This window comes from Coregonus lavaretus (genome assembly GCF_964263955.1).
Source record: "Coregonus lavaretus genome assembly, chromosome: 7".
Classification (NCBI taxonomy): domain Eukaryota; kingdom Metazoa; phylum Chordata; class Actinopteri; order Salmoniformes; family Salmonidae; genus Coregonus; species Coregonus lavaretus.
The window spans coordinates 35,577,334-35,638,281 of record NC_139994.1 but is presented as its reverse complement, the minus strand read 5'-3'; the positions used below and the strand labels follow the sequence as shown (position 1 = coordinate 35,638,281).

At 42.1% G+C, this 60,948-nt stretch overlaps 4 protein-coding genes across 5 annotated transcripts in view; all 4 read right to left on the bottom strand.

Annotated features, from left to right (window-relative positions):
• Positions 1-5,836: 5,836 nt before the first annotated feature.
• Positions 5,837-8,234, bottom strand: LOC311132084 (protein S100-A1-like; the record flags this gene model as incomplete). Its single annotated transcript, XM_084165260.1, has 2 exons — positions 5,837-6,043; positions 8,082-8,234. The coding sequence occupies 2 exons, from the start codon at positions 8,232-8,234 to the stop codon at positions 5,837-5,839; spliced, it is 360 nt and encodes a 119-aa protein (XP_084021386.1).
• An 8,554-nt stretch (positions 8,235-16,788) lies between these two features.
• On the bottom strand, positions 16,789-26,520 carry LOC311131787 (uncharacterized protein). Its single transcript, XM_084164918.1, has 3 exons — positions 26,393-26,520; positions 18,315-18,451; positions 16,789-17,325 (listed from the first exon to the last, which is right to left on the bottom strand). Exons 2-3 carry the CDS (start codon positions 18,432-18,434, stop codon positions 16,915-16,917), a joined length of 531 nt encoding a protein of 176 aa, XP_084021044.1. The 5' UTR covers positions 18,435-18,451; positions 26,393-26,520; the 3' UTR covers positions 16,789-16,914.
• Positions 26,521-27,895: 1,375 nt separating this feature from the next.
• Positions 27,896-28,850, bottom strand: LOC311132676 (protein S100-A11-like). The gene is made up of 2 exons (XM_084165944.1): positions 28,707-28,850; positions 27,896-28,113 (listed from the first exon to the last, which is right to left on the bottom strand). Exons 1-2 carry the CDS (start codon positions 28,833-28,835, stop codon positions 27,985-27,987), a joined length of 258 nt encoding a protein of 85 aa, XP_084022070.1. The 5' UTR covers positions 28,836-28,850; the 3' UTR covers positions 27,896-27,984.
• Positions 28,851-39,941: 11,091 nt separating this feature from the next.
• The window catches only part of LOC311132797 (uncharacterized protein), a 24,670-nt gene continuing 3,663 nt past the window's right edge, over positions 39,942-60,948 (bottom strand). The window contains exons 3-10 of one of the 2 annotated variants that reach the window (XM_084166135.1): positions 59,319-59,400; positions 59,089-59,171; positions 55,416-56,028; positions 54,270-54,482; positions 47,291-47,328; positions 44,670-44,762; positions 42,981-43,164; positions 39,942-42,612 (exon numbers count right to left, since the gene is read on the bottom strand). In XM_084166135.1, coding sequence (XP_084022261.1) covers positions 41,531-42,612; positions 42,981-43,164; positions 44,670-44,762; positions 47,291-47,328; positions 54,270-54,482; positions 55,416-56,028; positions 59,089-59,171; positions 59,319-59,400 — 2,388 coding nt within the window. In that variant the 3' untranslated portion in view covers positions 39,942-41,530. The remainder of the gene's footprint in view (positions 42,613-42,980; positions 43,165-44,669; positions 44,763-47,290; positions 47,329-54,269; positions 54,483-55,415; positions 56,029-59,088; positions 59,172-59,318; positions 59,401-60,948) is intronic. The other variant, XM_084166136.1, reaches the window with a different exon arrangement.

Here is a 60,948-nt window from a genome sequence, read left to right as displayed (position 1 = left end):
ATTGAGGTCAGGGCTTTGTGATGGCCACTCCAATACCTTGACTGTTGTCCTTAAGCCATTTTGCCACAACATTGGAAGTATGCTTGGGGTCATTGTCCATTTGGAAGACCCATTTGCGACCAAGCTTTAACTTCCTGACTGATGTCTTGAGATGTTGCTTAAATATATCCACAGAATTTTCCTTCCTCATGATGCCATCTATTTTGTGAAGTGCACCAGTCCCTCCTGCAGTGAAGCACCCTCACAGCATGATGCTGCCACCCCGTGCTTCACGGTTGGGATGGTGTTCTTCGGCTTGCAAGCATCCCCCTTTTTCCTCCAAACATAACAATGATCATTATGGCCAAACAGTTCTATTTTTGTTTCATCAGACCAGAGGACATTTCTCCAAAAAGTACGATCTTTGTCCCCATGTGGAGTTGCAAACTGTAGTCTGGCTATTTTATGGCGGTTTTGGAGCAGTGGCTTCTTCCTTGCTGAGCAGCCTTTCTGGTTATGTCGATATAGGACTCGTTTTACTGTGGATATAGATACTTTTGTACCTGTTTCCTCCAGCATCTTCACAAGGTCCTTTGCTGTTGTTCTGGGATTGATTTGCACTTTTCGCACCAAAGTACGTTCATCTCTAGGAGACAGAATGCGTCTCCTTCCTGAGCGGTATGACTGCTGCGTGGTCCCATGGTGTTTATACTTGCATACTATTGTTTGTACAGATGAACGTTGTACCTTCAGGCATTTGGAAATTGCTCCCAAGGATGAACCAGACTTGTGGAGGTCTACCATTTCTTTTCTGAGGTCTTGGTTGATTTCTTTTGATTTTCCCATGATGTCAAGCAAAGAGGCACTGAGTTTGAAGGTAGGCCTTGAAATACATCCACAGGTACACCTCCAATTGACTCAAATGATGTCAATTAGCCTATCAGAAGCTTCTAAAGCCATGACATCATTTTCTGGAATTTTCCAAGCTGTTTAAAGGCACAGTCAACTTAGTGTATGTAAACTTCTGACCCACTGGAATTGTGTTACAGTGAATTATAAGTGAAATAATCTGTCTGTAAACAATTGATAGAAACATTTCTTGTGTCATGTAGATGTCCTAACCGACTTGCCAAAACGACAGTTTGTTAACAAGAAATTTGTGGAGTGGTTGAAAAACGAGTTTGAATGACTCCAACCTAAGTGTATGTAAACCTCCCACTTCAACTTTAGGTGAGTGTACAACGAAGTCTTTAGTGTTGTGATATATGTATTTAGGACAAAATTGTTGATTGTGTGTATGACCGTGCGTGCGTGTGTGTCCAGATGATGCGGTTGCTGTGCCAGGCCTGGGCCAACCCCCTCTGGAGCAGCAGCTCTATGTGAGCCTGGCTCTGCTGCTGTGTGTGGGACTACTGAGTGATGCAGAGCTACAGGAGCTAACCTCAGGTAACACCCCCAACACTATGGCACAGTATTGTGTCACAGGATCATAGCTGTTCATACTATTTTCTGACCTGACTGCCTCCGGGTTGTATTCATTTGAGAAATAAAAATAAAAAATTTCCTAGGTAAACGACTATAAGCGTTTTGTAATGTGATGTGTCCATGTAGTCCCGCCTTGTTGAAATCTGTTTTCTTCTGTTTGGTGCCTAATGATCACGACCCTCATGTCCTTTCACCTGTCAGAGCTGCTGCAGTTAATGCTGGGAGGGATGCAGAGCCACCTGGACAGCAGTGTAGTGCGTGTGAGGGGCACGGTGTTGGGGGAGTGTCTCCGCTCCTGCATGGACATCAACGGTGACAAGCTCAAATTCGATGTACAGTATGGGACCTTACCCAAGGTTTTGGGTGCATCTCAATAGTCTGAAGTGGCTCACTGTTACTAAATTCTATTCTCTGCTCATACTGATCTGAATGAACTGAACGGGTGAAAACAAATACCGTAATGCTTTCACCTATCTGCTGTTCAGATCAGTGCAAATGAAAGGAGATAGAGGAAGCCACTGTAGACTATTTAGGTGCACCCCTACAGTAGGCTATGACTGCCTTGTTATGAGTCCTGTGTAGGACACAGGGAAGGGTGTATGTTCAGTGTTTCTTTCCCTCAGGATGAGGAGACCAAGGAGCTGCCCTCACTGATGATTCCACTGTCTGATGAAGAAACCGGTGACGCTTGTTGACAGATTGGCTCTTCCTCAAGAGGTCGAAGGGCAGACTGTACCCTCTCAGGTAGTACCATCCCAGGCTGCTTCAGTGTCCCGGAAATCAGGAGCTGACCCAGACTCAGAGCTGGATAGGTTAAGAGATAGCTATATCATCATCAAACCCATAACACTCTGTAATACCTCTTGTTATACACTACATTTATTAACATAATGTTGTCTGTCAGACTGAAGTTTTATATTTAATTCAAATCATTTAAACTTAATGAATCTTCCCACGGGCAGTTAAGAAGGCATGGTAAAGAGCTTGCCAGCTTGTAGTCCTAAAAACAAGTTACCTCTGGTTTGTTCAGCCATTCCTATAGGGAAAGAATAGGGTTTAGGGATAAATGCCGAAAATAAAGTCTGAGGTTAACACAAGCTTATACGTTTTGTTTTATGAGATAATATCAGTCAGTTAACATGACCTTTATGAATTATGAAGCCTTTATGTGCTTTTTATGATGACAAATGCTTCAAAATTCACAAAAAGTGTCGCTGGCTGATGAAGATTATCTCATAGAACAAAACATATGATCTACTAAGCCTGTGTTTACCACAGACCTTATTTTCGGCGTTTATCCAAAAACGCCATTAGTTTCCCCGTAGGCTTTGTACAACGAACCATGGCGGAGTTAGTGCCTACCAAAAGATGCCATTTCTATTTCTCTCTATACTAGTGTTCTATTAACTAGGCTCTATGTCCCTGTCAGAAGATATGGTATAGTAGTGATGTATTAACTAGGCTCTATGTCCCTGTCAGAAGACATGGTATAGTAGTGATGTATTAACTAGGCTCTATGTCCCTGTCCTGTGTATGTATGAACCAGTGATGATTCACTCTCCCCCTACTGACCAGGAGATGAGCCAAGCCGCCCCACCTCACTACCTCAGAGACTGTCTGGAGGGTAAGATACAGTATATAGGCCTATTCATGGGTAGGAGATGGACATTAAAGCTTATCAACACTCTCTTTATTTTACTGACTTGTTGAATGATTGATCTGTTCATCCTTCATCCCTCCATCTCTTCCCAGCCTTCCTCTCCTCTGAGGACCCAGTGAGGGTGGAGCTCAGTCAGAGAGCTGTTGAGGGAATGGTTGGGAAGAACACTTCTACAGCCAGTGAGGTGAGAGGTCACAAATGGTTTAGATGGTAAGTATTTGTAACCATCGCGGTACATCTCGTAAGCAAAAGGGAATATGTTCCATAATCTATGTTCATTTACATTAGTGCAAATTTCCCACCGATATTCATGTAATTTCTCGCCCCTTATGGCTGTATGAAAGTTTTTTTTGTTCTTTGTTATTATTAAACTAATTTGTGTAGAATGTACTTTTCCCCACTCCTCGCTTTACATTACATATGAATATTAAGTGGCCTTATAGTGTCCAGACTTTTGTCAAATTCCGAATACAATGCCCATCCTGGCAGATCTGAACCTATTGCGAGCACAATGAGACTTTTGTGCATCCAGACCTAATCCATTACTTTTAGTGTTTTATATAATATAACTAAATGTGTTTCTTTCTGTGTTGCAGGGGTAGTCAAGAAATGGAACGGCAAGGCCACAGAACACAGAGACCACCTCAAGCATGCCCCTGGTAGAGCCGGAGGTGGTGAAGTTGTGTGAAGTTGGGTGGATGTCCTTTTGGGTGGTGGATCATTCTTGATACACACAGAAAAGAGTTGAGCATTTGGTAGGCCATATTATAATTTCCGACATTTGGTAGGCCATTTGTTTGTCAACAATAGTTTGATACATGCAGCTTCTCTTCTGTCATAACTTGTTGCCCCTCAAGACTAAATAAAGTAGTGCTCACCAGAATGTCTTCCATCGATAGAATGAATGCATTAGTAATCTAGTTAACACAGGTAAAGTTGTCTGTTTTGTTTAGGGACCAGGGAGAAAACGCAACTCCAAAACAGTGGAAAGATTGGTCCTGTGCAAAATGTCCAAATGTCATCAGTTTGACTGGTTTTAAGGAAATTAAAAGCTGAGAAAAATACTATTAAGGTATCTTTACTTTTACTCAAGCAACCATCAGTCCTGTGTTCCAATGGCACGTTGTGTTTGCTAATCCAAGTTTATCATTTTAAAAGGCTAATTGATCATTAGAAAACCCTTTTGCAATTATGTTAGCACAGCTGAAAACTGTTGTACTGATTTAAATAAGCAATAAAACTGGCCTTCTTGAGACTAGTTGAGTATCTGGAGCATCAGAAATTGTGGGTTCGATTACAGGCTCAAAATGGCCAGAAACAAATGACTTTCTTCTGAAACTCGTCAGTCTATTCTTGTTCTGCGAAATGAAGGCTATTCTATACGAGAAATTGCCAAGAAACTAAAGATCTCGTACAACGCTGTGTACAACTCCCTTCACAGAACAGCGCAAACTGGCTCTAACCAGAATAGAAAGAGGAGTGGAAGGCCCCGGTGCACAACTGAGCAAGAGCACAAATACATTAGAGTGTCTAGTTTGAGAAACAGATGCCTCACAGGTCCTCAACTGGCAGCTTCATTAAATAGTACCCGCAAAACACCAGTCTCAACGTCAACAGTGAAGAGGCGACTCCGGGATGCTGACCTTCTAGGCAGAGTTGCAAAGAAAAAGCCATATCTCAGACTGGCCAATAAAAATAAAAGATTAAGATGGGCAGTTTCGAAAACAAGGACATTTCTAAGTGACCCCAAACTTTTGAACGGTAGTGTATGTAAATGTGATATTTCAGTTTTTAATTTTTCATACATTAGCTAAAATGTGTAAAAACCTGTTTTTGCTTTGTCATTATGGGGTATTGTGTGTAGATTGATGAGGGGAAAAAAAAAACTATTGTATCAATTTTAGAATAAGGCTGTAACGTAACAAAATGTGGAAAAAGTCAAGGGATCTGAATACTTTCCGAAGGCACTGTATAACCAAAGCATTTAAACAGTTGAATTGGAATTTGAGGCTAGATAGGGAACACAACTGAACTCACACATGCTACCCTGGATACCAGGGGTAGGCAATTAGATTGAGCCGCTGATGATTTTTGTCCGAGAGGATGGTCGTGGGGCCGTAACATAATTATCATAATTTGTACACTGAAAATTGACCACAACTAAGCCCAAAAATAGTTTTTATTTGAAAATAACAGTAATTGATTACATTGATCACATATCACATTTGTTTATTCGTGGGAATACTTGGGAACAGATTTCCTAAGATAAACAAATTTTTTGCTAAATTCCTGGTGATTTCAGTAATTTTTTTATATACCAAAAAAAATTAAAAATAAAATTCCACTAAAAATCACTTGTGTGCCGATTTTGGCCCGCAGTGCGCCTGTTGCTGACCTCTGCGGTATACAGTGCCACTCATGGATTTGAGAACACAGAGTAACTGACTCCGGACCTGTGACTTAGCTGTGGTATGAAAAGTATTTGGATAGTTGCAGAGGGAACACACATCAGCTAAACTTTACTTTTTTTTAACACAGTGACGTTCTCTCAGCCTCTTTTCACACATTGCAGTTACACTGTTTAGAAATTGAATAAGATGACCATACAACCATAAATTATACCCTTTCACTGTTGCTCTACAGTTCATTGTCCCTTCCATTCCATCTCCCCCTTCCCTCCTCCCAGTCCATCCCCCTCCTCCCATCTTTCCTTCACTCTTTCATCTCCTCTGTCGTTGCCTCCTTTTTTTCGAAGGGCTTGTGGATGAGTTTTTCGGGCTTGTATTCCATGAAGAAGTCATTGCAGGCCACCGTCAGAGCTCCCATGAGGATGATGAACTCTGTGAAGTCCACCTCGCCGTCGCTGTTGGCGTCCAAGTCGTTCATCACCTTCTCAACCCCTTCTCCATCCCGGGCGTTCTGGATGAAAAGAGGGAGAGGAAGAGGTGATGAATTGTGTGTATTCTTGTCAGTACATGTATTTTTTCTGCCTGTGAGTGAGTGTTTGTGTATGTGTGTGTGCATGTGTGTGTATCAGTGGCGGTCAGTGCCGTTTATGATGAGGGAGGAGCATGGCCTTATTTCTATTACAGCATGTTGGATGACTGTCATTCATATTCCATTCACCTAGTTCAATGTAACATCGATAGGTTTAGGCTACTACATGATACTCTACTTTTCATGAGGTTGCTACAACCTAGCCTATGAATGAAAGTTTACAACGTAGGTGTACACAGGTTGAGAGAAACATTTGAGATGACAGACAGTGACACATGGACAGACAGTGACACATTCAGTGCCGCCTTCCACACTTGCCTGCATTTAGCTTATCTAGGGTATAATCTTTAGACCAACAGTTGCAGTTTCTGTTGGACAAATTCAGGTATTTTTATCCCCATTTCGTTTGATTCCATTTAAGAAACGTTTTTCAACAGAATCGGCGGAATGAATACACCCCTGATCATGCATAAACACATGGTTTTTTTTTTTCACCTTATTTAACCAGGTAAGCCAGTTGAGAACAAGTTCTCATTTACAACTGCGACCTGGCCAAGATAAAGCAAAGCAGTGCGATAAAAACAACAACACAGAGTTACATATGGGGTAAACAGAATATAAAGTCAAAAATACAACAGAAAATATATATACAATGTGTGCGAATGTAGTAAATTATGGAGGTAAGGCAATAAATAGGCCATAGTGCAAAATAGTTACAATTTCGTATTAACACTGGAATGATAGATGTGCAAAAGATGATGTGCAAATAGAGATACTGGGGTGCAAATTAGCAAAATAAATAACAATATGGGGATGAGGTAGTTGGATGGGCTAATTACAGATGGGCTGTGTACACTTTCATAGCAGCCACGTTGTATTCCTTCTCGTATGCACTCTCCTCCTCTCACCTTTTCCCTTCATTTGTGGACTTCAATGACAACACATCAGCTGTATGGTGAAAAAACCTTTCCAAACCAAAATGTCATAACCGCTACACACAGCCTACATCGTTGTCCCCATATTAGCTAAAGTAACGTCCTAGTCAACATAGCTAATAGAACTAATGCGTTAGTAAACCTGCTACAATCATGCAGTAACGTTACAGTGTATAGTAGGTAAGCAGTTACACCGTCGGACTCCGGTGGCAATAAATTAATAAAACCAAAAGCTTACCTTGACTAGGAAGAGTTCCAGTGTTGTGTTGGATAGTCATATCCAGCTAGCTACCATAGCATCCCTCTGTTTGAGCAGAGTGTTTGAGTAACTAATCTAGCCAGCTGCATTTGCTAGCTAAGTGAAACTGAAACTGAAAAAAAATCACAATCTCTCTCTCTCTTGCTTCTCCTTCATTTTGAAGAAATTAATTTGTTGAAAACTGTTCCACTATTGTCTTTCTCTCTCTTTGAGTCAACTACTCACCATATTTTATGCACTGCAGTGCTAGCTAGCTGTAGCTTATGCTTTCAGTACTAGATTCATTCTCTGATCCTTTGAATGGGTGAACAACATGTCAGTTCATGCTGCAAGAGCTCAGATAGGTTGGAGGACGTCCTCCGGAAGTTGTCATAATTACTGTGTAAGTCTATAGAAGGGGGTGAGAACCAAGTGCCTCCTAGATTTTGTATTGAAGTCAATATACCCAAAGGAGGACGGAAGCTAGCTGTCCTCCTGCTACACCATGGTGCTACCCTACAGAGTGCTGCTGAGGTTACTGTAGACCTTCATTGCAAAACAGTGTGTTTTTTTTTATCAATTATTTTGTGACTTGAATATATTTAGTTTAGTTTTATCTAAAAAGGATAACTTTTTCAATGTTTTACCATTTTTATTTGTATGAAATTCACTGAGGAGGATGGTCCTCCCCTTCCTCCTCTGAGGAGCCTCCACTGGTGTGTATGTATGTTTGCGTGTGTGTGTCTGTGTGTGTGTGTCTCTCTCTCGACGTGTACACTCCTCTTACCCCTAAGTAACTCCCCAGCTCCTCTGTTAACATCTCTCTCAGCTCTCCCCGGCTCAGAGTGTACTTATCCCCCTCCTTCCCCGAGTACTTGTGGAAGGTTTTGATCAGCATCTGCATGGCATTCTCCAGGTTGGAAGATGGTTCCTTGGACATACTGGAGGGAAGGGCAGAGGTCAGACACTATGAAAGGATGCACGCTCCATCCCAGCCGCATGTGCGGTCACATGACGGACATGGGTGTGAAGCCTCCACCAAGAAAGAGTGAAACATACACGCCGGACGGAAAAAGATCAGCAAACTAGAGAAAGAGGTGTCCCAATTCTAGGCCTAGGCTACTATATGCAGAGGTTAAATTACAGGCTACAAATGAGCTATTCCTTCTCGACATACTGTGGCCACTGGATAGTGTTTTGTAACCTTACTTGGTTTGACATGTGAAAGATGTGAGGGATGAGAGATGAAGGGACAGCTTTTTAAAAGGAACAGTCTTACACACATTCTGTCCGGCATCTTGGAATCTTCTTGAGTTGTTTTGTTGGAGAGACTGTGCGCACACAGACACAGATAGGTCATTTAATCTCTCAGTTGACAGACTTGTAAACTGCTTGTTAAGTAAAGATAATGTCACTGAGGTAACTTGAGATGGAGGTCTCAGGGTTTCACAATCATATTGATCATGTAACAGTAACAGAAGGAAACCGCAAGTGAAACACAAAACTGTCAAAATGCAGATAAACCACCTGGCAATCACAATCAGGAGCTCAGGCCAGGTGATCTGGTAACCTGAGATACACACACACACACACACGCACACACACACACACACACACACACACACACACACACTACAATCTACAATCTACTAAACCAGGGGTCTCCAACCTTTTCTAGAGCTACTTAAAAAAAATGAAACATGTCATTAGCTACTCATTTTTTTCTAGCTTTCAAATAGGAACATTCTTCTCTTCTCCTCTCCCCTGCAACTTTTCCCCAGGTTCTTACTGTACACGAGAAAGTAGTGCACTATGTTTTCTGTCAACATACCTGGTAAATAATGATGAATAAACTACTCTTAAGGGGGGCCATATAAAATATGTGATTTTTTCCCCAAATTCTGTTTTATATTTTCCCATATGATGTTTTCTCAGTTAAATTTTTCCTGGTTTTAGATTTATTTAGTTTTTCGCTCTTTTATTGAGCATCTAGCAAGTGAGGAATGTGCCTTCTAATGTGCAGGTCTAGTGATGGTTCTGTACTGCTGCTGCTCATTTCATGGCAAAGTTAGCAAATAATAGATACAAATGATATACTTCCTCATGATATACTTCTGCCAGGTAAGCCTACTTTGCAGTTAACATTTAATTGAGAAGATTTTGGGGAAAGTATTTCTGTCAACCCACAAGATGGTTATCACATCAACTGGCTACACACTGAGTGATAGACAAACACGCGCACCACACAGACAGGGGCAATATTGCTGGAAATTAATCGGCAGATATTATGTTCAGTGTAGCTTTTTAAGCCAATAGTGGCTAACCAGGGGTGGGATAATGTCAATGTTGCTTAGATTAGATAGTTAGCGGTGTCTGATACTTGTGATATTTGTTTATGACAGTTTGGGTAGAACGTGAAAATTGCATGTACTTTCAGAATTGTTTGGCGACGCATAGGTGGCCTGCGAGATACTGGTATCTCGCGATCGACCTGTTGGAGACCCCTATATTAAGCTAACACATGGAATTGTTTTAAGATGGTCACACCATGGATCATTTAGCTTTGATTTGATTTAGAATTCTGGGAGGTATAAAAAATGATTTGATAAAATATAGAATTAACCTTTACTACTATAGCCCATAGAAACACATTGAATAACACGTTCATAAATGGCCAAACAGACAGTCAAAAAATAAATCAGTGTCTGTCCTATAACTAGGAGATATAAGAAAGCTTTTGTTTTTTGGACACATATTTAACCCCTTTTTTTTGTTGGCACAAAACCACCTCCATACTTCCATCCATTTTTTTAATGTTAGTTACCTTTCGACCAGTCCCATGACACTCGTAGACCAAAACGGAGAACACCATCGTGTTTGTGAGAGTCTCATCTTTCTATAGAGTGGTATTAGTTTGAAGGCCAAACCGTTCGGACTCTACAGACGTTTTCGTGAGAAGACCGATTTTCGGGAAGTCTTATGGTCTGACAAACACCGCCGTAGCTCGGCTACCTTCCACCGCAGATGAAGAAGGACGACAAAGGCAGAAAAATCTTAAACTGACGGATTCTTTCATTATGTTTCTTAGATTGTCTTAAAATTAAGATATTTTAAACATTAGCATTGATGGAAAAAGTTATCTTACTTTCTGAGCATTAGATAGAAATAATTATTTTCTTCACAGGTTTTGGTCTGTCCAACTCAAACATTTTAAACCTCCTTTACAACAGGCAAACCAATTGAAGTTTGAGGTGATGGGCTCAACTTATCGCCCCATAAGTCTTATTGCTCTGGATACCAAGGTCCTCGCCGGTATCTCACTGTGAAAAAGTGTTCCACTATTCGCAATAAGGCACATATATAAAAACATGGGTAAAGCTGATCCCAGAAAACAGTTATCAGTTACAGAGAAGAAAAAAGGAGAGGGGCAAAGTTGTGCCTTAACCTGTCCATCTTACCTGAGTGCTGATGGAGGACCTCCTTTGTCTTTGGTAAAGAGGGAGAGAGAGATGAGAAGGAGATAGAGCCAAGGAAAGACGGATGAAAGATGAGGAGAGAGTCGGACAGCTGCTTAAATATCACCTGTCCCCTCGTCCTTCTTCTTCCTCTCTCCCACCAACCCACCTACGTACCACCATCCCTGCTTCTATTTCTCTCTCACTCTTTCCTCGCCCCCCTCCCTTCCCTCCCTCTCGTCTCAGGTGCTCACACATAAAGACAGAGTTTTTGACCTCAGCACGAAACAGTAGCATCAGGACAGATCAGACAACAGGCTCGCGTGTTAGCATCAAAGTATTTTATTTTATTATGGGCCGTTACACAGTGGTTACATGAATACTATTAGCGTAGTTTGGCGAAAATGATACAGCATTGGTTGTGAAGGTGTAACATTGGCATAGTGGTTCATTATTATGGCTTTTGGTGAGCATGGCAGTGGCTCTGTGAGAGAGCTTGTGTGCAACAGCATGTCGTGTGGTGGGATGGTCTACCTGTAAACACTTCTGTCTATTTAGTATAGTATACCATTGGAAAAGAGACCTCCTGGAAATGGAAAAGATCTGTGTATCCTGTACAAATCAGATTTGGGGTCAATTTGATTTTAATTAAGCCAATTCACAGAATTGCTGTTTACGTTTGGTGAGGATTTTTCAATTAATCTACTGAATTGGCTGAGTTGGAATGGAACCAAACCCTGGTACATAGCAGAGTTATTGGAATACACCGGGGTAGGGCACAGTGTGATAGGTCACATTGTCTATCAAGCTATAGTGTCAGCCTACTTGAATTTAGGTACAGAGTGTCATAGTTTCATCATTCTTGAGTGGACACCATTCTAACACAGGTGTGCATAGTGCTGATGTTTAGACTGTGGGGAACTGCAGGAGGGTACACAGCTAGCTCATGCATACAGTACACTGTGCTAGTGGATGAGGCCTATGTACATACTGTAGCATTACCAGGAAATGTTAGCATGGTGCTAACTGCAGATGGTGCTAGTGAGTGGCATGGTTTTTCACATAGTCGAGATAGGACTGGCGTAAAGTAATGTCGTTGTGCGTCACTGTAAAATACATTGGTTTCCTCAGCAAATAATATTACAGTACGAAATATGCTCTTTAACTAGGTTTAGTTGAAAAAAGCATGCTCTGATGAGTAAAGAATGCAGATGAGCCTTTGCTTTCCTTAGTTTAAATGAAGAGTGTAGTAAAATGCTTGGATAAGTAAAGGGAATACTTTTTACAAGTGTCAAAGTGTGACATTTTGACCTCATTACATGTCATTCTTACTAGTAGATTTTACATCCTCTCTTTCACTGAAGGGTTTGAAGCTCAACCTGTCATAATAAACAAGTATTTATACTGTATATCTCAATGTCCCGGTTGGTGGTGCTATGTGGTCGCATGCATGATGCAACATGAGCTTTTTCCCATGACTGCATTATTAATGAGGGACAATTTACAAATTATTAAACTACAATTTAACAAATTGTCTGTATCTATCCGACAAATAATTACTAGTGTGTAAATAACCTGTGTGTTGGGCTGTACAGTACAACCCCTGCATTCCATTAAAGACTGTCCAGGGTTTCCAGATTTCTATTAAATATGACCTATAATTAATTACAATATGAATGAAACAATTTTCCTTCCAAGAAATGGTAATAAAGTTAAAAAGCAGCTTTTCTGTGTTTGAATGGTGTGGGCATACCCCAACAACAAAGTGGTTTAGGCATATTACCGGTCATTGAAAAATATTAATACAAATTAATGTAAAAACGGCCAGCTTTCTAGCACTCCCTTCTGGTTAGTTTAGTCAGGCAGCTGAAGCTGATTGGCCAGCTCAGCCATTGAGCCAACTTAACATCACGTTAAATTAGGAATTTCTTTGGCCTCAAATACTAATTTATGTTTTGGCCACAAAACGAGTATAGGACGAGTCAACAACATTATTTGGGTATGAGTTAACAGAATATTCGTTTTTAAAAGTGAGATTTCACTGGACAGTAATTTTAAGGCTTCCAAAACTTGTTTGTGGTCCTATTCAGGATATACTTGCTAAAAGACTATCATATACAATGCAAGCCATTAGAATGGCTGGAGTAATAATAGTTCTAATATCATATAATAGTAGCTTCTTTATCAATAAAAGGTAGTAATATTAACAAAATACTAGATAGTAAATAATATTCACATGCAGATAAGAATCACTCTACATAGTTTTCAGATGTCTGATGGCTCAGTATATTTCATGTTTTTAAGGCCAAAACATTGAACAGTACTCTCTGTAACACTACTGGTTTAAGGGGTAAAGCAGTTTACGGACCTGGGTTCAAATACTATTTGAAATCCTTTGCCAAGGTTGCCTGGTTTAATGGACCAATAGAATAGTCAATAAATGTCAAACCCCAGGCAGGCTAAAGCAAACACTCAAAGCATTTCAAATATTTCAAATAGTATTTGAACCCAGGTCTGGCAGTTTCGTTGGAACTCAGGATATTCAGATGAGTCACAGATAGTTATCAGTAATCAAGTAAGTCTTGTGTTGGTTTTTGTCCAAGGGTGTGCCCACTATGGTTAAGTCAATGGTTTTAAGCCATGACTAAGTAAATGGTTTTAAGCACTGGGATCTAGTTGCAGGTCAAACAGGGTCTCTCAACACAGAGAACAGGGGTGTGACCAGGTAACCCAGCAAACCTGATGGTAGTGGAACCAGGAGGAAAACAACAACAACAATACACTTCAGCTGTCCCCATAGGATCACCCTTTTTGGTTCCAGGTAGAACACTTTTTTGTTCCAGTTAGAACCCTTTTGGCCCTTTGTGGAAAGGGTTCTACATGGAACCCAAAAATAGTTATTCAAAGGGTTCTCCTATGGGGACAGCCGACGAACGCTTTTAGGTTCTAGATAACAACTTTTTTTGTAGAAACAATACCAACACAATACCTAAACAAGTGTCAAGTTTCTGTTGTGACTTTTCACATCAGGTGTGACGTCTCCAACAGGCTATAAGAGCCCCTTTTCTTCAAGTTTGGGTGTCTGTTTTGTTTTCCTTTCCTCCTGGTTCTGATCCTGGTGGATCGGGTTGCATGGACAAACGGCTCGGGACCCATATCAAGGGCCCCTAGGGGCCTCCCCGCGTCAGCGGCCTGCTGCTTGAGGGCTATTTTGGGCTCCCATGGGGCTGCAAGGGTCCCCTGGTGTTGATTCCATCCTGGGCCCTCAATTATTTACCAGAAGGCCATAATTAGGACACACACCTGATCTTCCAGCTCTTCCATGGCTATTGGCTAGCTAGTAGTGGAGAGGAGTCCATAAACTCCAGATGCTGCCCTGCCTGGACCTTGCAGGAAATGAGATAGACGAAGCAAAGACAGAGAGACAGAGAGAGACTAGTCTGAACTAAGAACCCCAGCAACACAATTAGTTTATTGTCATGTCATGCCATGTCAGAGCTTCATTTCAATGACAGAGTTGCAAGGAAAGAGAACAAGGGAAGAAGAGAGAGAGAAAGAGAGCACTTACACAATGTTACACAGCAAATTGGCCAGTGTAACATTTCTAATATTGATGCAGGTGTTAAATTCGCTCTGTAAGTGTTAAATTAACACTAATTGGTGTAAAAGAATCCCAGTGTTGGTGTTAATAACCAGTGTTAAACCAAAACCACGCCCATCATTATCATATTTCCCAGTATGCTCTATTGCAGGTAGATTTTTAGAGTTGTTTCAATATCTATGTATTGATTCATTAATTTTATACTTAATTTTATAATAACATTTTTCTAAATTAATCCAATCTGGTACTTGGACTTCCGCTCTATTACTGAAATGGTTGTTCCAGTTAAGATGGTTAAGGTGGTCTCATATCTTAATCTTCTCAACCCAGCAGTCATTCTGAATGTTGAATATCCCCACTCTGGCTGGATTCCAATAGAAGTTACACATCACTTTGCAAGCCAGCATAATGTGACTTGCAGGCCTGATGTGGCCTGTAAACCATGAGTTTCAAGTCACTGTATTAGGGTAAAAGGCCATATGAAATACGTGTTGTATTGTGTTAAATAATACAATTTTAATGATAATGTCTTCACTTAGGATCTCACTTGGGGAAGGCCACAGGACTGAAAATTGATGAATGCAACAACCATGTCTCTGTCACTAACAAATACAGTCATGGGTGGTAACTCTACACTTCACTCGAAAGGCAAGGCACTCTGGGAAATATTCAAATATGGCTTTACACTAAGCAGTGTGTTAATTTAACACTGAAAAGTGTGGACCCGTATAGACACTGGACCAGTGTTAAATTTAACAATATCAGTGTTGATTTAACACTGTCAATGTTAATTTAACACTGGAGAATTTGCTGTGTAGCAAATGTCATGCAACCATGCATCAGTGCTTGCTTGCATCATACAAAGCCATTAAGCCAACCAAGTTTCTCAGAAGAACAACTTGAGATGGCCTGACTTGACTGTACATTGTGGAATGTACTGTAGTATAGTGTTGCATTATGTCATTGCAGAAAGGCAAAGGGCGAAAAAAGGAATGCAAATATAACTACATTTAGTATTGCATGTGTGTCAGTGTATATCAAGATCATTGAGTTCTACAGGTGTGGAAATGTGTCAAAATTTCAGAGGGTGTGTCAAAATGTATATATATATATATATATACATATAATAAAGTATAGTGTGCTATATAGTGGGAAGTATATCAACATATAATGGCATGTACTGCTGCAATGTAAGCAATTGTAGTGTAATGTATGTTAGTAATACTAAGTACATACACTACCGTTCAAAGGTTTGGGGTCACTTAGAAATGTCCTTGTTTTTGAAAGAAAAGCAATTTTTTTGCCCATTAAAATAACATCAAATTGATCAGAAATACAGTGTAGACATTGTTAATGTTGGAAATGGCTATTGTAGCTGGAAACGTCTGATTTTTAATGGAATACCTACATAGGCGTACAGAGGCCCATTATCAGCAACCATCAGTCCTGTGTTCCAATGGCACGTTGTGTTTGCTAATCCAAGTTTATCATTTTAAAAGGCTAATTGATCATTAGAAAACCCTTTTGCAATTATGTTAGCACAGCTGAAAGCTGTTGTGCTGATTAAAGAAGCAATAAAACTGGCCTTCTTGAGCCTAGTTGAGTATCTGGAGCATCAGCAATTGTGGGTTCGATTACAGGCTCAAAATGGCCAGAAACAAATAACTTTCTTCTGAAACTCGTCAGTCTATTCTTGTTCTGTTGCAAAGAAGCCATATCTCAGACTGGCCAATAAAAATAAAAGATTAAGATGGAGAGTGTGAGATATGGCTTTTTCTTTGCAACTCTGCCTAGAAGGTCAGCATCCCAAAGTCGCCTCTTCACTGTTCACTTCACTGAAGCTGCCAGTTGAGGACCTGTGAGGCGTCTGTTTCTCAAACTAGACACTCTAATGTATTTGTCCTCTTGCTCAGTTGTGCCCTGGGGTCTCCCACTCCTCTTTCTATTCTGGTTAGAGCCAGTTTGCGCTGTTCTGTGAATGGAGTAGTACACAGCGTTGTACGAGATCTTCAGTTTCTTGGCAATTTCTCAGAACAAGAATAGACTAACGAGTTTCAGATGGTTGCTGATAATGCGCCTATGTTGATATTCCATAAAAAATCAGCCGTTTCCAGCTACAATAGCCATTTACAACATTAACAATGTCTACACTGTATTTCTGATCAATTTGATGTTATTTTAATGGGCATAAAAATTGCATTTCTTTCGAAAACAAGGACATTTCTAAGTGACCCCAAACTTTTGAATGGTAGTGTATATCAAGAAAATATGGATTGGGGTTTATAGTATGTTGCTGTGTGTCGTGTATTTTAGTACCAAATACTGGGTTTACGTATGTGTGTATGAAAATAAATGTGTTATTGTGGGGTTGCAACATATACTGTAATGTTGCATGGTATTATTATTATTATTATTATTATTATTATTATTATTATTATGGTATTAGCACTCTGTTTGAAGGGTGGGTTGTATAGTGTACTGTAGTGTGTATTAGGGTAGTGAGGTGTGTACCAGTTTGGTGTTGGTGTGTATTGTAATGTCCGGACAGGACCAGTGGTAAACTTCTATGAGGCCTCCTCTGTCTTCTCCTCCTCGGTTGCTGCTGGTGCTGGATCCTCCACCTTTTCCACCTTTTCTGCCTCTTCAACCTTCTCTTTCTCTACGGCTGCTTCTGTGGCTGCCTCTGCTGGTGCCTCTACAGCTGTGGCTGCCTCTGGCTCTGCCTGTGCCTCCTCTGGCTGTGCCTCCGCTTCTGCCTTCTCTTCCTTTACCTCTGCTGCTGCTGGTGCACTCTTGGTCTCCGTTGTGGCGGCCGCACTCTCGGCTGGCGTCTCCACGGCAGCGGTGCATTGCACACTCAGGGAGGTTGCTAGGTAGCCCACCAGCTTCATGTACTCCTCAAAGTTGACTTTACCGTCCTGGTTGGCGTCCAGGCCCTGTTGCATTTTCTTCACTGCCTCGGAGCTGTCTGTGTCCTGGGTACAGAGTAGATACAGAGATGGGCAGACGTGACTCAAAGGTGAAGACAGCAGAGGTGACCTCAGTAGTAACTGACCCCTTGCATCACAAGGTACAGTACTGTTTTGTGCAGCATGATTAATAGATAGACCTTGATTTAACCAAGTTTAAGAGTTAATCCATGTTGGTGCAACCCACCCTATTTTATATGTTAGTCTGTAGTGTCTCCTATTCCAAACACTAGCCATTACCGAGAAGCCTTCATTATCTTACTAGTGCAGCAGGCAGTCTAGCGGTTAGAGGGTTGCCAGTTTGAATCCCAGGTCTGACGGGAAAAATATGGTGGGAAGTGAGCTTGCAACCCAGAGGGTTGCTGGTATTAAATCCTAGACACCGTTGCCTGCCATTGTGCCCTTGAGCAAGGCACTTAACCTCCTACAACAACTGCTACAGGGCGCCCAGTGTGGCAGCACCCTACTCCAACCTGTATATGTACAGTGGGGTTTGAAATTATTGACACCCTTGATACATATGAGCAACAATGACTGTATAAAATAAATTATTAAAATACTGTATGCTTCATAAAATGGGGAAATTATATTATTTTATACTAATTAAATTGCTCAGAGAAAGAGATTTTGTTTAACAAGTAATACAAACAAATCTCAAAAAGGTAGAGGTCAGAAAAATTTACATCCCATTTTTTTGAGCAGACAATATAGCTCAGTATTTTATTATTTATTTTATACAGGCATTATTTCTCATCTTTATCAAGGGTGTCAATAATTTCGAACCCCACTGTATGTGTGTCTTTCGGAGGGGTTGGGATAAAGCAGAAGTCAAATTTCGGTTGGACCTTGTGTACAATTGACAATTAAAGTGATCTTAATCTTAACAACTATAGCTCAATCAAAGAGTTCAAAAAGGTGTAGTGTTTATGGCTGGTTTATAACTTCATTTGAGTGACATCAGCCATGGTGAGTGTGGAGGCTGCTGTCTGACTGACCATCATGATGTTGTGGAGCTGGCTCTTCACCAGCTTCTGGAAGTCATTCCCTCCCAAACTCTCCTTCCCCTTGGCTGACTTCAGGAAGACACCCACTACCGTCTGAATGGCCGACTCCATGACTGCTCTCTCTCTCTCTGCCCCGAGATAGAGGGGTAGGGTTTGGTAGAGAGGGATGAACAGGGTGGTTGGGGGAAAGGGGGGAGAGGAAGCAGGTAAGAAGGTAAGAGAGAGCAGAGAAAGAGAGAGAGACAGAGAGAGAGAGAAAGAGGAGAGAGAGAGAGAGAGAGAGAGAGAGAGAGAGAGAGAGAGAGAGAGAGAGAGAGAGAGAGAGAGAGAGAAAAAACAGAGATGGTGTGAGATATTGATTGAGTGACACAGGCAATGCACATTTGACAAAATTATTTCTGTGACAATCTACAATTTAATTTAAGTAGACAAAGATAGACCACCACAGTGGAAAAAGAAACAGTGGATGTCCTTGAGATGCACAAAGGCTTGTGGTTTCAGGTGTTGAGCCTTGAACTCCTTGGTAGAATAGGGTAGGTAGGAGATGGACAGGTGATGTGCGATAAACTAAGGGTGAGAGAGAGTCTGACTGAGAGACAAGCGGTGATGTACAATGGAAGTTCTGATCTTTGATAGGTCATCTGATCTACTGAAGCCACCATAGGGCCATGGTTTCAGATTACCTCAGGGATTACCTGCCACCTGTCTGCTCTCTATCTTTCTCTATCTCTCTCTCCTTCTTTATACAGTACCAGTCAAATGTTTGGACACACCTACTCATTCAAGAGTTTTTCTTTATTTTATACTATTTTCTACATTGTAGAATAATAGTGAAGACATCAAAACTATGAAATAACAAATATGGAATCATGTAGTAACCCAAAAAGTGTTAAATATATCAAAATATATTTTAGATTTTAGATTCCTAAAAGTAGCCACCCTTTGCCTTGATGACAGCTTTGCACACTCTTGGCATTCTCTCAACCAGCATCATGAGGAATGCTTTTCCAACAGTCTTGAAGGAGTTCCCACATTTGCTGAGCACTTGTTGGCTGCTTTTCCTTCACTCTGCGGTCCAACTCATCCCAAACCATCTCAACTGGGTTGAGATCGGGTGATTGTGGAGGCCAGGTCATCTGATACAGCACTCCATCACTCTCCTTCTTGGTAAAATAGCCCTTACACAGCCTGGAGGTGTGTTTTGGGTCATTGTCCTGTTGAAAAACAAATGATAGTCCCACTAAGCGCAAACCAGATGGGATGGCATATCGCTGCAGAATGCTGTGGTAGCCATGCTGGTTAAGTGTGCCTTGAATTCTAAATAAATCACTGACAGTGTCACCAGCAAAGCACCCCCACACCATAACACCTCCTCCTCCATGCTTCACGGTGGGAACCACCACTGCTGAGATCATCCGTTCACCTACTCTGCGTCTAACAAAGACACGGCGGTTGGAACCAAAAATCTCAAATTTGGACTCATCAGACCAAAGGACACATTTCCACCGGTCTAATGTCCACTGCTCGTGTTTCTTGGCCCAAGCAAGTCTCTTATTCTTATTGGTGTCCTTTAGTAGTGGTTTCATTGCAGCAATTCGACCATGAAGGCCTGATTCACGCAGACTCCTCTGAACAGTTGATGTTGAGATGTGTCTGTTACTTGAACTTTGTGAAGCATTTATTTGGGCTGCAATCTGAGGTGCAGTTAACTCTAATGAACTTATCCTCTGCAGCAGAGGTAATTCTGGGTCTTCCTTCCTGTGGCGGTCCTCATGAGAGCCAGTTTCATCAAAGCGCTTGATGGTTTTTGCGGCTGCACTTGAAGAAACTTTCAAAGTTCTCGACTGCCCTTCATGTCTTAAAGTAATGATGGACTTGGTCTTTTACCAAATAGGGCTATCTTCTGTATACCAACCCTACCTTGTCACAACACAACTGATTGGCTCAAACGCATTAACAAGGCACACCTGTTAATCGAAATGCATTCCAGGTGACTACCTCATGAAGCTGGTTGAGAGTGTGCAAAGCTGTCATCAAGGCAAAGGGTGGCTACTAAAATATATTTTGATTTGTTTAACACTTTTTTGGTTACTGCATGATTCCATATGTGTTATTTCATAGTTTTGATGTCTTCACTATTATTTTACAATGTAGAAAATAGTAAAAATAAAGAAAACCCCTGGAATGAGTATGTGTGTCCAAAGTTTTGACTGGAACTGTATGTCTCTCTCTCTTTCTCTGTCTCTCGATCTCTTTCTCTGTTGCCTCCTCACGCCCTTATGCACTCTCATGTGATTACAAAAATTAATTTCAAGATTTTGAAAGACATTTGACATAGTGAATATGTTAGCATGTGTGCGTGTGTGCGTGTGTGCATGCATGTGCGTGTTAGTTTGTGCTGTATGCGTCTTTATATGTGAGTAATCAGGTTGTATGTGTGTAATACAGCCCATGAGTGTTGGACTGATTGAATGAGATATGCGTGATATGTGTCCTATTACTCACAATAGACAGCTGTATGTGTAAGATGGCCCTCACACTGAGCACAAAATACAATGCATGACAGTGAGTGACATATCCATGCAGGAATTCCATTCATTTCTGTCAGAGGAGATCACTTAAACAGGATAGGAATTTACAGGCCAAGCTAGTTTGCCCCAAAGCGGTGAAGGGAGATGTTTGCACGTTTAATGAACCAACCTCACTCGTTTGTCAACTTTAGTATTTAAATGTAGCACAAAGTACACACACACGTTCGCCAAGAAAAAGCATACACTGTAAAGAGGTTACTGTGAATTTGACAGTAGCTTCGAGGCAGCTCGGTGGCAAGTACAATTCTGTATTTCATAGTACAGTACACCTACTGTAATATAAATACGGTATCAAAGCAAGTACTGTGTAATGTCACACAGTACAATACGTAAAATTCACTGTATTATACTGTAAAAAAGTATATGCTACCATAATCGGAATCAATGAATGGATGAATTAATTAATTAAATTCATTGAGGGGAAGGGTTTGTATTTCACAGTATTTTACTGTAAATACAAGGGATTGTTGCTAGCAGGTTAGCTCCTAGGTAAAGTGTTTACAAATACAGTATATTATTGTATATTTGGTGTTTTATATCACTTGCACTTCTAGAGGCTTTAACAAAGGCTTCCAAACTGCAGCGACTACAGGACAAAACAGACCAAAAGTACATGGCAAAATGCTCAACCATATTGTTGTGTTACTAAGTGGAATTAAAATGGATTGAATTGTCATTTTTTGTCAACGGGCTACACAAAATACTCTGTAATGTCAAAGTGAAAGAAAAATTCTAACATTTGTTAAACATTTATGAAAAATAAAACACTAATATATCTTGATTAGATAAGTAATCAACCACCTGAGTCAATACATGTTAGAATCACCTTTGGCAGCGATTATAGCTGTGGGTCTTTCTGGGTAAGTCTCTATGAGCTTTCCACACCTGGATTGTGCAACATTTGCCCATTATTCTTTAAAAAATTATTCTGTCAAATTGGTTGTTGATCATTACTAAACAACCATTTTCAGGTGTTTTAGGTTATTGTCTTGCTCCCAGTGTCTGGTGGAAAGCAGACTGAACCAGGTTTTCCTCTAGGATTTTGCCTGTGCTTAGCTCCATTCCAGTAATTTTTTTATCCTGAGAACCCCCCCCCCTCGTTAATGATTACAAGCATAGTAACTACAATGTTGTTGATCCATCCTCAGTTTTGTCCTATCACAGCCATTAAACTATGTAACTGTTTAAAGTCACCATTGGCCTAATGGTGAAATCCCTGAATGGTTTCCTTCCTCTCCGGCAACTGAGTTAGGAAGGACGCCTGTATCTTTGTGGTGACTGGGTGTATTGATATACCATCCAAAGTGTAATTAATAACTTCACCATGCCAAGATAAATTCAATATATATATATATATATTTTTTACCCTTCCACCAATAGGTGTCCTTCTTTGCGAGGCATTGGAAAACCTCCCTGGTCTTTGTGGTTGAATCTTTGTTTGAAATTCACTGCTCGATTGAGGGACCTTACAGATAATTGTATGTGTGGGGTACAGAGATGAGGCAGTCATTCAAAAATCATGTTAAACACTATTATTGCACAGAGAGTGAGTCCCTGCAACTTATTATGTGACTTGTTAAGCACATTTTTACTCCTGAACTTCTTTAGGCTTGTCGCGACTTCCTCCAAAACTGCCTCCTCTCCTTGTTCGGGCAGGCTTCGGCGTTCGTCGTCACCGGCCTTCTAGCCTCATCTCATCATTCCATTTGTTTTGTCTTGTTTATTACACACAGCTGGTTCTCATCCCCTCATCAGTACTTGTATAAGTGTTCCCTCTGCCCCCTTGTCTTTGTGTGTAATTGTTTATTCGGTGGAGCTCCTTGTATTTTGTATCGCCGGGATATTTCACCCGTGTGCATTGTTGTTTCCCTGTGCGCCTGATTTACGCTCTGGAGTGTTTGACGCATTGCTGCGTACCGCTGTGCTTTTCGGAATAAACCCTTTCATTCTGTGATTTACCCTCCTGCGCCTGACTCCGTTCAAAATCACTCACCACAAGGCTTGCCATAACAAAATTGTATTTATTTATTTATTTAACCTTTAGTTATCCAGGTAAGCCAGTTGAGAACAAGTTCTCATTTACAACTGCGACCTGGCGAAGATAAAGCAAAGCAGTGCGAAAAAAACAACAACACAGAGTTACATATGGGGTAAAACAAAACGTAATGTCAAAAATACAACAGAAAATATATATAGAGTGTGTGCAAATGTAGCAAGTTATGGAGGTAAGGCAATAACTAGGCCATAGTGCAAAATAATTACAATTAGTATTAACAGTGGAATGATAGAGATGATGTGCAAATAGAGATACTGGGGTGCAAATGAGCAAAATAAATAACAATATGGGGATGAGGTAGTTGGGTGGGCTAATTTCAGATGGGCTGTGTACAGGTGCAGTGATCGGTAAGGTGCTCTGACAACTGATGCTTAAAGTTAGTGAGGGAGATAAGAGACGTCAGCTTCAGAGATTTTTGTAGTTCGTTCCAGTCATTGGCAACAGAGCAGAGAACTGGAAGGAATGGCGGCCAAAGGAGGTGTTGGCTTTGGGGATGACCAGTGAGATATACCTGCTGGAGCGCATACTACGGGTGGGTGTTGCTATGGTGACCAATGAGCTAAGATAAGGCGGGGATTTGCCTAGCAGTGATTTATAGATGGCCTGGAGCCAGTGGGTTTGGCGACGAATATGTAGTGAGGACCAGCCAACAAGAGCGTACAGGTCACAGTGGTGGGTAGTATATGGGGCTTTGGTGACAAGACGGATGGCACTGTGATAGACTACATCCAATTTGCTGAGTAGAGTGTTGGAGGCTATTTTGTAAATGACATCGCCGAAGTCAAGGATCGGTAGGATAGTCAGTTTTACGAGGGCATGTTTGGCAGCATGAGTGAAGGAGGCTTTATTGCGAAATAGGAAGCCGATTCTAGATTTAACTTTGGATTGGAGATGCTTAATGTGAGTCTGGAAGGAGAGTTTACAGTCTAACCAGACACCTAGGTGTTTGTAGTTGTCCACATACTCTAGGTCAGACCCGTCGAGAGTAGTGATTCTAGTTGGGTGGGCAGGATTGAAGAGCATGCCTTTAGTTTTACTAGTGTTTAAGAGCAGTTGGAGGCTACGGAAGGAGTGTTGTATAGCATTGAAGCTCGTTTGGAGGTTTGTTAACACAGTGTCCAATGAAGGGCCAGATGTATACAAAATGGTGTCGTCTGCGTAGAGGTGGATCTGAGAGTCACCAGCAGCAAGAGCGACATCATTGACATACACGGAGGGTTGAATCCTTATTAAATCAAGACATTTCAGCTTTATAATTTCTAATATATTTCAGGGAAAAAAATTGTGTGTACGCCAGTGATAAAAAAATATATCTATTTAATCCATTTTAAATTCAGGCTGTAACACAACAAAATGTGGAAAAAGTCAAGGGGTGTGACTACTTCCTGAAGGCACTGTACAAATTGATGTAACCACATATAACCACATAGTTAAATTGGTACAGTCACGATTCTTGCATATCCATTTCTGTCCTATTCGTACAAGTATTATTTACTTGGTGGCCTGGCTGCAACCTGGTTTTGCCTTCTTGCGGTCAGGGTCAGTGACAGTAGACCTCATCTCCAAACGGCCGCCAGACAGCATGTGTCGAGCCACATCACTCCCTAAATCTGACTAATGAACACAGGGCTTCTATTACTTAGCCAACATCACAAGGACAGCTCTGACCCCGCCTCAGTTCCGACACACATAAACAAATCCCTATTATTGGGAGAAAAAGGCAAAAAAACGACTCTGCAAATAATTCAATATAGACACCCAGAGGTTTCCCGTTTCACTTCAGAGCCCAAAGGAGATTGAGGGTTGTGTTTCCAAATGGGCGAATGTGATACAGTACGTGCTCTGAGTAATGGCAATACTACCGCTCGTGTGGAATGAAATATTAAGAGAGGAACAAGTTAGGTTGTGGCTATATACTGCACCGAACAGGCTTGCAGTGCCTCTCTAATTTATCACATAGGTTTACAAAAAAACTGCTGAACATCAATGGTGCACTAATTTAAGAATGAGAATTCTGAGCCAATTGAAGAGTGCCTTGAGCTCTGGTTGTTTACACAGGTTTTACTTTCGGACATTTATCATTGTTGGAGATCTTATAGGAAATAGGTTGTAGTATGTAGGCTATGACAGATTATAAAGTCGCAATGCATAGTATCACCCTTACACATACACTGTAATGGAAAACGGTACATTTTGCAGTAATATTTTGTATTATCAACAGTAAAATAATCTGAAACGTTTTACTGCAGCATACTGTAAATTATGGTGCATTGTGGGAAAATGTTGTGTGCGGGGAAATAATTGCTGCATTTCGAATGGTACTGTAATTCCACCCCACAGAATACAGTACCGTACCATATGTTTGGAGTGCAAAAAACCTTTTGACCATTAGTGGGTGCATGGTATTGTTGCTTCTGTCTCATTACCATATTTTGAGGCGTGCCTTGCAAGAGGCTATATTTGTTACACCAGTGAATGAGAATGCTGTACCAATTTAAGTCCTATGTGGTTATAGTGCCCCATCATTTTAAAATGTATAGGGGACAGATTCGAGTGGTAGCAAGTCTTAAACCTTAAATGGTTAAGCATTTTGCCATGTCCTTTTGGTCTGTTTTGCCCAGTAGTCACTGCCAGTTTGCAAGCCTAAGCTAAGGCCTCTAGAAAGTGAAAGTGAAATAAACAAAATATTCATTAATATGCTGCAATGTTCGTAAACCCTTTACCTAGCAGCCAACCTGCTTGCACCAATCTCTTGTAATTACAGTAAAATATTGTGAAATACAAACCCTTCCCCTCAACGAATTTCATCCATCCATCCATCCATCCATTTTGTTTTACTGTGTGTCATTACACAGTGGTTGGTTTGATACTATATTTACATTACAGTGGGTGTACTGTAATATGAAATACAGAATTGTACTTGCCACCGAGCTTCCTGTAAGCTACTGTCAAAATCACGGTAACTCCTTTACAGTGTAGGTTTACGCATAGGTCATATGTTGTTTGGATAGTCCATACATTTTAGGCCAGTTGTACAAACCAAACAGGCTCATATGGCTCATGGTAGGCTAGATATCAGCTGATATATCCGTTTACAAAAGAGGCCTTATCTCAGGTATTTTTTGGTTGACTGTGCACACGCTATGACTGATCAAGAATAGCTATGCGTTTATGATAAATAATGCACTAACATGTAGTTAAATAGTTTTCCCCCCTTTGAAATCAAACGTTATCCGCTACTTGCTACGTAAAAAAACCTGGAGTCTCTTGGAGTCTCCAACAGCGTCGTCATTGGCACTGTCCAAGAGCGTATAGACAGATCCTGCAAGGGTGTATCTAAAACGTGGCATACGCGTTATGAGTTAAGCAAATTTACAGTGCAAAACTTTTTCAATAAAGTATGAACAAAATATATAACTCACCATATACTTCCTACAGGACAAGCGAACAGTTCAAATGTGCCCAACTTTGTGTTACTTTTCCGTCTATCTCCGCTGCTTTGAGACCACAAAAGAAACTTGCCAAACTAGGGCTAAATAATCTCTTCCGTGATTTAGTTTTTTCTTAAACTTTTTTCCCTGACAAGTCAAAGGGCGTGTACCTGGGAGAGTTCGACAAATAAGGGGGGGGGGGGGGGGGGGGGGGGGGGGGGGGGGGGGGGGATGTGGAAGAGATAAGATAAGACACCTTTTTTTTTATGAGGTGGTAAAAATGTGTATCACAACCTTGGAACTTAATTCTTCTTTATTCTATTGTCTTTGGTATGTGGTGCTAGTTTATGTCATGTGTGATTTGTGTTGTTCCACGCCAATAATTCGAGTATGAGGGATATTCTGATTCATAGGAGGCTGGGAAGAGGAGACGGATTGAGGCTTGAGTGTTGAGTTGCTTTTAACCCTTTATATCCAAAATTGACTTCCAGTTGCATTTCATGAAATGAACACAAGTTTAGCCGTTAGGCTACTGTGTGGACAGTAGTGATCTTTACCCCACTCAATCACCCAGGCTCATGGGAGTGGCCACTGCCTCAGGAGGATATCCAGACCACAACAGTCAAATGTAGGCACAGACACACATGCCCTGAGGGAGTGTGTCATGCTGTATCAGTGTGTGTCATTGTTTAATCGGAGCTGACACAGTCATTTGTCATCCGTCACACCCACACTGGCACCTTGCTGTGTTTAATTAGGATACAAACTCCACAGTTGCCCAGTATCAAAATTGCAATAGAAATGTCTAACTTTGGAAAGCGTCGCTTAACAGAATGAAATGGAGGGAAGTGTATGCTATAACACAGCTGGTGAGCATGCCAGAGCAAATAGCAGTGAATATGCACTATTTTTTACCTCACTAAACAAACACAACTTCATTAAACAAGAGTATAGGGACAGGCAGTATTTGTACAGACACCAAGCAGCTCTCCTGTATCCAATGTATTGTTGTTGACCTAGGATACAACTTATACTGGTAATGGAGACACAGAGATGGTAGATAGCAGCAGGGATGTAGATTGCACTTACATCACTGTGTAACACTTGGAAAGGCATCTTTGTATAGGCATTATAAACCCGTATGGAATAGGATCGCTGTACCTGGTGTAGTTGTGGGAGCAGTGTAGGGTTACGATCCAATTATGCTATTAAATCAAGGTTATAATACATCTACACTAAATGAGAGAATGCACCTGAGGGTGGTGGACAGGGCCGGACTGGTACCAGAGATCGGCCCCGGCATTTCTAACACACAGGCCCATTTTCCTCCCTCTAGGCCTCCACCTGAGTAATAGCTGTCATAAACTGAGGCCAATGAACCAGAGACAGAAGGCAAGTTAAGACAATGGATCCATTTATTCAAAGTTGCCTGCTTTAGAAAATGATCAACTAAAGAATTGTGCATGTCAATTCAGATCAAAAGTTTGCCACACAGCTACATACAGGATCATTTAATTGGACTGTAGCATATTGCACAATGCTACTCTTTAGTCCTACGGAATCCCATGCAGTGTTTTTATTGGCTAAAAGCCCCCTTGCTTGTTGGCAAGTTTTCCAATCAGCTGCCAAAACTCCAGGAAAGTCAGCTCCCCATCGTTGTTTTCGTCCAATGAGCCCATGAGCTGCTCGATCACGTCTGGATCACTGGCGTTCTGCAGGCAATCAGAGAGGAGAAATGGGACAGTGACCCATTCAGGCCCAGACTAGGTTAACAATGAGCAGCATGGTTAAGGCTACTATGCCATCTAATGGTAAAGAATAGTACAGTACTATAGATCAAATGGCACAGAGTCTGAGTTCCACAAACTTTGGTTGCAAAGTTGGAAGGAGGTTTATGCTATAACACCGGGTGAGCATGCCAGAGCAAATACCAGTGATGCATCCCAAATGGCACCCTATTCCCTATATAGTGCACTACTTTACGTGCATGCGTGTGTTTGGGTATGCAAGCTTATCTGAGAGCAATAGAAATGGTACAGAAAAGGATTTGGCCTGCTATCACTCACGTATACGATGCTTGTTATCACGTTGTCATTCAGCCACTCACTCACTGCTCTAGATAATTATGTATTGCGAAATGGATGCCAAGTATGAAGTGGGTGCTGAAGAGGACTAAGATTGTGTCCCAAATGGTACCCTATTCCCTATGTAGTGCACTTCTTTTGACCAGGGCACATAAGGCTCCGGTCTAAAGAAGTGCGCTACATAGGAAATAGGGTGCCATTTGGGACTGAGACTGATTTACCTTGACAAATGTAGGTAGTTGACAGGCCACCAGGCTGCTGAACTCCCCTTTGCTCAAGGTGTTCGAGGATCCATCCTTCCCAGCAAAGGTCTTGAACTGGGAGACAAGTACGTTGATGGCAGATTCCATTGTACTGAGTCGGTATGTAGGAGTTGACTGCGAATACATGACAAGAGAAAGAAACAGGTCTGCTTATAAATTGTCTATAAATGTTATTACAATGTTTTTATCCATTGTAGAAGCAGACTTTAAAATAAAGCCAACAACTAAATGATGAAAAACAAGAAAAACATGTGAAATCAGATTCAGAGAGAGGAAAGAAAGAACCATATTAAAGGAAAATCAGTCACAAGTCGTCTCACTTGAGGTATGGTCTGGTTGCAGCAGGAATGGAGAATCTAGTCTTTCCAATCTTTCGTCTCCTCTTTTATTGTCTCAATCCCCCCTTGATGACGCAGACATCAGCGGAAAACCAACAAGTTTCCATCAGGATATTCTTATCTAGCTTTCTGGTTTTCCATCGCACCTTCTGGAAGGCACGCAATCACCCCAGACCCAAATGCACATATGACCTTTATATACCAATCAACATTAACAAATATATTGATATGATGGAAGTTTACTACAGTCAAATTCAATATTATTCTGTAGTTTTGATGCTGTATAAACATTTGATCAAGTCAGCAAATAACTTTGCTGACAGGACACAACATATTTCAGTTGGTTTTCTTGCAGTGTTGGGGACTTAGGATAACATCTGTCAGTTCATTTTAATCAGGAACCTGAAATCAACACTGAATCAGCATAGATGCATTCATACATATCTCTCAAACCCAACAATGATGACCAAATGGTTTGAAGAAAATGCTGTATCATCAAATGATGCAGTGAACCAGGAGGGCAAGTCTGCACACGAGTGTATGAGAGAGAGAGAGCGAGAGAGAAAGTGTGTGTGTGTGTCTCTGAGAAAAGGTGTGTGGTGGTGTTTCCTCAGGTTTTAAAATGGGAGTCCTGTTCACCATGTACAGTGCATTCGGAAAGTATTCAGACCCCCCCCAATCAATCTACACACAATACCCCATAAGGACAAAGCAAAAACAGGTTTTTAGAGATATCTGCAAATATATGATATGGAAATATTACGTTTACCTAAGTATTCAGACCCTTTACTCAGTACTTTGTTGAAGCACCTTTGGCAGCGATTACAGCCTAGAGTCTTCTTGGGTATGAAGATACAAGCTTGGCATACCTATATTTGGGGAGTTTCTCCCATTCTTGTCTGCAGATCCTCTCAAGCTCTGTAAGGTTGGATGGGGAGCGTTGCTGCACAGCTATTTTCAGTTCTCTCCAGAGATGTTCGATCGGGTACAAGTCCGGGCTCTGGCTGGGCCTCTCAAGGACATTCAGAGACTTGTCCCGAAGCCACTCCTGCGTTGTCTTGGCTGTGTGCTTAGGGTTGTTTTCCTGTTGGAAGGTGAACCTTCGTCCCAGTCTGAGGTCCTGAGCATGTTTTCATCAAGGATCTCTCTGTACTCCGTTCATCTTTCCCTCGATCCTGTGACTAGTCTCCCAGTCCCTGCCGCTGAAAAACATCCCCACAGCATGATGCTGCCACCACCATGCTTCACCGTAGGGATGGTGCCAGGTTCCCTCCAGACGTGACGCTTGGCATTCAGGCCAAAGAGTTCAATCTTGGTTTCATCAGACCAGAGAATCTTGTTTCTCATGGTCTGAGAGTCCTTTAGGTGCCTTTTGGCAAACTCCAAGCGGTCTGTCATGTGCCTTTTACTGAGGAGTAGCTTCCGTTTGACCACTCTACCATAAAGGCCTGATTGGTGGAGTGCTGCAGAGATGGTTGTCCTTCTGGAAGGTTCTCTCATCTCCACAGAGGAACTCTGGAGCTCTGTCAGAGTGACCATCAGGTTCTTGGTAATCTCCCTGACCAAGGCCCTTCTCCCCCAATGGCTCAGTTTGGCTGGGCAGCCAGCTCTATGAAGAGTCTTGGTCGTTCCAAACTTCTCTCCTTTAAGAATTATGGCCACTGTGTTCTTGGAGACCTTCAATGCTGCAGAAATTTTTTGGTACCCTTCCCCAGATCTGTTCCTTGACACAATCCTGTCTCGGAGCTCTACGGACAATTCCTTCGACCTCATGGCTTGGTCTTTGCTCTGACATGCACTGTAAACTGTGGGACCTTATATTAGACAGGTGTGTGCCTTTCCAAATCATGTCCAATAAAATTGAATTAACCACAGGTGGACTCCAATCAAGTTGTAGAAACATCAAGGATGATCAATGGAAACAGGATGCACCTGAGCCCAATTTCGAGTCTCATAGCAAAGGGTTCGAATACTTATGTAAATAAGGTATTTCTGTTTTAAATTTCTAATAAATTAGCTAACATTTCTTAAAACCTGTTTTTACTTTGTCATTATAGGGTATTGTGTGTAGATTGATGAGGGAAAACATTTAATTTATCAATTTTAGAATAAGGCTATAACGTAACAAAATGTGGAAAAAGTCAAGGTGTCTGAATACTTTCTGAATGGACTGTAGCTAGGCCTTGTGCAGAGGCCCAGTAGTAGAGCTTGACCAGGTGTTTGGGAGTGTCACGGATGCCGCCGAGGCTGCTCCTCCTCCTTGCTCGGGCAGGCTTCGGCGTTCGTCGTCCCCGGAGTACTAGCTGCTACCGCTCGATGTTTTCGATGTTTGTTTTGTAATGTCTAGTTGGTACACCTGTTTCGTATTCTGTATTGATTATGTTACATATAAGTTCTCTTGTTTTATGTTTGCCTTTGTGTGTTATTGTCCGCGTGTCCTGTATGTATGGTTGGCATTGATCATCCTGTTTATTACGCACTCCGTGTATTATCCTCCTCTTGTGTTTTGGAGGCTTTTGTTTTTGTGCGTATTTTTGGAAAGTAAAGCAGTCGTTACTGATCTTCTGTGTCCTGCGCCTGACTTCACCGCTGCATACACTTCAGCATTTTGACAGAATAACACACCACCCATGGAGTCAGCAGGAGCAGCGGCGGTGACTGAGTCACTGGAGGATCGGGTCAGCAGCCAGGACGCCATGATCCATAGACTCGGCTCCGCCATGCAAGACGTGATGGACACCCTGCGCCGATGGGAAAGAGGAGGCTTGCCCACACCTCCTTCTACATTACCACCACCATCGGCCAGCCCCATCGTACCATCTCCGGAGTCCAGTGGGATTCGGCTCTCGCTCCCGAGGGCATATGATGGCACCGCAGCCGGGTGTCAGGGGTTCCTACTTCAAGTGGAACTCTACCTGGCAACCATACACCCGGCGCCCTCGGGATACGAGAGCGTTTCCGCCCTCATCTCCTGTCTATCCGGCAAGGCGTTGGAGTGGGCCAATGCCGAATGGAGGGGAATAGATGCCGCCACCATCAGCTACGCGGAGTTCTCCCGCCGCTTCAGGGCTTTTTTCGATCATCCCCCAGAGGGTAAAGCGGAGGGGGAGCGTCTGTTCCACCTCCGACAGGGGAAGAGGAGCGCACAAGAGTTCGCCCTGGACTTCCGGACTCTAGCGGCGGATGCGGGGTGGAATGAGAGGGCCCTCATCGACCACTATTGGTGCAGCCTGCGAGAGGACGTTCGACGAGAGTTGGCCTGCAGGGACACCAATCTAAACTTCGATCAGTTGGTGGACATGTCGATCCGTCTGGATACCCTGCTGGCTACCCGCTCTCTGTTGTTCACCTGTGTATACCAGTAGTATTTCCCCAGGTTGCATCTCATTCCCAGCATAAGGCGCTAGTCGATTCAGGCGCAGCTGGGAATTTTATTGATCGTAATTTTTTTGTTAATTTAGGGATTCCCCTCCTACCAGTAGATGTGCCCTTTCCTATTCATGCCCTAGATAGCCGTCCGTTGGGATCTGGGTTGATTAGGGAGGTCACAGCGCCACTAAAGATGAAGACGCAGGGGGGTCATGAGGAGATCATTCAGTTGTATCTGATCGACTCTCCTGCGTATCCCGTGGTGCTGGGACTTCCTTGGTTAATCTCCCATGACCCCACCATTTCGTGGCAACAGAGGGCTCTCAAGGAGTGGTCTGACCAGTGTGTCGGGCAGTGTCTAGGTTGCCCGTAGGGGCGACAACGGTGGAAAGTCCGAACCAAGTGCCCGCACTGCACATTCCTCCTGAGTATGATGATTTGGCACTCGTGTTCAGCAAGACGAGGGCGACGCGATTGCCACCTCATAGACAGGGGGATTGTGCGATAGACCTCCAGGCAGGTGCTGCACTTCCGCGTAGTCATGTGTATCCTCTGTCTCAAGAGGAGACGGCGGCTATGGAGACATACATAGCCGAGTCTCTGAGACAGGGATACATACGGCCCTCCACTTCTCCTGCGTCCTCGAGTTTATTTTTTGTGAAGAAGAAGGATGGAGGGTTGCACCCGTGTATTGATTACCGTAGTCTCAATCAGATCACTGTTAAATACAGTTATCCTCTCCCTCTGATTGCGAGAATGACGGAATCATTACACGGAGCGCGTTTCTTCACAAAACTGGATCTCAGGAGCGCCTACAACTTGGTGCGCATTAGGGAGGGAGATGAATGGAAGACAGCATTTAGTACCACCTCGGGTCACTATGAGTATCTCGTCATGCCATACGGGTTAATGAATGCTCCTTCAGTCTTCCAATCCTTTGTGGACGAGATCTTCCGGGATTTGCATGGGCAGGGTGTAGTGGTGTATATTGACGACATTCTAGTGTACTCTTCTACACGAGCCGAGCATGTAGCCCTGGTGCGTCGAGTGTTGGCTAGGCTGTTGGAGCATGACTTGTATGTCAAGGCAGAGAAATGTCTGTTTTTCCAGGAGTCCATCTCCTTCCTGGGCCATCGGTTGTCCGCGTCAGGGGTGGAGATGGAGATTGACCGCGTTTCAGCCGTGCGTAATTGGCCGACTCCAACCACGGTTAAGGAGGTGCAGCGGTTTTTGGGTTTTGCCAATTACTACCAGAGGTTTATCCGGGGTTTTGGACAGGTAGCAGCTCCCATCACCTCCCTGCTGAAGGGGGGCCCGGTGCGTTTGCAGTGGTCGGCTGAGGCGGACAGGGCGTTTGGACAACTGAAGGACCTGTTCACCTCGACTCCGGTGCTGGCGCATCCGGACCCCGCTTTAGCGTTCCAGGTGGAGGTGGACGCGTCAGAGGCCGGTATTGGGGCTGTACTGTCTCAACGCTCAGGCACGCCTCCTAAACTCCGGCCCTGCGCTTTTTACTCTAAGAAGCTCAGCCCGGCGGCACGTAATTATGACGTGTGGGACAGGGAGCTGCAAGCCGTGGTTCAAGCCCTAAAGGTGTGGAGGCATTGGCTTGAGGGGGCTCAACACCCTTTTCTCATTCTGACTGACCATCGTAACCTGGAGTACATCCGGGCAGCTAGGAGACTGAACCCTCGTCAGGCTAGGTGGGCCATGTTTCTGGCCCGGTTTGTTTTTAAGCTCACTTACATCCCAGGGTCCCAGAACGTTAAGGCAGACGCCCTGTCCCGGCGATATGACACAGAGGAGAGGTCCATTGAGCCCACTCCCATACTGCCGGAGTCTTGTCTGGTGGCACCGGTGGTGTGGGAGGTCGATGCGGAAATCGAGCGGGCGTTACGTACCGACCCTACTCCTCCAGAGTGTACAGTGGGGCGGACGTACGTTCCGCTCGAGATTCGTGATCGTCTCATTTATTGGGCTCATACGTCACCCTCCTCTGGACATCCTGGTATTGGCCGGACAGTGCACTGCCTTAGTGAAAAGTACTGGTGGCCAACATTGGCTAAGGACGTGAGGGTTTATGTCTCCTCCTGCTCGGTGTGCGCTGTGTAAGGCGCCTAGACACCTGCCCAGGGGGAAGTTACAACCCCTACCCGTTCCACAACGGCCGTGGTCTCACCTATCGGTAGACTTTGTCACGGACCTTCCCCCCTCCCAGGGGAATACCACTATTCTGGTCGTTGTGGATCGGTTCTCTAAGGCCTGTCGTCTCATCCCAATGCCGGGTCTCCCTACTGCCCTACAGACTGCTGAGGCTTTGTTTACCCACGTCTTCCGGCACTACGGGGTACCCGAGGATATAGTGTCTGATCGGGATCCCCAATTCACCTCTAGAGTCTGGAGGGCGTTCATGGAACGCTTGGGGGTCTCGGTTAGCCTTACCTCGGGTTTCCACCCTGAGAGTAATGGGCAGGTGGAGAGAGTGAACCAGGATGTGGGTAGGTTTCTGAGATCTTATTGCCAGGACCGGCAGGAGGAGTGGTCGGGGTATATCCCCTGGGCAGAGATTGCCCAGAACTCCCTTCGCCATTCCTCTACGAATATGACCCCTTTCCAGTGTGTGTTGGGGTATCAGCCGGTTCTGGCACCATGGCATCAGAGCCAGATCGAGGCTCCTGCGGTGGATGAGTGGTTTCGGCGCTCGGAGGAGACATGGAACGCTGCGCATGTACATCTGCAGCGGGCTATCCGTAGGCAGAAGGCGAGCGCCAATCTCCACCGCAGTGAGGGTCCAGTGTACGCACCTGGAGATCGAGTCTGGCTCTCGACTCGAAACCTGCCCCTTCGCCTGCCCTGCCGGAAGCTGGGTCGGCGGTTTGTGGGGCCATTTAAAGTCCTGAGGAGATTGAACGAGGTATGTTACAGGTTACAACTGCCTAATGATATCACATTAACCCCTCGTTCCATGTGTCTCTCCTCAGGCCGGTGGTAGCTGGTCTACTCCAGGACAATGAGATACGGGAGACTCCTCCGCCCCCACTGGACATCGAGGGGGCTCCGGCGTACTCAGTCCGGTCCATCGTGGATTCGAGACGTCGGATGGGGGGTCTGCAGTATCTCGTGGAGTGGGAGGGGTACGGTCCGGAGGAACGGTGCTGGGTGCCTAGGAGGGACATTTTAGATCCCTCCCTCCTGACGGAGTTCCACCGGAGTCATCCCATGCGCCCTGCTCCGCGTCCTCCTGGCCGTCCCCGAGGCCGGGGTCGGCGCACGGCTGGAGCCGCGCATCAAGGGGGAGGTACTGTCACGGATGCCGCCGAGGCTGCTCCTCCTCCTTGCTCGGGCAGGCTTCGGCGTTCGTCGTCCCCGGAGCACTAGCTGCTACCGCTCGATGTTTTCGATGTTTGTTTTGTAATGTCTAGTTGGTACACCTGTTTCGTATTCTGTATTGATTATGTTACATATAAGTTCCCTTGTTTTATGTTTGCCTTTGTGTGTTATTGTCCGCGTGTCCTGTATGTATGGTTGGCATTGATCATCCTGTTTATTACGCACTCCGCGTATTATCCTCCTCTTGTGTTTTGGAGGCTTTTGTTTTTGTGCGTATTTTTGGAAAGTAAAGCAGTCGTTACTGATCTTCTGTGTCCTGCGCCTAACTTCACCGCTGCATACACTTCAGCATTTTGACAGGGAGATATAGAATGTTAGGTATGACAGCTTCAAAGTGTTGGACTATCCATCATTACTGACAACTTTACTAATCAGTTAATCTTATCAGGACTGGTCCAGTCTCACTGGTTCAGTCACGCATAGGTTAAGTCCCCAAATGCACCCTATTCCCTGTATAGGCCACTACTACCCCACAGTGGTGGAAAAAGTACCCAATTGTCATACTTGAGTAAAAATAAAGATACCTTAATAGAAAATGACTCAAGTAAAAGACACCCAGTAAAATACGACTTGAGTAAAAGTCTAAAAGTATTTTGTTTTAAATATACTTAAATATCAAAAGTTAATGTAATTGCTAAAATATACATAAGTATCAAAAGTAAAAGTACAAATCATTTAAAATTCCTTATATTAAGCAAACCAGACGTCACTCCAACAATCAGACATCATTTACAAACGAAGCATGTGTGTTTAGTGAATCCGCCCGATCAGAGGCAGTAGGGATGACCAGGGATGTTCTCTTGAAAGTGCGAGAATTTGACAATTTTCCTGTCCTGCTAAGAATTCAAAATGTAATGAGTACTTTTGGGTGTCAGGGAAAATGTATGGAGTAAAAAGTACATTTTCTTTAGGAATGTAGTGAAGTAAAAGTTGTCATAAATGGAAATAGTAAATTACAGACATGGACGTTTCCCAGTTGCTTTGAATGTTCAAAATCATAGCGCAAGAACACTTTTAAAGCCTGAAAGGATAAGATGATCCAACTTTCAAAACTAGTCATTTTTGGCTAGCCACAGCAGTCAACTAGTTAGCCGTTTAGCTTTCTAGCTCATTCACTAATTTGTTTGTTAACAATTAAAAAGCTAGTTAGCTACCACATGTTATTTTTAAACTGTCAGAGTAGCTCGCAAGCAACAAGATATGCCAAATAAGTCTAAAAACCACTTGAGGGCAAATAAATCAGATTTTACCGTTCAGACAAGTCGCATGGCCAGGAATGAGATTTGTATCTGAATTCAAATCACCTACAAAGGTGGCTTGAAATATCAGATTCCATGTGCTTTTTGGCAGTTCAGACTGCAAAAAAAAGCACAGATTTGAATATTCCCCAAAAATGTATTTGAGTCGCTTCAAACTGCCAGTGTGAACAAGCCCTTAGACAGAGGAAAATATAACATTTTCATTCAAGATTATTTTTTTATTTAAAGTCCAATACAAACCCACTAAAAGGAGAAATGGTTGCCAAGACTAGACTACTCATTCAGCTTAACTCAACATTGTACACGTCACCTGATTCAGGACTTTCTGTACATTTATGAATTAAATGCTAAACTGGGATATGTCCTGACTCCTAAATGATCATGAAGGATATGTCCATTGTAAAATAACAGTTTGATAAAACAATATATCCTCCACTTGAATGAATACCTAAGAAATAAGTGTTTTTTTTATATTCTCTGAAAATGTTAGTGTGCGCATTTGGGGAGTTAAACTTCATTTCCTCAGTTTATGCAGTTTGTTTATAATCTCTCAAGTTGCTTTTTTAAGTCTTTATCCACATCAGCTAGAATTCTTTGGCCAAAAAGCGTGAGCAATTATTTTACATTTACAAGTTTTAAATTCAACAAAAAAAACAAAGATTACTTACTATATTTTAATTAAATTAAAAAAAAAAAAAAATCTCTCTTCATAAAAGACCATAAAATAACCAGACCATAGCCAATCAAGTTAACAAATATCTTGAATTCTTAAGCTTACAGAATCAAACCAATTTAGTTGCCTGTCAAACACTTTGTGAAACCAAGTGTGAAAATTGACTTACAAATAAAAGGCACATACAGTTGAAGTTGGAAGTTTACATACACTTAGGTTGGAGTCATTAAAACTTGTTTTTCAACCACTCCACTTCTTTTTAACAAACTATAGTTTTGGCAAGTCGGTTAGGACATCTACTTTGTGCATGACACAAGTCATTTTTCCAACAATTGTTTACAGACAGATTATTTCACTTATAATTCACTGTATCACAATTCCAGTGGGTCAGAAATTTACATACACTAAGTTGACTGTGCCTTTAAACAGCTTGGAAAATTCCAGAAAATAATGTCATGGCTTTAGAAGATTCTGATAGGCTAATTGACATCATTTGAGTCAATTGGAGGTGTACCTGTGGATGTATTTCAAGGCCTACCTTCAAACTCAGTGCCTCTTTGCTTGACATCATGGAAAAATCAAAAGAAATCAGCCAAGACCTCAGAAACAAAATTGTAGACCTCCACAAGTCTGGTTCATCCTTGGGAGCAATTTCCAAATGCCTGAAGGTACCACGTTGATCTGTACAAACAATAGTATGCAAGTATAAACACCATGGGACCACGCAGCCGTTATACCACTCCAGAAGGAGACGCGTTCTGTCTCCTAGAGATGAACGTACTTTGGTGCGAAAAGTGCAAATCAATCCCAGAACAACAGCAAAGGACCTTGTGAAGATGCTGGAGGAAACAGGTCCAAAATTATCTATATCCAAAGTAAAACAAGTCCTATATCGACATAACCTGAAAGGCCGCTCAGCAAAGAAGAAGCCACTGCTCCAAAACCACCATAAAAAAGCCAGACTACGGTTTGCAACTGCACATGGGGACAAAGATCGTACTTTTTGGAGAAATGTCCTCTTGTCTGATGAAACTAAAATAGAACTGTTTGGCCATAATGACCATCGTTATGTTTGGAGGAAAAAGGGGGTTGCTTGCAAGCCGAAGAACACCATCCCAACCGTGAAGCACAGGGGTGGCAGCATCATGCTGTGTGGGTGCTTTGCTGCAGGAGGGACTGGTGCACTTCACAAAATAGATGGTATCATGAGGAAGGAAAATGATGTGGATATATTGAAGCAACATCAAGACATCAGTCAGGAAGTTAAAGCTTGGTCGCAAATGGGTCTTCCAAATGGACAATGACCCCAAGCATACTTCCAAAGTTGTGGCAAAATGGCTTAAGGACAACAAAGTCAAGGTATTGGAGTGGCCATCACAAAGCCTTGACCTCAATCCTATAGAACATTTGTGGGCAGAACTGAAAGAGTGTGTGCGAGCAAGGAGGCCTACAAACCTGACTCAGTTACACCAGCTCTGTCTGGAGGAATGGGCCAAAATTCACCCAACTTATTGTGGGAAGCTTGTGGAAGGCTACCCAAAACGTTTGACCCAAGTTAAACAATTTTAAAAGGCAATGCTACCAAATACTAATTGAGTGTATGTAAACTTCTGACCCTCTGGGAATGTGATGAAAGAAATAAAAGCTTAAATAAATAATTCTCTACTACTATTCTGACATTTCACATTCTTAAAGTAAAGTGGTGATCGTAACTGACCTAAGACATGGAATTTTTACTAGGATTAAATGTCAGGAATTGTGAAAAACTGAGTTTAAATGTATTTGGCTAAGGTGTATGTAAACTTCCGACTTCAACTGTAGCTGGCAGAAACAAAATCTTCACTAAATAAAATGTCACAGACTTTCAAGCAATTAATTTGACATTATATACTGTCTGGGATAGACACATGACATTTTAACAGCTAGAGTTGGTTTTAAGTTGAAGCGATAAATGTGTTGTTGAGGCCAGGACAAGCAAAATTAGGGACTAGTCTCATCTTTCCTTAAAAAACACAAATAAGCTATGAAAACCTGAATTGAATATATGGAAAACAAACACTTCATGCCGAATGTAATTGATACAGTGATTGTGACAACAGATAAATATAAAAACAAGGGAAGCAGTCATCCTGAAATGTGTACAGCTTCAACTCCTGTAAATTACCAACAGTTACTTTTAATATGTACTAATATCCTAACCTTGTACTTAGTTTGACTTTTAAATCTGGCATAAACTATGTAAATGGCATTGCTTGATAAAACACCAGTTAAACCTGTCTCATATAGACACATCCCACAATCGTGTTATTGGGTATTTTCCAGGTTAAATTACAGTAATCAAAATAACTTTAAAAAAAGGAAAATGCAACCGATAAGTGCTCATTGAAAATCCCACGGAGTGATCAAAATGTGTCAAAAACAATCGTTCAGATGTGTCAAATTGCCAATATGGTTTTGCACTCCATCTACTGTATGTCTATGGCTAACTCAGCACAACATTGTACACTGAGATATATTAGAACCGATTCCTGCTACATTAGGACCGCACAATCATGGTCTCAGTGTGAATAAGAAATAAGAACTATTGCTTGTGTCAAAGAGGTTGAGGCAGCAGCGCTGGGCCTCCGTCCAGTCTGTTCAGATAGTACCGGTTCATCAAATCTGACACCAACAGGCTGATTGAACAGCTTCCATCCCCAAGCAATACGACTGATAAATAGCTAACAAAATAGCTACACGAACTGAGTTTACCTTGTATCTATATTGACCTGTAATTTCAATATTTGCACTCTCAATGCACACTCACAGGGCCTACACACTCACTCCATAATTTTCTCACTCACAGATAATATGCACATACATTTATACTGACTCTACACACCCGCACACCCACAACCTGCTGCTACTCTGTTAATCTTATATCCTGATGCCTAGTCCCCTAACCTCTATACAAATCGACCTCCATCCCTCCAGTATCCCTGCACATGTAAATATGGTATTGGATCAGACTTTTAAAAATATTTCCTGTATATAGTATGCTTACTTAATTGTGTACTTCATATTTCCTATTCTTGTTTTTTTCTAGTAGTACATTGTTATTGATTATTGCATTGAGGGGTTTTGAGTTTGCAAGAAAGGCATTTCACTGTACTTGTGCATGTGACATTAAAACTTGAAAATGTTCCAGAATGTTCTGCTTTCGCCGACAGTTATACTTAAAGGGTAAGACAATTAGTGAAAACCAGAAACCAAGGACTAAGGGCCAAGTGCCTACACAGCACTGTATGTTTGCAGAGCTGATACAACAGAAGCTAGCAGAGCTGATACAGAACCGGTTCAACTAGATCTGATCCTAACCATGACAACAGAGAAGAGACTGATCAGAAAATCAGTTGTTGTGGGAGCAAAGAGTTCACATTGCTGTGTATCTGACACGGTTTTGAACTTGAATTGTGACATTCAATTTTATAAGTGCCAAACACTATAGGTAAATCAACTCCACACAACTGTCAATATGTAGGACTTGGCATTGAAGACATAACATGAAGTGACATAGGTAGGTAACAACTGAGTCCCAACAGACAAGAATGACTTCAGCTAATTACAGATGCAGAGCTAGGGACATGTTTACGAGATGCAAGATCACTCCTTCTTGAGCCGGAAGCCCTTCAAAGGCAACAACACCTGCTATAAACCACCATGTAATACTATTGCTGTATCTTGGTGTTCCATTTTCGTCTGGTTCCTTTCTATCTATGCAGTGGCTGCAAACTTCCACAAAGCTTCTCGCTCAAACTCCTCCATCGCCTCCTCCAGGGCTTCATCATCCTGCCCATCAACCTCCAAAATGTCTGCCATGTCCTCTAAAATGTCCGCCACATCTTCAGCGAAGTCACTGAAGAGAACTTTGTCATGGACGAACACACCGTCTTGAAAAAACATGTCGACCAACTTCTGGATCTCGGCCTTGCTGTCCGGAGTAGCCCTCTCCAGCTTGCTCAGGTAGCCGTCTAACAACTCCTCGAATTCAGACAGTTCAACAGGAAAGAGCCCTTCCTGGCTAGCGCAGTCCTCCACACCGCTACAGCCCGCCAGGGAGCGAACGTTGCGTCCAAGTTTCTCCTCCTGGTGCTTCCAGAAGCTGGTGTGGTCATACTGATGGGGCTGGTGGTGGTGATGTTGCTGCTGATGGTTGGAGTGATGGTTGGAGTCTTTCTTGTAGTCTTTCCTGGACTGCCAGGGCCTCTCCTGCTTTCTTTTATCCCTGTCCATCCTGCGCTCGTTCTTCTTTCTCTCCCACTCATCCTGGGATTTCCTCCAGGCCTCTTTATGAGAGTTTTGTTTGTTTGCCTTCCAGTCCCTCTCCTTCCTCTTGTCTTTCTCTTTCCATCCGCCCTCATTCTTGTCTTTGCCGTGTTTCCAGTCCTTCTCTCCCTTCCACTCCTTTTTCCAGTGGTCTTTGCCGTTGTCCTTGGCTTTCTTCTCGTCCCTCTTGTTCCCGCTCTCCCTTGGCTTCTTCTTGCCCTCAATCCTGTTCCCCATCTTCTCCACCTGCTCACTGAGTCTCTTCTGGATCTCAGCCAGGTTCTCCCTCACCATCTTCTGGTACCCTCCATCCTTCTTATACCCCCCATCCTTCTTCATCCCCTCCAGTCTCTTCCTGCTTTCCTCCAACAGCACCTTCTGCCTCTGAAGCTCTTCCTTCACCCTGGCCCCCTCTCTCGGATCCCTCCTCCTTTTGGGCTCTGCTGTGGTGCTACTCTGGCTGCTAATCCCAGGTTGGCCAGTAGGGGGTGGAGTTGGGCTTGAGGGTGGTGGGGGTGTTTCCTGGTTGGCTGAGGTAGACATATCAGAACAAATCAGTGAGTTACAGCATTCAGCTACCAAACCAGAGAATTATGTTACATACATGTTGAAGAAGAGATTCACAACAGTATTTAAACCTCCACTGAACCATACAGTTCACTTTGATCAGGGTTGGGGTAAATTCAAATTGAAGGCAGTCAATTTAGGAATTGATTTAATAAAATAATAGAACAACTTTTGAAATAAATAGCTTCTAGTTTACAGTTCATTGAGAAGTAGTTTACTTCCTGAATGAGCTGCCTTATTCGAATTAACCGAAATACTGACTTCTATTTATACATTATCAAACAAATGATGGATATTATCAATGGAAGAAAGACTAATGAAAATACTGTACCTTCTGTGAGTTGGGACAGTTCGGTCACTCTAGCCCTCAGCGTCTCCAGCTCCTCCTTCAGGCCAGGAAGGGATGACAGCTCTTCTTTCATCTTAGTATTTTCTTGCTCCAGATCTCCTTTTCTGTTGTCATTACCCGTTGCTGATCCTGCATTTAGTGCTGAGTCAAGTTCCTCTTTATGGGCCTGTAACAGAGAGGGGAAAACGTTGCTTTATTCTTAGGAAGGTAGGACATAATAATAAAGATTGTAAAAATATTTCTTAAATGTAAAATAATTAGGCCGTGGCTGCAGATCCAACTTTTTCGGGATCTTTTAGTCCAAAGATCCTGAGCTTTCCGAAGCATCAGCGCATGTGTGCATCACGTTCTGCGCCTGTGTAGATTCTCTACTTTACGCACAGAGAACAAGCTACTCAGGCGAATGGTGCTTGTTTAATAAAGTTAGATCAAAACTGAATCAATGTCAGCAAGACCACAATGATCACAGTATTCAAGGGTGAGAAAGGATTAGCGCTTCGGCAAGTGAGTGAGAATTAGCTATCATAAAAGCTAACTGCATTTCTTATTTTTCTACAGACCTACAGTCATCCAGATCAGGGAACAAACCTGTTGGTACAGCACATCTTAGTCATAGAGCCTCAAAGTCTTTGTATCGGCACTACAGGCGCATAGGCACTTGACTAAAGAGTTTATTTCCAATATAAAAACACTGAAGGCATTGCAGTCTGTATTGCATTCATGATCTTGAATGGTCATTTGTCAGCTCTCTCAACTGGTCTCATCTCAGTTTTCAAATCATTAACACATTTACAGTTGTGTTACACCTCAAGTCCTCTGCGCTGCAGGACGAAACAGAACTCCCTGCTGCAATGACGTCTGCAGATGATTACTAGATACAGAGCCTGTAGAAAGTCTACACCAAATGTAACTTTTGAAAAATGTTGTTGCATTACGAAGTGAGACTGAAATAGATTTAATTGTAATTTTGTCAAGTTCCTCTTTGTGGGCCTGTAACAGAGAGGGGAAAACCTTGCTTTATTCTTAGGAAGGTAGGACAATAATAAATAAGGATAAGGAAAATATTTCTTGAATGTAAAATTGTTAGGCTGTGGCTGTGGATACGACTTCTTCGTGATCTTTTAGTCCTAAGATCAGGAGCTTCCTGGAGCTTCCCAAAGCCTCCACGTATGTATGGATCACGTTCATATTCTCTATTTTACGCGCAGAGAACAGGCTACTCAGGCGAATGGTGCTCGTTTAATAAAGTTAGATCAAAACTGAATCAATGTGTGCAAGAGCACATAATGATCACAGCATTCTACAAAACAGAACCAAATATAATAGTAATGATTCATTCTGTTATGTGGAATACTGATCATTATCACATTTTAGTCATTTAGCAGACGCTCTTATCCAGAGCGACTTACAGTTAGTGAGTGCATACATTTTTCATAGTTTGATATTGCAAACATTGATTCAGCTTTGATCCAACTTTATTAAATGAGCACCATTCGCCTGAGTAGCCTGTTCTCTGCCCGTAAAGTAGAGAATATACACATGCACATAACATGATCCGCATACGAGCAGAAGCTTCGGGAAGCTCAGGATCTTCTAGTCCAGCGGACTGAAGATCCCGAAAAAGTCAGATCCACAGCCACTCCTAAATAATTATATGGTTCATGGGCTCACCTGGAGTTGTGTTTCTAACTGGGAGATTTGCTGATTTTCTTGTGTCAGTTTATCCAAAAGCTCCTTCATCTCCTGAGGATCATTTAGCCAGTCCTGTCCAGCAGAATACAAATCACAGACAATCCACAACACAGCATTATATATACAGAACCAGTCAAAAGTTTGGACACATGTACTCATTCAAGAGTTTTTCTTTACTTTTACATTGTAGAATAATAGTGAAGACATCAAAACTATGAAATAACACATATGGAATCATGTAGTAACCAAACATTTTTAAAGAAATCAAAATATATTTTATATTTGAGATTCTTCAAAGTAGCCACCCTTTGCCCTGAAGACAGCTTTGATGAAAGTTTGGGGTCACTTAAAAATGTCCTTGTTTTTCGAAAGAAAAGCAATTTTCTTGTCCATTAAAATAATATCAAATTGATCAGAAATACAGTGTAGACATTGTTAATGTTGTAAATGGCTATTGTAGCTGGAAATGGCTGATTTTTAATGGAATATCTACATAGGCGTACAGAGGCCCATTATCAGCAACCATCAGTCCTGTGTTCCAATGGCACGTTGTGTTTGCTAATCCAAGTTCATCATTTTAAAAGGCTAATTGATCATTAGAAAATGCAATTATGTTTGCACAGCTGAAAACTGTTGTGCTGATTAAAGAAGCAATAAAACTGGCCTTCTTGAGCCTAGTTGAGTATCTGGAGCATCAGCAATTGTGGGATCGATTACAGGCTCAAAATGGCCAGAAACAAATAACTTTCTTCTGAAACTCGTCAAATGAAAATATGCTGGAGGAGTGCTTGATGCCATCTGTCAAGCATGGTGGAGGCAATGTGATGGTCTGGGGGTGCTTTGGTGGTGGTAAAGTGAGAGATTTGTACAGGGTAAAATGGATCTTGAAGAAGGAAGGCTATCACTCCATTTTGCAACGCCATGCCATACCCTGTGGACGGCGCTTGATTGGAGCCAATTTCCTCCTACAACAGGACAATGACCCAAAGCACAGTTCCAAACTATGCAATAACTATTTAGGGAAGAAGCAGTCAGCTAGTATTCTGTCTATAATGGAGTGGCCAGCACAGTCATCGGATCTCAACCCTATTGAGCTGTTGTGGGAGCAGCTTGACCGTATGGTACGTAAGAAGTGCCCATCAAGCCAATCCAACTTGCGGGAGGTGCTTCAGGAAGCATGGGGTGAAATCTCTTCAGATTACCTCAACAAATTGACAACTAGAATGCCAAAAGGTATGCAAGGCTGTAATTGCTACAAATGGAGGATTCTTTGACGAAAGCAAAGTTGGAAGGACACAATTATTATTTCAATTAAAAATCATTATTTCTAACCTTGTCAATGCCTACATTTCCTATTCATTTTGCTATATTTCCTATTCAAACTCATTTCATGTATGTTTTCATGGAAAACAAGGACATTTCTAAGTGACCACAAACTTTTGAACGGTAGTGTACAGTCGTGGTCAAAGGTTTTGAGAATGACACAAATATTAATTTTCACAAAGTCTGCTGCCTCAGTTTTTATGATGGCAATTTGCATATACTCCAGAATGTTATGAAGAGTGATCAGATGAATTGCAATTAATTGCAAAGTGTGCTCCTAATCTCAGCTCGTTCCCTGTATAAAAGACACCTGGGAGCCAGAAATCTTTCTGATTGAGAGGGGGTCAAATACTTATTTCCCACATTAAAATGCAAATCAATTTATAACATTTTTGACATGCGTTTTTCTGGATTTTTGTTGTTGTTATTCTGTCTCTCACTGTTCAAATAAACCTACCATTAAAATTATAGACTGATCATTTCTTTGTCAGTGGGCAAACGTACAAAATCAGCAGGGGATCAAATACTTTTTTCCCCCTCACTGTACCTGCAAGGAAACACGTGCCGTCATCATTGCTTTGCACAAAAAGGGCTTCACAGGCAAGGATATTGCTGCTAGTAAGATTGCACCTAAATCAACCATTTATCGGATCATTAAGAACTTCAAAGAGAGAGGTTCAATTGTTGTGAAGGCTAAGGTGTATGTAAACTTCCGACTTCAACTGTAAACATTGCAAAGCAAACATTTTGTGCATATCTTATAAAACATTTGTCTAACAAGGAAGATGTCAATTACTGATTAAAGGGTCAATCGGCCATTGGTACATCCATTTTTTGACTTTTAAAGTAATTATATACACCCATCGATTATTAAAAATATAATTTATAAAATGCCTCATGAGCTTAGTTCAACTGTCGTACCCCAACAGAACCCAAAATATAAGCTTGTTACACTCGGTTTGAAAGCAATGTAAATTGTAAACACTGTACAGCCTCAAAAAATTTTTCTAATTATCATTTGGATCTCATGGATAGTCAGTCCTTGCGTCCATAGCTCTGTGTATGAATTTGAGACTTACATTCCTCCAGCCCCATCCCTCAACTGTTTACCAAAACCATGGCGGAGCGAGCGCTTTGTTGTTTTAAAAGCAGATTGCCCCATTAATATCATTCCATTACACATTTTTCTCTAAGTTCGTCCAGTTCCTTTAACTTTCATCCCAATAAAACATTGTTGAAAGTGACGATGACCGAGAAGGTAGGATAGAGCAACAGACCTGGTTTTGTTCTGTCCCGCTCAGCTCATCTGAGTCATCTGTCAAAAAAGAAAACAATACATCAAACCACATTTTCCAAACATATTTAACATATATTAAACACACCTGCATATATTTTATCATCCAAAATGCAAAGCCAATTTTGAACTACTCCACGAGAGCATAAAATTGTTGGGAAGTTATTTGGTCAATGGCACAGTCTCTGACCATTCGCATGCCTGACCATTCGCATGCCTGACCAAACATCAAAACAATTTTTATTTGTCACATGCACCAAATACAACAGGTGTAGACCTTACGGTGAAATGCTTACTTTCAAGACCTTAACCAACAATGCAGTTAAGAAAATATGAATTAAATAAACTAAAGTAAAAACATGAAAGAGCAACAATAAAATAACGAGGCTATATACAGGGGGTACCAGTACCGAAACAATGTGCGGGGGTACAGGTTAGTCGAGGTAATATGTACAGTTGAAGTCGGAAGTTTACATACACCTTAGCCAAATACATTTAAACTCAGTTTTACACAATTCCTGACATTTAATCCTTGTAAATACTCCCTGTCTTAGGTCAGTTAGGATCACCACTTTATTTTAAGAATGTGAAAAGTCAGAATAATAGTAGAGAGAATGATTTATTACAGCTTTTATTTAGTTAATCACATTCCCAGTGGGTCAGAAGTTTACATACACTCAATTAGTATTTGGTAGCATTGCCTTTAAATTGTTTAACTTTGGTAAAACGTGTTGGGTAGCCTTCCACAAGCTTCCCACAATAAGTTGGGTGAATTTTGGCCCATTCCTCCTGACAGAGCTGGTGTAACTGAGTCAGGTTTGTAGGCCTTCTTGCTCACACACGCTTTTTCAGTTCTGCCCACACATTTTCTATAGGATTGAGGTCAGGGCTTTGTGATGGCCACTCCAATACCTTGACTGTTGTCCTTAAGCCATTTTGCCACAACTTTGGAAGTATGCTTGGGGTCATTGTCCATTTGGAAGACCCATTTGCGACCAAGCTTTAACTTCCTGACTGATGTCTTGAGATGTTGCTTCAATATATCCACATAAATTTCCTTCCTCATAATGCCATCTATTTTGTGAAGTGCACCAGTCCCTCCTGCAGCAAAGCACCCCCACAGCATGATGCTGCCACCCCCGTGCTTCACAGTTGGGATGGTGTTCTTCGGCTTGCAAGCAACCCCGTTTTACTCCAAACATAATGATGGTCATTATGGCCAAACAGTTATATTTTAGTTTCATCAGACCAGAGGACATTTCTCCAAAAAGTACGATCTTTGTCCCCATGTGCAGTTGCAAACCATAGTCTGGCTTTTTTATGGCGGTTTTGGAGCAGTGGCTTCTTCCTTGCTGAGCGGCCTTTCAGGTTATGTCGATATAGGACTTGTTTTACTTTGGATATAGATACTTTTGGACCTGTTTCCTCCAGCATCTTCACAAGGTCCTTTGCTGTTGTTCTGGGATTGATTTGCACTTTTCGCACCAAAGTACGTTCATCTCTAGGAGACAGAACGCGTCTCCTTCGATGTAGGACTTGTTTTACTGTGGATATACAGTGGGGAGAAAAAGTATTTAGTCAGCCACCAATTGTGCAAGTTCTCCCACTTAAAAAGATGAGAGAGGCCTGTAATTTTCATCATAGGTACACGTCAACTATGACAGACAAAATGAGAAAAAAAATCCAGAAAATCACATTGTAGGATTTTTAATGAATTTATTAGCTAATTATGGTGGAAAATAAGTATTTGGCCAAAAACAAAAGTTTCTCAATACTTTGTTATATACCCTTTGTTGGCAATGACACAAGTCAAATGTTTTCTGTAAGTCTTCACAAGGTTTTCACACACTGTTGCTGGTATTTTGGTCCATTCCTCTAGAGCAGTGATGTTTTGGGGCTGTCGCTGGGCAACACGGACTTTCAACTCCCCCCAAAGATTTTCTATGGGGTTGAGATCTGGAGACTGGCTAGGCCACTCCAGGACCTTGAAATGCTTCTTACGAAGCCACTCCTTCGTTGCCCGGGCGGTGTGTTTGGGATCATTGTCATGCTGAAAGACCCAGCCACATTTCATCTTCAATGCCCTTGCTGATGGAAGGAGGTTTTCACTCAAAATCTCACGATACATGGCCCCATTCATTCTTTCCTTTACACAGATCAGTCATGCTGGTCCCTTTGCAGAAAAACAGCCCCAAAGCATGATGTTTCCACCCCCATGCTTCACAGTAGGTATGGTGTTCTTTGGATGCAACTCAGTATTCTTTGTCCTCCAAACACGACGAGTTGAGTTTTACCAAAAAGTTCAATTTTGGTTTCATCTGACCATATGACATTCTCCCAATCCTCTTCTGGATCATCCAAATGCACTCTAGCAAACTTCAGACGGGCCTGGACATGTACTGGCTTAAGCAGGGGGACACGTCTGGCACTGCAGGATTTGAGTCACTGGCGGCGTAGTGTGTTACTGATGGTAGGCTTTGTTACTTTGGTCCCAGCTCTCGCAGGTCATTCACTAGGTCCCCCTGTGTGTTTCTGGGATTTTTGCTCACTGTTCTTGTGATCATTTTGACCCCACGGGTGAGATCTTGCGTGGAGCCCCATATCGAGGGAGATTATCAGTGGTCTTGTATGTCTTCCATTTCCTAATAATTGCTCCCACAGTAGATTTCTTCAAACCAAGCTGCTTACCTATTGCAGATTCAGTCTTCCCAGCCTGGTGCAGGTCTACAATTTTGTTTCTGGTGTCCTTTGACAGCTCTTTGGTCTTGGCCATAGTGGAGTTTGGAGTGTGACTGTTTGAGGTTGTGGACAGGTGTCTTTATACTGATAACAAGTTCAAACAGGTGCCATTAATACAGGTAATGAGTGGAGGACAGAGGAGCCTCTTAAAGAAGAAGTTACTGGTCTGTGAGATTGCAGAAATCTTGCTTGTTTGTAGGTGACCAAATACTTATTTTCCACCATAATTTGCAAATAAATTCTTAAAAAATCCTACAATGTGATTTTCAGGATAATTTTTTTCTCAATTTGTCTGTCATAGTTGACGTGTACCTATGATGAAAATTACAGGCCTCTCATCTTTTTAAGTGGGAGAACTTGCACAATTGGTGGCTGACTAAATACTTTTTTTCCCAACTGTAGATACTTTTGTACCCGTTTCCTCCAGCATCTTCACAAGGTCCTTTGCTGTTGTTCTGGGATTGAGTTGCACTTTTCGCACCAAAGTACAGTGGGGAAAAAAAGTATTTAGTCAGCCACCAATTGTGCAAGTTCTCCCACTTAAAAAGATGAGAGTACACGTCAACTATGACAGACAAATTGAGAAAAAAAAATCCAGAAAATCACATTGTAGGATTTTTTATGAATTTATTTGCAAATTATGGTGGAAAATAAGTATTTGGTCACCTACAAACAAGCAAGATCTTTTTAATTGGGGGAACTTGCACAATTGGTGGCTGACTAAAAACTTTTTTTCCCCACTGTACATACATACATACATACATACTACCGTTCAGAAGTTTGGGGTCACTTAGAAATGTCCTTGTTTTTGAAAGAAAAGCAATTTTTTGTCCCTTTCAAAATAACATCAAATTGATCAGAAATACAGTGTAGACATTGTTAATGTAAATGGCTATTGTAACTAGAAATGGCTGATTTTGTAAATGGAATATCTACATAGGCGTACAGAGGGCCATTGTCAACAACCATCAGTCCTGTGTTCCAATGGCACGTTGTGTTTGCTAATCCAAGTATATCATTTTTAAAGGCAAATTGATCATTAGAAAACCATTTTGCAATTATGTTAGCACAGCTGAAAACTGTTGTGCTGATTTAAAGAAGCAATAAAACTGGCCTTCTTGAGACTAGTTGAGTATCTGGAGCATCAGCAATTGTGGGTCCGATTACAGGCTCAAAATGGCCAGAAACAAATAACTTTCTTCTGAAACTCATCAGTCTATTCTTGTTCTGAGAAATGAAGGCTATTTATGTGAGAAATTGCCAAGAAACTGAAGATCTCGTACAACGCTGTGTACTACTCCCTTCACAGAACAGCGCACTGTCTCTAACCAGAATAGAAAGAGGAGTGGGAGGCCCCGGTGTGAGAGGACAAATGCATTAGTGTCTAGTTTGAGAAACAGACGGCTCACAGGCCCTCAACTGGCAGCTTCATTAAATAGTACCCGCAAAACACCAGTCTCAACATCAACAGTGAAGAGGCGACACCCTGGGATGCTGACCTTCTAGGCAGAGTTGCAAAGAAAAAGCCATATCTCAGACTGTCAATCTTAATCTTTTATTTTTATTGGCCAGTTTGAGATATTGCTTTTTCTTTGCCTAGAAGGTCAGCATCCCGGAGTCGCCTCTTCACTGTGTGTATATATATACAGTGGGGAAGAAAAGTATTTAGTCAGCCACCAATTGTGCAAGTTCTCCCACTTAAAAAAGATGAGAGAGGCCTGTAATTTTCATCATAGGTACACGTCAACTATGACAGACAAATTGAGATTTTTTTTTACAGAAAATCACATTGTAGGATTTTTAATGAATTTATTTGCAAATTATGGTGGAAAATAAGTATTTGGTCACCTACAAACAAGCAAGATTTCTGGCTCTCACAGACCTGTAACTTCTTCTTTAAGAGGCTCCTCTGTCCTCCACTCGTTACCAGTATTAATGGCACCTGTTTGAACTTGTTATCAGTATAAAAGACACCTGTACACAACCTCAAACAGTCACACTCCAAACTCCACTATGGCCAAGACCAAAGAGCTGTCAAAGGACACCAGAAACAAAATTGTAGACCTGCACCAGGCTGGGAAGACTGAATCTGCAATAGGTAAGCAGCTTGGTTTGAAGAAATCAACTGTGGGAGCAATTATTAGGAAATGGAAGACATACAAGACCACTGATAATCTCCCTCGATCTGGGGCTCCACGCAGATCTCACCCCGTGGGGTCAAAATGATCACAAGAACGGTGAGCAAAAATCCCAGAACCACACAGGGGGACCTAGTGAATGACCTGCAGAGAGCTGGGACCAAAGTAACAAAGCCTACCATCAGTAACACACTACGCCGCCAGTGACTCAAATCCTGCAGTGCCAGACGTGTCCCCCTGCTTAAGCCAGTACATGTCCAGGCCCGTCTAAAGTTTGCTAGAGTGCATTTGGATGATCCAGAAGAGGATTTGGAGAATGTCATATGGTCAGATGAAACCAAAATATAACTTTTTGGTAAAAACTCAACTCGTCGTGTTTGGAGGACAAAGAATGCTGAGTTGCATCCAAAGAACACCATACCTACTGTGAAGCATGGGGGTGGAAACATCATGCTTTGGGGCTGTTTTTCTGCAAAGGGACCAGGATGACTGATCCGTGTAAAGGAAAGAATGAATGGGGCCATGTATCGTGAGATTTTGAGTGAAAACCTCCTTCCATCAGCAAGGGCATTGAAGATGAAACGTGGCTGGGTCTTTCAGCATGACAATGATCCCAAACACACTGCCCGGGCAACGAAGGAGTGGCTTCGTAAGAAGCATTTCAAGGTCCTGGAGTGGCCTAGCCAGTCTTCAGATCAACCCCATAGAAAATCTTTGGAGGGAGTTGAAAGTCTGTGTTGCCCAGCGACAGCCCCAAAACATCACTGCTCTAGAGGAGATCTGCATGGAGGAATGGGCCAAAATACCAGCAACAGTGTGTGAAAACCTTGTGAAGACTTACAGAAAACGTTTGACCTGTGTCATTGCCAACAAAGGGTATATAACAAAGTATTGAGAAACTTTTGTTATTGACCAAATACTTATTTTCCACCATAATTTGCAAATAAATTCATAAAAAATCCTACAATGTGATTTTCTGGAGAAAAAAATTCTAATTTTGTCTGTCATAGTTGACGTGTACCTATGATGAAAATTACAGGCCTCTCATCTTTTTTTCCCCCCCACTGTATGTAGCAGGGTCTATAGACAATCACGGATTACAAAGGGAAAACCATCAACGTCTCGGACACCGACGTCTTGCTCCCGGACAAGCTAAACACCTTCTTCGCCCACTTTGAGGATAACACAGTGCCACTGACACGGCCCGCTCCCAAGGACTGTGGGCTCTTGTGGCCGATGTGAGTAAGACATAAGCGTGTTAACCCTCGCAATGCTGCCGGCCCAGACGGCATCCCTAGCTGCGTCCTCAGAGCATGCGCAGACCAGCTGGCTGGAATGTTTACGGACATATTCAATCTCTCCCTATCCCAATCTGCTGTCCCCACTTGCTTCAAGATGTCCATCATTGTTCCTGTATCCAAGAAAGCAAAGGTAACTGAACTAAATGACTTTCGCCCTGTAGCACTCACTTCTCATCATGAAGTGCTTTGAGAGGCTAGTTAAGGATCATATCACCTCCACCTTACCTGACACCCTAGACCCACTCCTGTACCCCCTGTTCACCCATGCCTGCGTGGTTTTTGCTGCTCTGACATGTACTGTCAACTGTGGGACCTTATATAGACAGGTGTGTGCCTTTCCAAATCATGTCCAATCAATTGAATTTACCACAGGTGGACTCCAATCAAGTTGTAGAAACATCTCAAGGATGATCAATGGAAACAGGATGCACCTGAGCTCGATTTCGAGTCTCATAGCAAAGGGTCTGAATACTTATGTAAATAAGGTATTTCTTTTCTTATTTTGTTTTGGCAAACATTTCTAAAAATCTGTTTTCGCTTTGTCATTATGGGTTATTGTGTGTAGATTGAGGGAAAAATTCATTTAATCCATTTCAGAATAAGGCTGTAACTTAACAAAATGTGGAAAAAGTCAAGGGGTCTGAATACTTTCCGAATTCACTGTATATACAGCTATAGTTATATAGATTTTATCATAAGAATGAAAATGAGGCATTGTTGAGCCAGTGTGCATTACAAACTGTCCAAAATTACACTAGCAAAACCTAGTTCAGGCTGAACTCACCGGAGAGGAAGAGGGACCCTAGACAGAGCAGGACCAGGGCACCCACAATGCATGTGCTCATAGAGAAGCCCTTCTCCTCTTTCCTCTCTGTCATTTTTAACTCCACCTCCTCATCTTCCGATGTCATTTTTGGTGCCACATCTCTCCTCCTCAGACCACCTCCTTCCTCAGAACTCGTGTCAGCTATTCCAAAGTCAAAGCTACTGGGAGATTCTAGCAGAGGAACAGAGAAGAGTAGAAAGAGCGATGATAAGCAGAGAGAAATAAAATCATGCACTAAAGCTATTGAAACTTTTATGCAAAAGTATTAGATGGTAGAATGCTCTGAATGTAGATTTATCTTGTATGTAATTCTAACGCAAATTTTGTTTTTGTAACGGTTTGTTGAGTTGGGGTGTGTTAACATGGGTGTTAACACTAGAACCGCCATAGTCCAACGGCCACTGACGTTTGAATTTGGATGAGCTGGAGTCGGATGGAGGATTGGATATTGAGCCCAAAATTTACTATGGCGATGACAATTTGGGGTCTTCATCTGATGTTGACTCTCTTTCACATTTCTGTTTTACATTATTTATCAAACGTTGGTGCTTATGTTTATGGTAAATTATTTGTCTGGATTGGATTCTATTACCTACTATTACTCATTGAGTTTACAAATAAAATGGCTAAAATGTATTCGATTGTAGTGTCTTTATTGCAAGAAAAATGAAAAAGTGGCTTTGTAGAATAATACATTTTACATTTAAATTTTAGTCATTTAGCAGACACTCTTATCCAGAGCGACTTACAGTTAGTGAGTGCATACATTTTTCATATGCATTTTTCAATACAAAACATAGTACGTGCATTTTATGTACTTCAAAATATACAATTTACAAATATTCAAAATAAACTAAATATTCTTAAGACATGATTACATTCAATCAATCAAATTATTATTATTATTATTATTATTTTGTAAGATGGTATTTATTTAGGTTGATTACAACACAGTAGGTGAATCTGATGCGTAGGCTAAAGGGGATGCCAGACAACATTCTCTAGCAGGTACTTGTAGGCTGAGAATCCCAGTTGTTCTAGTGTTAATTGTATGTCATCTCACAAAATGTTTACTGACTTCCAACCTAGTGCACAAATCCATACCTTCTTCCTTTGGTATATCAGTCACTTTTTCAGGCAATTCTGTCTCCTCCTTTTCTAGTGCTGGCTCTTCTGCTGCCTCCACTGAACCCATGGTCTCTGGAGGGGGACTATCAGGAGCTGGGCTTTCTGGAGCAGCATGGGGTTCTGGGGCTGGTCTTAGAGGCCCCTCGGAGCTCTCTGGGAGGGGGCCAATATTAGTGACAGTGTCAGATGGGGGGCCCGTTGGGATGAGAGTCTCTGTGTGAACGCTCATGTCAGGTTCGGCACTAGTTTCTAGGGCAAGACTCTTAGGTACAGGGCCTGTATCAGTGCAGGTATCAAGGGTGGAGTTCTCAGGGACAGGGCTTAACTCAGGCTCAACCTCTGAGGGGGGTGGTTCCGTGAAGGGAGCATTCAGTGGCACAACCAGGTTGACATGAGTGACAAAGGGCATGGCAGCGAGTTGCTCATTGTCAGTGGGGGAGCTGGTTACCATATCATGGATTATGGGGGGTTCAGGTTGACTCGCCAGGTCAGGGTCAAGGGGCGCATGGCTAGATGGGGATGGGCTTAACAGGGTAGGGCTGGAGGGGACAGGGCCCTCGCAGGTATCAAGAGCAGTTTCCTGGCAAATCTGGGAATCAGAAGAGAATAAAAGCACAAACTTGAATAGTAAATTGGTAATAATGAGTTATAACCATAGACATAATTTGCCATACACTACAGTTCAAAAGTTTAGGGTCACTTAGAAATGTCCTTGTTTTCAAAAGAAAAGCAATTTTTTGTCCATTAAAATAAATCTAATTGATCAGACATTTCTAATGTTGTAAATGGCTATTGTAGCTGGAAACGGCTGATTTTTAATGGAATATCTACATAGGCGTGCAGAGGCCCATTATCAGCAACCATCAGTCCTGTGTTCCAATGGCACGTTGAGTTTGCTAATCCAAGTTCATCATTTTAAAAGGCTAATTGATCGTTAGAAAACATTTTTGCACAGCTGAAAACGGTTGTGCTGAATAAAGCAGCAATAAAAATGGCCTTCTTGAGTCCTCAACTGGCAGCTTCATTAAATAGTACCCGCAAAACACCAGTCTCAACGTCAACATTGAAGAGGCGACTCCGGGATGCTGACCTTCTAGGCAGAGTTGCAAAGAAAAAGCCATATCTCAGACTCCCCATCTTAATCTTTTATTTTTATTGGTCAGTCTGAGATATTACTTTTTCTATGCAACTCTGGACTCTAGAAGGTCAGCATCCCAGAGTCGCCTCTTCAATGTTGATGTTGAGACCGGTGTTTTGCGGGTACTATTTAATGAAGCTGCCAGTTGAGGACCTGTGATGCGTCTGTTTCTCAAACTAGACACTAATGTAATGTATTTGTCCTCTTGCTCAGTTGTGCACCGGGGCCTCCAACTCCTCTTTCTATTCTGGTTAGAGCCAATTTGCGCTGTTCTGTGAAGGTAGTAGTACACAGCGTTGTACGAGATCTTCAGTTTCTTGGCAATTTCTCGCATGGAATAGCCTTCATTTCTCAGAACAAGAATAGACTGACGAGTTTCAGAAGAAAGTTATTTGTTTCTGGCCATTTTGAGCCTGTAATCGAACCCACAATTGCTGATGCTCCAGATACTCAACTAGTCTCAAAAAGGCCAGTTTTATTGCTTCTTTAATCAGCACAACAGTTTTCAGCTGTGCTAACATAATTGCAAAAGGGTTTTCTAATGATCAATTAGTATTTTAAAATGATAAACTTGGATTAGCAAACACAACATGCCATTGGAACACAGGACTGATGGTTGCTGATAATGGGCCTCTGTACGCTTATGTAGATATTCCATAAAAATACAAATAAATTATGCTGTTTCCCGCTACAATAGCCATTTAAAACATTAACAATGTCTACACTGTATTTCTGATCAATTTGATGTTATTTTAAATGGACAAAAAAATTGCTTTTCTTTCAAAAACAAGGACATTTCTAAGTGACCCCAAACATTTGAACGGTAGTGTACAGTGAGGGAAAAAAGTATGATCTCCTGCTGATTTTGTACGTTTGCCCACTGACAAAGAAATGATCAGTCTATAATTTTAATGGTAGGTTTATTTGAACAGAGAGAGACAGAATAACAACAAAAAAATCAAGAAAAACACATGTCAAAAATGTTATAAATTGATTTGCATTTTAAATTAGGGAAATAAGTATTTGACCCCCTCTCAATCAGAAAGATTTCTGGCTCCCAGGTGTCTTTTATACAGGTAATGAGCTGAGATTAGGAGCACACTCTTAAAGGGAGTGCTCCTAATCTCAGCTTGTTACCTGTATAAAAGACACCTGTCCACAGAAGAAATCAATCAGATTCCAAACTCTCCACAATGGTCAAGACCAAAGAGCTCTCCAAGGATGTCAGGGACAAGATTGTAGACCTACACAAGGCTGGAATGGGCTACAAGACCATCGCCAAGTAGCTTGGTGAGAAGGTGACAACAGTTGGTGCGATTATTCGCAAATGGAAGAAACACAAAATAACTGTCAATCTCCCTCGGCCTGGGGCTCCATGCAAGATCTCACCTCGTGGAGTTGCAATGATCATGAGAACGGTGAGGATTCAGCCCAGAACTACACGGGAGGATCTTGTCAATGATCAAGGCAGCTGGGACCATAGTCACCAAGAAAACAATTGGTAACACACTACGCCGTGAAGGACTGATATCCTGCAGCGCCCGCAAGGTCCCCCTGCTCAAGAAAGCACATATACAGGGCCGTCTGAAGTTTGCCAATGAACATCTGAATGATTCAGAGGAGAACTGGGTGAAAGTGTTGTGGTCAGATGAGTCCAAAATCAAGCTCTTTGGCATCAACTCAACTCGCCGTGTTTGGAGGAGGAATGCTGCCTACCATCCCCACCGTCAAACATGGAAGTGGAAACATTATGCTTTGGGGGTGTTTTTCTGCTAAGGGGACAGGACAACTTCACCGCATCAAAGGGACCATGGACAGGGCCATGTACCGTCAAATCTTGGGTGAGAACCATCCTTCCCTCAGCCAGGGCATTGAAAATGGGTCATGGATGGGTATTCCAGCATGACAATGACCCAAAACACACGGCCAAGGCAACAAAGGAGTGGCTCAAGAAGAAGCACATTAAGGTCCTGGAGTGGCCTAGCCAGTCTCCAGACCTTAATCCCATAGAAAATCTGTGGAGGGAGCTGAAGGTTTGAGTTGCCAAAAGTCATTAAGGTTTCGAGGCTGACTTGGAGAAGATCTGCAAAGAGGAGTGGAACAAAATCCCTCCTGAGATGTGTACAAACCTGGTGGCCAACTACAAGAAACGTCTGACCTCTGTGATTGCCAACAAGGGTTTTGCCACCAAGTACTAAGTCATGTTTAGCAGAGGGGTCAAATACTTATTTCCCTCATTAAAATGCAAATTAATTTATAACATATTTGACATGCGTTTTTCTGGATTACTTTGTTGTTATTCTGTCTCACTGTTCAAATAAACCTACCATTAAAATTATAGACTGATCATGTCTTTGTCAGTGGGCAAACGTACAAAATCAGCAGGGGATCAAATACTTTTTTCTCACTGTATAACATAACAAAACAGACATCATTTTGAATTTTGTGTTATGAAAGATTATGCTGTGAGAATGATACCCTCAATAAGCAGTGTGTTCATCAGGGACTCACAGTACAGACCTGTTGGCCCTCCTCTGACAGAACTGTTTCTACTGGAGTCTCTGGGTCACTCATCTTAGACTCCACAGTGGCCCCTGGAACAGCATCAACAAAACATGAATAACATTACATGAATAACAAATTAATTACATCCACCCACACAACTTCATTATGCAACATCCATACATTAGGACACTAACAGAATAGGGAAACAGTATCAGTGTAAGATAGAGCTTAGGTACCTGTGACTTCCTCTGACAGACTAGGGACATCACAAAGACTCTCAGTCCCATCATCCACTGGACCCACGCTCTCAGCAGCTTCCTGAAATGTAGAGGCCATTAGGGTTATTATGATCTCATTATAGAGGGCATAGGGTTCTCATGATCAACTCAACCTATTCACCTCACCATTCATTCATTCACACTGCCACAGACACAAAATGTGGGTAAAGTGGAAATGTAATATAAAACTCACAGCATTGAATACTAATCTGACATCCAATGCTGTGTTTATGTGATCAGCCTATTCTTTTGTTATCACAGTTGGCAAGGTGTTGGCACCAGACCTCGATTTCAAATACTTTGAGCATTTGCTTGAGTCTGCCTGGAGCAGGGTTGCCATATCCGCGGTTCCCCCGCAAATTGGCCTACTTTGAAAAACAATGTTGCGGGTGAAAATGTATTGGTCGCAGGTTGCTGGGCTACTTTCTAAGTTGCACCGCAGCCGCCATGGCATTTCTCTTTAAAGAAAATATATATATTTCACTGTGACCTGGTGCTGCTGACTATCAGGCAGGCTGTTGCTGAGTAAGTGAGTGGTGGGGAGTACTGGAGGGGTGTGTGTGTGTGAGATGGGGGGGGCTGTGTGTGAGAGAGCGCTGCAGCAGGCAGCTGAGTCCACTATTGGCTGAGTCGCGGGAGTGGAGACAGAGCAGCACGCATGCACGTCGTATCAACTTTTTACCAATTGCAGGCCATTTAGGATTGTCATTATTATTTTTACCAACCCTTTTTCCATAAAACATTAACAAGCTAGAACTGATGCGCATCAAGAAATAACAGCGACAAACGACATTGGGCGCATTAGATACATTTACTCAGAGGTGGTTTAAATTCCATTCGAATGTCGACTTTGCTTATGGAAAATCGTATCAAGCGAAATGTTTTACCCATGCTCAGTTCTTGGGTCTCGAGGGCTGGAAATTTGAAATGGAAGGGTGGGGGGGATTGTTACGCAACAGGACAGTTAACATGAGCTGCCTGCTAATTATCTATAGGCTGTTTCAACTTGTCAATTTGTAATTATTTTCTAACAAGATGTATTTTCTACCAACAGTTTGAATTGAGGTGTGTTCCGCCTCATTAATTCACATAGAAGTAGCTCATTTCAGCGTTGCAGACAACTTATGTGGACAAACTTCTCTCTTCGAGGAGAGCCCAAGCAGATCAAGTATGCAGACATTTGCGCAGTCTTGCACAAATTGGCACATTTTCTGGCTGGCGCTCGCATTGCCTTCCTTGTTGTTTACCTTACAAATAATAAACTTTGGACATGTGTGTGTTCGTATCAAAGTAAGTGCCTTATTTTCTGTAGATCGTGTTGTCGTTTCTACTCTAGCATACAGTAGAATTTGGTATTTTATTAGGATCACCATTAGCTGTTGCAAAAGCAGCAGCTACTCTTCCTGGGGTCCACACAAAACATGGCATAATACAGAACATTAATAGACAAGAACAGCTCAAGGACAGAACTACATAAAAAAATTTTTTAAAGACACACGTAGCCTACATATCAATACATACACACAAACTATCAAGGTATGTATGTATGTACATACGTACGTATGTATGTAGCATAATATATTTACAG

Coding starts and splice junctions, on each gene's coding strand:
- LOC311131787 (XM_084164918.1), bottom strand. CDS start 18,434: ATGGAGTCGGCCATTCAGACGGTAGTGGGTGTCTTCCTGAAGTCAGCC. Junction 17,326..18,314: donor AGCTCCACAACATCATGATG/GTCAGTCAGACA, acceptor CTCTGTACCCAG/GACACAGACAGCTCCGAGGC.
- LOC311132676 (XM_084165944.1), bottom strand. CDS start 28,835: ATGGAATCTGCCATCAACGTACTTGTCTCCCAGTTCAAGACCTTTGCT. Junction 28,114..28,706: donor AACTACCTACATTTGTCAAG/GTAAATCAGTCT, acceptor GATTGCCTGCAG/AACGCCAGTGATCCAGACGT.